The 72089-nt window shown below is 34.0% G+C and overlaps 3 protein-coding genes across 3 annotated transcripts; 1 reads left to right on the forward strand and 2 right to left on the reverse strand.

Annotated features, from left to right (window-relative positions):
* Positions 1-543: 543 nt before the first annotated feature.
* Positions 544-12884, reverse strand: LOC123659493 (THO complex subunit 1). The gene is made up of 10 exons (XM_045594707.1): positions 12840-12884; positions 12086-12763; positions 11437-11696; positions 10944-11116; positions 6363-6492; positions 5877-5962; positions 4780-4922; positions 3557-3649; positions 1303-1383; positions 544-978 (listed from the first exon to the last, which is right to left on the reverse strand). Exons 1-10 carry the CDS (start codon positions 12882-12884, stop codon positions 667-669), a joined length of 2001 nt encoding a protein of 666 aa, XP_045450663.1. The 3' UTR covers positions 544-666.
* Positions 12885-21679: 8795 nt separating this feature from the next.
* LOC123659521 (putative uncharacterized protein DDB_G0288537) lies at positions 21680-24645 on the forward strand. Its single transcript, XM_045594731.1, has 3 exons — positions 21680-21907; positions 22981-23158; positions 24215-24645. The coding sequence occupies exons 1-3, from the start codon at positions 21888-21890 to the stop codon at positions 24368-24370; spliced, it is 354 nt and encodes a 117-aa protein (XP_045450687.1). The 5' UTR covers positions 21680-21887; the 3' UTR covers positions 24371-24645.
* An 8290-nt stretch (positions 24646-32935) lies between these two features.
* On the reverse strand, positions 32936-43287 carry LOC123659726 (opsin-3-like). Its single transcript, XM_045594908.1, has 8 exons — positions 43235-43287; positions 42531-42722; positions 40283-40498; positions 39857-39987; positions 39046-39185; positions 35421-35614; positions 34705-34806; positions 32936-33533 (listed from the first exon to the last, which is right to left on the reverse strand). Exons 1-8 carry the CDS (start codon positions 43285-43287, stop codon positions 33419-33421), a joined length of 1143 nt encoding a protein of 380 aa, XP_045450864.1. The 3' UTR covers positions 32936-33418.
* Between the last annotated feature and the right edge of the window lie 28802 nt (positions 43288-72089).

Genomic DNA, 72089 nt, shown 5'->3' on the forward strand with positions numbered 1-72089 from the left:
AAAACGATGGTCAAAACCGCCTCATGAATGCTTAGTTTATACTTATTTGCACAATTTCTACTTCCCTCCTCCTCATCTTTATTTCATTGAAGATTTTTATTTTTAACCGACTTCAAAAAAAGGAGGAGGTTCTCAATTCGACTGTATTTTTTTTAATGTATGTTACATCAGAACTTTTGACCGGGTGGACCGATTTCGACAATTTTTTTTAATCGAAAGGTGGTGTGTGTCAATTGGTCCCATTTAAATTTATTTGAGATCTAACAACTACTTTTCGAGTTATATCTAATAATGCGTTTTAACTTGACGCTTTTTTCGTCGACCTACGTTGTACTATACCGCATAACTTTCTACTAGATGTACCGATTTGAATTCTTTTTTTGTTGGAAAGGGGATATCCCTAGTTTGGTACCATGATAAGGAAACCAGGATCTGATGCTGGAATCCCAGAGAAATCGAGGGAAGTTTTGTTTAGCTATCCTCCATATCTGTTATTTTATCATCTATTCCGATATCAAATTAAAGAAAAGAAAAACTAAAAAATATAAACATATATTTTTATTATCTGTCACAAATTAGACCACAAAAGAAAGTTGACATTGACATTTATTTTTTGGCAAACGACTTAAAACGTTTTTCTTTGAACTTACAAAGTATAAGCGACTGTCATTTAGCATTTTTAAGTGTTTCGCAGGCCTCCGTCATTTCTAAGCCTTCCATGATGTAAAGCAAGTTTTCCACAGATGCATCTTCATCATCATCGAACCACAATTGCAGCATATTTTTAGCTCTGGCAATATCTGTTGCGTTTTCTGTCTCAAAGAATTGTATTTCATCTGGTTTATATCCTAGTTTTGCTGCTAGTTTCTTCCAGTCCGTTAGTTTGGAGGCTAAAGCGTCTAACTGCGTTGGTGTTATCATGGTTACTTTTGATCTTGTTACTTTATCGTCATCTTCACCGTGTGTTGAGTCTGGTACCTAAGATTGAAATAAATTGTATCAACATACAAAGCACTTGTATTATTCATTTGTCTTTATCTTTAGAATGGTAATATTTTTACAAGTAATATTTTCGAAAAATTACGATTAGAGAAAGATTCACAGTGTATACATAATTACATAGCTTTGATTATTAAGAGTTGATGTATAAATCATCAGATTACAACTAACAGGATTTACATCCATACAATAAGTTAAGTAAATCAACATTATTTCGATTTATTGCTCCATTTATTTAAAATTTTATGCCAAATAACGTATTAAAAAAAAAAAAAAATATGATGGAGTTGATATTAAAAGTACTTGTTCCATATCAGCCGTATCTTCCTCCTTTATGATATCTGTTTCGATCTGTTCCTCTGCCATTTCGTCTTCATTTTGTTCCTATCGAAAAAAAAAAAAAAAAAAAAAACAATTATACTAGTGTAACTAAGTTATTATGCATTTAGTAAACTCTTATTGAGACATAGAGAAAATGTATTCTTTTTGATAGTGACTAAGTACAACTAATTTTAGGTTCAAGATATCAAAGTCACGATTATTCAGTCTTCCATACATGTTTCTCTTGTCGTTGATGACGACTATTACTACTTTTGGCTTTGTTTGTGGTGACAACGTTTTCAGGCCCAGTATTCCATTCATCACTTCAGCCTATCGTAGACCACATGGATATAGGCCTCCCCAAGTTCGCGCCAAACATTATGGCGCGAACTCATGTGTTTTGCCCATAGTCACCACGCCGGGCAGACGGGTTGGTGACCGCAGGGCGGGCTTTGTCACACCGAAGGCGCTGCTGCCCGTCTTCGGCCTGTGCATTGCAAAGCCAGCAGTTGGATGATTATCCCGCCACCGGTGGGCTTTATAAGTTCGAAGGAGGTAGTGGAACTGTGTTATCCCTTAATCGTCTCTTACTACACACACGGGAAGAGAGGGGGTGGCTATATTCTTTATTCGCCACAGCAAGTATGCCAATACGGGTAGGATTCTACATCATCACAAATATTCAATTTCATTCTCGATATCATTCTACGAGGGTGCGTTTTTAAGTTCGCGGAATGAGAGGGTTGGAGGGGGGTGATTAGGTTCATTACGATCGTAACGTGTTTAGTGACTCATAATTAGTATAAATACGAGATTTCATTGTTATTAGACTATTAGTCTTTGAGCTATCGCCAACCAAGCAACATAATCAGGAGTGAAAAGTGAAATATGGAAAAAATCGAATATCGTGCCGTTATAAAGTTGCTTACCAAGTAAGGAAAATCAGTTGCGACCATAATGGATGAGATGTCATCGGTTTACGGTGACTCTTGTCTAGGAAAACCCATGGTGTACAAGTGACACAGTTTGTTTAAAAAAGGAAGGGAATCCCTTGAAGACGACCCGAGGCCGGGCAGGAGCATCGAGGTGACCACGCCAGAACTTATCCAAAAAGTCGAAAAACTTGTACTCAACGATGCTCGACTAAATAAGAAACAACTCGCAGAAATGGTTGGCGTATCCGATACAACCAGTTTTAAAATCCTGCACGATCATCTTGGCATGACTAAGGTCAGCGCAAGATGGGTACCGAGAATGCTCACGCCGCCGCAAAAACAACAACGCGTAGAGTGTTCACGTGCATTTTTGGACCTCTGCAATGAAGACAAGGATGGTGTATTGAGTCGAATTGTTACTGAAGACGAAACTAGGGTTCATCATTATGAACCTGAGTCGAAACAAGACTCTATGCAGTGGCATAAAAAGGGCACAGCACCCCCCAAGAAGTTTAAGGTGTCACAGTCAGCTGGGAAACTCATGGTAACGGTCTTTTGGGACTCAGAAGGAATATTATTGATCGATTATAAAGATAAAGGTGTTTCTATAACCGGAGAATACTACGCTTCAATATTAGAGCGATTAAAAGAAGCCATTAAACAGAAAAAACGGGGAAAATTGACGAAAGGTGTGCTGCTTTTGCACGACAATGCGCCCGTCCACAAGAGACGCGTTGCGTTGGCTGCCCTGCTTAAAGTAGGCTTCGACATTTTGAACCACCCACCCTACAGCCCAGACCTGGCCCCGAGTGATTATTACCTCTTTCCAAAAATGAAAAAAAGAGCTGCGGAGTAAAAAATTTACCACCGATGATGAAGTTAAGGAGGCAGTTTTAGCGTATTTTGAGGACAAAGACAAAACATTTTTTATGAGGGTATAAATAAATTAATTGAAAGGTCTGAAAAATGTGTCCGTCTTGCAGGTGAATATATTGAAAAGGAAAAATAATTTGGTTTTTTTATTTCAACCCCTTACCCTTTATTCCGCGAACATAAAAACGCTCCCTCGTACATGAAGTTTTGACAAGGCCACCATAGCCAAAGTGACATCTAGCCAAAGTGACACTCACATATCTGACTAAGGTCTACTACCTACGTCACTACCTGTCAATGAGCTGATGTGGCGGTACCCAATGTTAAATGGAGCTGTAACTCAGGTAGAAGTTCTATGAAACGTCGCATTATTTGTGTCAGGCAATTTCATGGACTACTATTATAATGTAACGCAATAAATAACACACCTGTTTTATAGGTTTCTCATTGGTTCCGCTTGAAGCATCACCGTTTGTGTTGTTCGCAGCATTCGCGGCCGCTTCACGTGTTATTCTCTTAACCTGTTAAAAATAACAAAGCACTATATAATAGTGTATAAACTACAAAATAAGTCACATGCTTTCAATTTATATTATATTTAAAGTTAATCGATTATATTATTTTTAATTTTAAATGTGTGTGTAAAGTGTAAAAAAAGTAGATTAAATTTCATAAATTTAGTTATGTATAAATTACTGGTGATGAGAATGAGGTGCAATAAAGATCTTAAATTATACAATTTGTTGTGTACTTTATGATAAATGATAATGTGTAAATTTTAGCGTACAATTGCAAATTACTGCAACACGATGCTCTACTGTAAGGTGCTGCTCTGTTCTTCATTGTTCTACGGAAGCGACGAACACGCTCCACGGCGACACAACGCCGTGAAGCGTGGGTGAGTTTTTTTTAATAACCAGCTCTTTTAACTTGCGTCAGAAATTGTCTACTAGGCACGAGGCGTATTTATCGTCACAGTCTGTTATTGTAACTGGTGTAGAAAAATACCTGTAACTGTGACTATCTGTGCCAGTTTCTAAAAAAATATCATCTCAATCTCACTCGTGCTTAAGCGTTTACGCTAAGAGGAGGTGAGACCAACTTAGTATTTTTAGAATACCAATATGGAGTAGTCGAGAACCTAGTACTTTGTCTGTTTGTTTGTTTTAAAATCACAATCACTATAATAACTAGTATTGCCATGTACTTAGTGCGCTACATTAGTGTTTACCCTACAACACACACACACTTTCATACTATATCATTCATTCATTCATCCAGTCTCATTAGGGGTAGAAATAGTAAGAGGTGATGATTTGTAATAAAAGATAGTGGGGTGATGATTTGTAATAAAAGATAGTGAGGTAATGAAATGCGATGTGAGGTGGTAAGAGGTGATGAGGTGGTGAGAGGTGGTGAAAGGTGGGAAGAGGTGGTGAGAGATGGTGAGAGGTGGTGAGAGGTGGTGAGAGGTGGGGAGAGGTGGTGAGGTGGTGAGAGGTAGTGAGAGGTAGTGAGAGGTGGTGGGGTGGTGAGGTGGTGAGAGGTGGTGAGGTGGTGAGAGGTGGATAGATGTGGTCAGAGGAGGTGGGGGTGTTGTGAGTTAGAAGAGTCAGAAGCAGTGGGGTGAGGCGGGAGAGGTAGCACCGACCATGTCGTCGAGGTAGTCGGGCAGGCGGCCGATGGGGTTGTTGGTGTGCACGAAGAAGTGCGGCGAGCGGCGCGCCAGCAGGCGCAGCGCGCGCCAGCCCCAGCCGCCCGCGCCCGCGCCGTCCCAGCCCGCCAGGTACGACTCTGCGCCAGTGTTACTACAGTGTTACACTCCGAATACTCTTCATATATACGTCTAAACTACGACACGTTGTTCGTCCGCGATGGACTCTTAAACTACTTAACCGATTTTAATCTAATTTGTACACCGTGTGCAGTTTCATCCAACATGAAAGATAGGCTACATTTTATTTCGATATAAATAATTATTATATTCACAAAAAAAAAAATAAGGCGGTACGAAGTTCGTCGGGCCAGCTAGTAAATAAAAAAAAAAGTAAGAAAAACTCAAAAAACAAAATAATAAAGTGATTGTGCTTTAGGTAACACGACAAGTAAAATTTACGAAACGTAACTCTTTGTTTCTATCTCACTAACATCTCCCTCTAAACTTCCGTCCGCCTCGCCCGATCACACTTTTCGTAACGCTTTCGTTACGATTTCACCAGCTTATTTCTCAAGACAAGCGTGCGGACAGAAGTTTTACTCCAAAAATTCGTATTCGTGTAATGATACTATTTAAATTACTACATCTGATTTGTAGTGAGAATTAATTTCGAAATTTAAAATTACTCTTTTCATCGACGTGAAAAAAAAAAAATTATGTCCAAAATTTAAAATTGATTGATACCCCGTACCCATATATGAGCCGGAAAAAGAATTGGATTCGAAATTTAAAATACAGGATCTTTAAAACTGCGTTACTCACATTCAAGTTGTATCGCGGTAATGGCAGTTTCATTTTCTTTATTTATGTTTAAAGGCCGGTTACTATATTCAGAAAACAACTAGGTTTATTCGGGAACAGTTAAATAGGAACTAGGCATTAGTGTTTATTACAATCAATCAGTATAAACTTATTTACGTGTCGGGACAACAATATTAAACCAATTACAATTAAATATAGGAATAATCCTCTGTTCGAAAAAGACTAAATAAACGAAATATTTTCAACTTAAACACATAAAATATACTCACCTAACGATGGCATAAAGTCCCTTTCTTTTGTTCTGCAGGCTGCTAGATTGTCAGGGCAGAGATTCCACAACTTTGTTAAATCATTGCTAAAAAAAATTACACTTTGTTAAAATTCATTCATTCACATTTGTTTAAATGGGACTACAAAACAAAACAATCAGTTTTCGATTAAAACAAGAATCAGCAAAATCGGTATACCCAGTGAAAAGTTATACGGTATAATACTACATAGGTCGACGAAAATATAATCATGTAAATACGCATTATTCGATCGACCGATTGAATACGATCATTGAAAAATACTTGTCAGATCTCAATTACATTTAAATGCGACCATATGACACGCAAGGTTAATAAAATTCTTCGTCGGCAACATTGCCAAAGATCGAGGATTTAAAATGACAATCGCGCTAAGTTCCATATAAATAAAATGTAGCTAGTATAACCATGAAAGCTTAAAATAACTTATAAAAATGATAAACTTACTTTCCCATAAAGACTTTGTCCTGACTCTCGTATTCTTTGATAATTTCGCCAACGGGCCGGCGACGTTTCTTCCCTCTCTTAGATTCCTCCGTACTCTCTGTTTGGACTGGAGGCTTTGGTTTCTGAAACTCTAAATATAATTTACGCTATTAGAAGAATTTTATAGTTCATCGGACATTTTTATGTATATGTGGCAACTATTAACTATGAAAAATGAATTTATCTATTTAAAAAAATGGGTTGTTTTTTCCCCATTATAATAATGACTGAGTAATACTACTCTTAACAGAGATCTTACAACCGTTAGGCTCCAAAAGGAACCCTCTTCGGGCCAGCCTGATGTGGTGATGGCATCCGCCTACTTGCCGGGCGATGCTGACATCCCCACTCCGGAGCTGGCCGCGCTTGCTGAGTACTGCGAGCGCCAGGGTCTGGAGCTCATCATATACGCTGACTCCAATGCACACCATGCGCTATGGGGCAGCAAGGACAACAACCAGCGAGGTGAGGATTTTGTTTCTTTTTTACTCGCAACTAAGCTTAATGTTATTAATAAAGGATCGGAACCAACCTTTGTAACTTCAAGATCCCAAACCATCATTGATCTAACTCTGGCGATAGAGCATGTGTCCGAATATATTTCAGATTGGCATGTGTCTGACGATGTGTCGTGCTCTGATCACCGGTGGATCAAATACAACCTAGAAGTCACGCTGACGTCACCTGCACCCCGCCGTAACCCTCGGAGGATGGACCGTGGCAGGTATGAGCTTCTGACAGCGGAGAAACTCAAAGGCGTCGAACTACCCGATAACCATGAAGGCACGGAGGACATTGATAATCATATCAACCAGATAACTGACTGCCTAATCACCAGCTTCGAACAAACATGCCCACTTTCATCACCTAGAGCGCGACAGTTCTGCAAAGGGCACTGGTGGGGACCGGAGCTCGAAAAGCTACGACGCAGGGTGAGGAAGTTGTTCAACAGAGCAAAGAATACTCGTCTAGAACACCACTGGGATGCCTTCAAGCAGGCCCAATATCACTACAAAAGGCGCATCAGAATAAGGAAGAAGGAGTGCTGGAGGCGCTTTTGTACCAACATAGAAACGAACAATCAGGCGAACAGAGTTAAGAATATATTGTGCAGCGAACCGGTGCACAACCTGGGTAACCTGAAAAAACCGGATGGAACATACACCAAAACGGATCTGGAAACTTCAGAACTGTTAATAACTACACACTTCCCAGGATGCCAAATCGAAAGAATTGCGGCATGGGAGGAAGAGCCAAAGAAGACACCTGTAATGGTGGACTGGATCACCGCCAAGTTGTCACACATGACAACGTAAAATGGGCCATCAACAGTTTCTTACCATACAAGTCGGCAGGACTGGATAAGGTGTTTCCAGGTCTGCTAAGATGGAGTGATAGGAAACTTATCGACCACCTTGTCTCCATATATAGGAGTTGCTTAGCTTACTGCTACACTCCAAAGTTATGGAGGGAAGTTAAGGTAGTCTTTATACCTAAACCCGGCAAAGGAGACTACTCACAACCAAAATCATTCAGACCTATTAGCCTTACCTCCTTTCTATTGAAAGTTTTGGAAAGGCTAATAGATCGGGAGCTGAAGAGCACAACTCTGGTTGAGCAACCCCTGAATCCCAACCAACATGCCTACTCAATGGGCAAATAAACGGACTCTGCCCTACATAAGGTTATATCCTATATAGAGGGCAATCTCCATCACAAAATATCAACCTTAGGCGCCTTTATTGATATTGAAGGGGCCTTTGATAAAACTAAGTTCACCAGCATAAGCCGTGCCCTGACCAAGCATGGAGTCAATAACACGATTGCCGGGTAGATTGACAGCATGCTGAAGTACAGGGCCATCCAATTCACTGTGAATGAAATAACTAGAGGCGTTGTAGCGAGGGGGTGTCCGCAGGGGGGGGGGTCCTTTCCCCACTTCTGTGGAACATAGTGATCGACGAACTGATCACCTTGTTCAACGACCGCAGATTTCTAACAGTGGGCTATGCAGACGACTTAACTGTACTCATCAGTAGACCATCTGAGAGGAGAGTCTGCGACCAAATGAGGGCCGCACTAAAAGTCGTTGAACAGTGGTGTACGGACCACGAACTAACAGTGAACCCCGCAAAGACGGAACTTGTGATGTTCACAAATAAACGGAATTTAGGAAACCTTAAACTCCCTAAATTATTTGGCACCAGTCTTGCCCTAACCAAGGAGGTCAAATATCTTGGAGTAATCCTAGATAGTAAGCTTCTTTGGAACAGGCATTTAGACTCAAAAATCAACAAAGCCAGCATAATCCTCTGCCAATGCAAAAGGCTCCTCGGCAAAAGCTGGGGCATATCACCTAAAATTACTCTATGGCTTTACAAAACTATTGTCAGGCCTATAATCACCTACGGTGCGGTAATCTGGTGGCAGAGAACAGAACTTACAACCGTTAGAAACAAACTCCAGCGGTTTCAGAGAATAGCATGCTCTGCAATCACTGGCTGTATGCGTACCGCCCCCACAGCAGCTCTTGAGGTTATGCTTGACCTGGCACCGCTTGACTTGTTCATACAACAGGAGGCGGCTATGTCAGCTATCAGGCTGAAACACTTGGGCTTGTGGTGCAACCAGGAGGGTCCACACAATAGACTTTGGAGCAACCTTGTGAGCTATGAGCCACTACTTGCTGCTCCTTGTGATAGGATTCTCAAACAACATATTTTCGAAAGAAAGTACCATATACAACCGTTTGAGGCTGAAAGAGACCAATCCGGCATACGCGAGGTCCGCATCTACACGGATGGCTCCAAAATGGGGTCTGGCACCGGTGCCGGAGTGTACTCACAAGACCTCAATATCAACTTATCACTAACGCTGGGCCAACACAGCTCCATCTTTCAATGTGAGTGTGTTGCGATAACCCATGCAGCCACCGCCGTCCTGTCAAAAGGCATTAGGGATTGCAATATCCGTATTCTGTCGGACAGCATGGCCGTACTTAAAGCGCTAGAGAGCAGTTCGACCAACTCTAGTCTTATATACGAATGTCATCAAACCCTGGAAGTATTAGCCTCACACAATGAGGTAATCCTCCAGTGGATAAAAGGACATAGTGGATCGCACGGAAACGATGCTGCCGACGAGCTTGCAAGACAGGGGTCCAGTACAAAGGTTGCCGGCCCAACCATCCTATTGCCGCTACCATTTGGACAACTGCGCTCGTGGGTAAGGCAACGTACACGTGCAAATCACAATGCCCTTTGGGCAAACCAAACCGGCTGTAGACAGTCCAAATTGATACTCACGGAAGTATTACCGCACCTAGCGTGCCGACTGCTCAGTCTCAACCGCCTGGACATCAGAATAGTTGTTGGCACGATTACCGGCCACATGGCACTCAACCACCAACTATTCATCATGAATGCAACAGACAGCCCTCTTTGCAGGGGCTGTCTGGCTGCTGAAGAAACAGCCGCCCACGTAATCCTGGAATGCGAGGGAGTGGCCGCACACCGGGCTACCATCCTTAAGGATATAAGGACGCTCCGAGAAGCCTGCGAACGCCCCAGGAGGCTTCTGAGCTTCTGGAAGGAGCTGGGCTGGCTGAACTAGTCAGCCCACTTTTCACGCATAATGGACCACATTTGCGTCTAAATGCGGAAAATCGAGCCAAATACAAATACTACTCTTAACAGTCCAACGATCCTGAAAGGGATACCACACTGTCTTCTAACGAAATGTTAAGATATTTTAACTGAATATTTAAATCATATTATAGATTACATTTTATTATACCACGTTATTATTAACGGACTTTAAATAAAGGGGGTTATCAGTTTGTATGTATGTTTTTTTATGTACCTCATAACTTTATACTAGGTGTACCAATTTTGATGATTCTATTTTTTTATTCCAAAGCTGGTGCTGTACTCCTATTTAAATTTGAACGAAATCTGATGAGTAGTTTTTGAGTCATCCCAAATAATACATATTTTATTGATTATTTCTTCACCTACCTATATTAAAGGTGTTTTTATCTTATTAACTTTCAACTAGTAATACCCATGCGAATTCTTAAAAAAATTATCGACGTTGATCGATTGTTTTAAAATTAAAGCCCTATATAATTTTAATAATTAATTAATTTACAAAAACAAAGGCAATAATATTTTTTTTTAGTTGTTGATACCAGTAGAGCAAGCAATTATCTATAAAATGATTTATAATACATATGGAGTAATTGAGAGGTTTTTTCTACAAAAGGTGGCAGACATCTTAACCTATGCATATTAATATATATGACTAGCTTCTGTCTGCGATTACGTCCGAACGGAATAGTTACTTTTGGCTAACGATAACTTTAACCCGCAAATACGCAGCGGAAGTTGTCAAAAAGAAAAAAAACCCTGATTTTGAAACATTTTTCATTGGTGCTCTGCTCCTATTGGTCGCAGCGTGATGATATATAGCCTATAGCCTTCCTCGATAAATGGACTATCTAACACTGAAAGAATTATTAAAATAATTAAATATACAACGAACCTGGACAACCATCATTCTTCCAATTATTCCAGTGTTCCTCTCTCTTCAATATACTTTTAACACATTCAGCAAAACGTTTTCCATTTGGTGGTGTTTCAGCTAACAACTTGTATACTAGTGATGTAGTTTCTTTAACCCAATCTAACTGATCAGATTTTAATTCTTGAGATTCCCTGTAGAGTAAAAAAATGTTATGTATGTACAGGAGACATATTAATTTTGAGTGTTTTTAAATAATATCATTGAAGTAATATAAAAATTGTATTGAAAAATAATGTTATGTTTTGCGAGGTTATGGATAATTCTGTGTTTGAAGATAAAATTCTACAAACCAGTATAGTTATTATAAAGAAGATTTTATATTATAAGTGTTGTTACATTTCACAAAAAAGTCTCTATAACATCTAATTTGACATTTAATTTTTTTTATCATAAATAAATACAATTCTTTATATTAATATAATAACATATTATGTTTAAATATTTATCTTACATCTTGAATTTCACTGTAGATGTTAAATATTGAAATAGAATGAGAAACTGTATCAAGACGCATCGCCGAAAATTAGAATCTGATAATTGTAGTTCCAGAAGCTTCTGATTTGTTAAAAATTTTGCAAAGTAATGTTGTTCTTTGTTCTCTTGAGTCTCCATGTCTGAGTTAACGGGTTTGAGTCTGTTTAACTTTGATTTCTGTAGTTCTACACTTTCTAACTTGTATGAAGAAAATGCAGATAAGACACTCCCAGAGTGCTGTAATAAAGCAACATAATTGTGTATATTAAAACACTTATTTTAAAAGAATTATTCAGTAAATTTGTGATCAGTATGTTATATAATTGAATGGTAATAAACGCCCTACTGACTACTGTATAAAGGAAAATAACGAGGCTTTAGGAAAAACTGAGGACAGGGCATTGTTGCTTCTAAATCTCCATTATAATGATTTTGAAGCTCATAATAAATTAGATTTGTAATTTAATTAGAACTAGAAAGACTAATTTAATATAGTTTAAAGTAAGAATTAACTTTACAAATAATTATTTGAAAATATTATTTTTAAAACGATTATAATATTATGCATGTTCATACATTTTGGGGATTAATTTGGATTGATATAAATATATACATATGATACTCACAGCAACAAAAGTTTTCCACTGAATTTTATTGTAGCAAGTGTTTGGATTACGAAAGAAGTCTTGTAAACTCCAAAACCTACAGTACAAGTTGTAATCTATCAAGAGTTTGTTCTTGTCATCATCAATCACCATTTCCTCATCGAGAGAATCTTTTAATGTGCTCGAACTATCACCACCAAACTCTGTTAGATTTTCTAGATTGAATTCCGAGACTATATTTAATCCAGAACGTTCGGAAAACGGGAAGAACTTCGCCAAGAATAACAATATCCGTCCACAAAACACAGTATTCTGTGACCTGGACAGTCTTCTCAACAAATCATTACACATTCTTAGTAAATTATTTTTACAAGCTACAAAAAATAGCTCTTCTCGCCATATATTTACGCCGTTTTCAACGTAAGTAAACATCTTCTCGCATTTATTTAGTGTTAGGGCATCAAATATATCACCGAGAAGGACGACGGGCATTGTTGGCGTTACCATTTGTCGTCTACATGATTCTATGCAAAAAGAAACATATTTTTCCAAAGTGTTTGGCTCTTCTACAAGTAATTCTAAAAGTTTATCCCTATATGCTTGGTCCATAGCGGCTTTACGATCAGTTTCATTGGTATTCTTTGAAAATGATTCGAGTAACTCGACGTTATTAGTCGAAAATGCCTTTGATAATACATCCTGAAAATTAGATAACATAGTTCTAGTTCCATATCTCAGTAAAAAGAATTGAAAAAAGTATGAGTTAAAGACGCACCTTATATTTCACTCGTAGCTCATCAAACCCTAATTTGTCAGTCATTGTAAGTTATTTGAAATATTACATTGAAGTCATTGATTTGGAAAATATGTTTAGGTGTCTATGTTTAAGAATTTATAAATTATTTAATTATTTATAAAATATTTTATACTTATGCCAAGCGTTTAGCGTATAAGGCTATATAAGTGTATTACCTACTGTATTGCACAGAGTATAGTAATACTTTGACAACCACTGCATTGACAGTTCCTCATGTTGTTTTAAAATTTATCCCGAGGGATTGTGGTTGTGTGCAAGTTTCGTAAGTTCTTGCGCGGCTATTTTTCTGTTTAATATATTGATACCTTTCTGTTGTAAAACCTCTATCCTATTGTGTTTTGTGTTGTGTGATTGTCATTCTGTAAGTATATTTGTGTAGTTTTTACTTGTTTTAAAATGGATAATGAACCGCCGGATCCTGGTGGAGGTTATATGAGTACGGCAGTTTCAATGGATTCGAATGTATCCAACAGAAAAAAGCGGCCTGAATCGGATATTGCTCTCCAGGCCAAGAAATCGTCGTCTTCCGCCCTTGAAACACCATCTATTCAACTGACTTACGTTCATCCGGACTATGATAAAGGAAAAAACAAATACTCGTCAAATGATGTTGCCCCTTTCGTGGTTCACGTATCAAGACATGAAACAGTACCAAACACAGGTGCTTTCCTGCGTCCAATACAATTCGGCCATTTTCTTTACAAAAATAATATTAATAATGTTGTGATGGATGGAATTAAAAGAGTTGGACGCAACCGTGTATCAATAGAATTTAAGACAGCTGAACACGCCAATGCTTTCTTAGACCACTCAGCATTACCTGCAGGTGGATATATAGCAGCAATTCCAGTATTTAGCATTTCCCGAATGGGAATTATTCGAGAAGTACCTGTAGAGTGGTCTATGGAAGAACTGGTGGAAAATATTGAAGTCCCTAATGGTGTTGGAAAAGTTATTCGGGCCCGGAGACTCAGCCGAAAATCATATAATGAAAATAATACCCCCATTTGGATCCCTACACAAACAGTAGTTTTAACTTTCTCTGGACAAAAACTTCCCCCTCGTGTATTCTGTTATTTTACTTCTTTACCGGTTGAAACCTACATTCTGCCAACAATCCAATGCAATAATTGTTGTCGATTTGGTCATGTAAAGGCTCAGTGTAGATCAAAACCGAGGTGCTTCAAATGTTCACAAATGCACGAGGGCGAAACATGCTCTGTCCAATCCCTGTCCTGTTTATTCTGCTCTGGTGCGCATGCAGCAAATGATAATTCTTGTCCTGAGCACTCTAGACAAAAAGCTATAAAATTAGTTATGTCGCAGGAAAGTGTTTCATACCTTGAAGCCTCTGCTAGATTCCCACAGGTACGTAGATCATTTGCTGACACAGCTAGGAATACGCCTCTTATTTCTAACCCTGTCAATACACAATATTCCCCTACTTCCACTTCATATAGAAAAACTACATTTACCCCAGCCCGTCCAATCGCACCTGCTAGCCCAGGTTATGACAGACAAGCGCATCAAAATATAGTCCAACCCCCTAGTTCATCCCTACCTGATGGGTGTGCTTTCCCACAAGAGAATATTTCACCTAATGATAACTTTTTGGAACTACTAACCTCTATTCTCATTAGTATGATTTCCCGGTTCAGTGACACCGGGCTACCGAACAATATTCGTAAAAACCTATCTCAGCTGTCTTTATTATTGCAAAATGTCCCTGAATCTAATCCAGTGGAACTGCCGTAGCATAAAGAATAAAAAACATGATTTTACATATATCTTAAAAAAATATAATCCATCAATTGTTGCCGTCCAGGAGACCTGGTTAAGGCCTGGTACTTCTTTTAGGTTACCGGGCTATGCTTGTCTCCGGGACGACAGAAGTGATGGAAAGGCTGGTACAGCCATTTTAATCTCTAGAAAATGTACATACTCATTCATCCATACATCTCATAGTGATAGTCTCAATGTTGTTGTTGTCCGTGCTTTAAATGTTTCATTTATATCTGTATATATTCCTGTCCCCTCATCATCTGTGTTGTCTGAATTTTCCTCCATTTTATCCTCCTTAACCCCTCCTATAGTTGTTTTGGGTGATTTTAATTGTCATCATATGTCATGGGGGTCATATTTCAGTGATAGTCTCTCCCTACTTTTACTAGACTTATTTGATGAATACAACCTCGTTGTACTTAATGATGGTTCTCCCACACGCAGGGTTTCACCTTTCCAGAATCCTAAGAGTGTTGTCGACCTTTCTTTAAGCTCCTGTAACATCTCAGCCCAATTTTCATGGTCAATTCTCAGTGACTCTTTTGGCAGTGATCATTTTCCTATTCTCATTTCATTTAGTCACACTCCTTCTCCTTCTAGGATTAATTATCCATCTAGACAATCATTTAAATTGGCTAACGCAGATTGGTCTCAGTTTGCTAACATAACTGATCAACAAATCCGCCAAATTCCTCCAGTCTCCGTTTACAATGTTCACATGCTTTACTCAGATTTTAAAAACGTTTTGTTAAATAGTGCGAAAAAAACGGTTCCTATTAAAAAAAGAGATATTTATAGAATTTCTTCCCCACCATGGTGGGATTCCGAATGCACAAATGCTTGTGGACTGCGTAAAGAGGCAGAGCGCTTGTATTCGGTATCTATGAGCTTAGAAAACTACCTGAATTACAAACATATTGCAGCACAGGTAAAAAGGTTACTTGCTCAAAAGAAAAAGAGTTGTTGGCTTGTGTTCTGTGAAAGCTTGTCTCCGTCTTCTCATCCCTCATTAGTGTGGCGAAATATTAAAAAATTCCGTGGTTCTTTTTCCCTTAATGATAGCCCTATGACTAATGACACTTCACTTTGGTTAGATTCCTTCTCTCAGAAGTTGGCTCCTGCATCGGCTCCGTCTTTTGAGGAAAGTCGCGTTTTTTTAAGTTCATCGCGTATTCCCCTCGGTGAATTTGATCGCCCCTTTTCGCTGGAGGAGTTTCAATTGGTTTTAAATTCCTTAAAGGACTCTTCACCTGGTGTTGATGATATTCCTTACTCCTTTGTGGTAAGAAGTGGCCTGGAAACACAGAGGACTTGTCTAAATTTTTTAAATTCCATTTTTCAATCGGAAATTCCTCCAGAGGAATGGGGGACTCAAATCATTATACCTATCTTAAAGCCGGGAAAGCTTGGTAATGATCCTTCTTCTTATCGCCCAATTGCTCTATCATCAACCCTGGCAAAAATTTTAGAGCACCTCATTAAAAATAGGCTTGAGTGGATCGTAGAGAACAATGGCATTCTTTCCAAGACCCAGTTCGGTTTTCGAAAAGGTCGCAGTACAGTAGATAGCCTCAGTATCTTCATTACTGATATCCGCACTGCCTTCTCAAAAAACGAATCATTGGTGGGAGTGTTCCTTGACGTGTCGTCCGCCTACGATAATGTGCTTCTTCCGGTGCTCAGGCAAAAGATGCTTCATCTGAGTCTTCCTGTGAAGATAGTAAATTATGTCTGCAATTACTTGTCAACCCGTTCTATTATAGTTAATTATCAAAATTCCACCCTCCCACCTAGGAAAGTTTGGAAAGGTCTTCCCCAAGGTTCGGTACTTAGCCCTCTTTTATATAATATTTATACTAACGACCTTGACCTTTCAGTTAGTTCTTTCTGCAATGTTTTGCAATATGCGGACGATGTGGCATTGTACATTTCTGGCACGGATATACTAGAATGCTCTAACCGACTTAATTCCTCTATTTATTATTTAAATGAGTGGTTGGATAGACATGGTTTATCCATATCTACCGAAAAAAGTAGTGTGGTCGTGTTCTCTAGGAGGAGATCTATACCTAATGTAATAATAGTTTCAGACAACCAAGTTTTCCCGGTTAGGGATTGTGTTAAATTTTTAGGAGTATACCTTGACTCAAGAATGACTGGCTCTCAACATGTTAATCATGTTCTAAATAAGTCAGAAAATAATGTCAATATTCTTCGCTCACTTTCTGGAGTGTGGTGGGGTTCGCATCCCTACACACAGAAGCTCCTCTATAATGCTCTGGTCCGCAGTCACTTTGACTATGGAGTTTTTCTACTTGAGCCCTGCAATAAAACCTGTTTAAAAATGTTAGATAGGGTACAATCTAAATCACTTCGCATAATTATAGGGGCTATGAAGTCTTCCCCTATCAATGCTATGCAGGTGGAATGTGTCGATCCACCCCTACATCTGCGACGTCAGTACCTTGCTGATAGGTTTATCTATAAAGCTCTCCAAGACTCTCAACATCCACTTATTCGTAAGCTTAGTGTTCTGTCCCAGCTTACTTCTTCCTCCAACTATTGGTGCCATAAAGATATCCCCTGTCTCCTTAAGAGTTACCTAAAGTTTACATCTCTACCATGCCCAGTTGCTCAATTCAGACTTAACCCTCTTTATGATACCCCCTTTTCTTCGGTCGTCTTCTCCCCCAAGATTATCCTAGATTTACCCATAAGTAAGGATTACATGGTGGCCAACTCTCAATTCAATTCTGTTATGAACAGACAGTTTAAGGACTGGTTAATTATATATACTGATGCATCTAAATTGTCTGAGTTGGATTGTGTGGGTGTGGCTGTCTGGATTCCGAAAGTCAATGTTATTTTAAATTACAGATTACCACCAATATCCTCGGTTTTTACAGGTGAAGTTTTGGCTATTCTTGAAGCTCTTAAATTTGTTGAGTCACACCGTCTTGACAAATCCATTATTATTACTGACTCGAAGAGTGCTCTACAAGCAATTACTTCTAATCAATTTCGAACAAAGTCAAGATTTCCGTTAATCCTGAAAATTAAACATATACTTTTTAATTTGAATAATAACAATATTAAAGTTGAGCTGGGTTGGGTTCCTAGCCACTGTGGTATAGTTGGCAATGAGAATGTCGATCTTTACGCTAAGGAGGCAACTAGGTCCGGAGGTCTTAGTCAATTTAAGGTTTATTGTCAGGACGTCATTTCTCTTGCAAAAATTCATTTATCCTCAGTCTGGAATGAACTGTGGATGCAGTCTAGTAGAACTACGGGAAGGCACTATGCTGATATCCAAAGGCAAATACCCTCCAAACCTTGGTTTTTTAAGTACTACAAAGCGGCCAAGTATGTATGTTCCACAATATGCCGACTTCGCCTTGGCCATTCTTGCAACCCTGTCTTTCTAGCCAAATTAAGAATAAGAGACAGCTCCCTTTGTGAATGCGGATTAGACGAAGGCTCCCCTGAACACATATTTTTTAGCTGCTCACAAAATGTATCCTCACTATATAATTTTCTTCCGCCTGTTATCCCACGCCCTACTGATTTTAAATCTGTGCTATCCTTTGTACATACACCATTTGTTGATACTTTGTGTGCGTTTATTGTAGAAAATAACATTAGACTATAGAGTAATGTCCTACTAACCTTTGTTGTGTTTTGTTCTAGGTAGAGCAACAGTTTCTTTCAATATCGGTAAAAAAAAACTTTTTTCTTTTTATTTAACTTGTACTTCCACAATTATTGATAAATAGCAAAGTCAGTCTTGTCAATGTCCTAACTGAACAACAGACACTCACCGAACATTGAAGCATCTACTCTGATACTGGCAATTCCGCAAGGGTGCTAAAGCCAAAGAAGAAGAAGAAGAAAATTTATCCCCAATAGGGAAAGGCAAAGGACTATAATCCACACAGCCTAGTTTGAATTTTGAAAGTTTCGTTCCGATATAACAAAAGGCCGGAACCATACCTACCACACCTCAGCCTGCAAAATAATGATATTTGTAATAAAAAAATACTAATCGATAGATTTTCAATAGCTCAATTCAACTACGTTGTCCTTTTAAACTGCTCACCTTAAACTATTTAATTAAAAATCAATAAAGTTAAAAAAATCATTTATCAATATTTTCAAACTCCTATATTTTTTATGTATATATTATTATTATTAATATAAATATTTTAAATTGCTCAAAGTGTTAAAGAACCGCTCAATTTGCACTTATAATTGCTCAAGTACAGTTTGGAACAGCTCCACTTTTCTTAATTTTTAAATAAATATATAAAGTTCGAACAAATTTAACGTTTATATCATAACACAGGTGACCGCTGTGGATGCGCATAGACAATGATGGGAAACCAAAAAAAAATGCGGATATTCGTAATAAAAAAGATACTAATCGATAAATTTTCAATAGCTCTGGAGTGGGGTAGGTCGGAGCCATAGAGCAACACGAAGGGAAGTAGCCATTGCGTTTGTTACCGATACAAAACTGTCTGTCATTTTTTGCGGGGGGAAATTACACACATGCACACTTTATCTAATTCCTACACAAAAATAATCGTCTGTCACTACGAAACTCACACATACTAAATTAAAATCACACTTACATTTTTCACACACACATAGATACATTCTGTGTCATTACAGTATAATGACACGCCGCAACTACACTGACAAGTTGCTTACAGCCGTGGTTGTAACAACTGTCGATACGCACTATCGATAAATTCAAGTACTCGGTGAGGGAAATAAGGTTTTTAAAGTGATATTATTTATATTAAGGTAAGATGTTATTTTAAAAATAGACTTAATTTATTATATACTACAAATCAAACATCTTCATGTAAAATAAACGATTATAAAGAGTAAAGATTTGATTGTTTGTTTGTTAGCATTGAATAGGCTCCAAAACTACTTCCGATTCAAAAAATTATTTCACCGTTGAGACACACAGACAGACTACACTATCCTTGAGCGACATAGGTTATACTATATTTTCAAAAATATTAGGAATCCTTACTAAAAGTCCAATAATGTAACCCAATGGATAAAAAAAATAGCCTAAATAATTCCTTACATTGCGTGCGCTGTAAAAACTAATGATGATAGAAATATATAATGTAGTAAGACTTTGTAGAACACATCATTATCTACAATAATTGTATTTGCTCGCAAACGAAAAAAAAACTGACTTCAACTACATCGACATGTAATACAATATACGTAATATATACGCGTTATCAAAGGTTACTCAAAAAGTTGTTATCAGATCTTGATTAAATTTAAACGCGACCACATGATAAACATCAGCTTTCTGTTAAATTAAAAATCATCAAAATCGGTTCACCCAGTCAAAAGTTCTGAAGTAACATACATAAAAAAATACAGTCGAATTGAGAACCTCCCCTTTTTGGAAGCCAGTTAAAAAGTGTCGCGACAGCCTATGTCTAACTATATAATTATGTCACAATACGTTTGGTGCAACGTTGTTGTGCTAAACAATGGCAGTCTACAATAAACGATTTAAAGTTAACATACTTTTTGAGGAGTTGATGATGTACACGGTGATGTCAACGAATCGGGAGTAGGGAGCGTAACACTAATGGCATCATAAGATGATAGCTTGTCATCTGCTAGATTGAATGTTTTGTTGATGACTCTGAAAGCATGGACATTGTTAATTTTCAAAGTTGATAAATCTAAGCTTCATTTCACTACTATAACTAAGGTGAACCATATCTTGATTACCTTGTACATGAGACAAAAAAAAAAAAACTTACGGGGCAAAAACAGTGTGGCGTTAGTGTTGGTTTGGTACCCTCGACTAATCCTTCTATTGTTCGCCAACACTTAAAAGTTAGTGGTATAGATATGATCTGAACAAATTACACTGTTTTTTGTGGGCGTCCAGGTTAATCTGTTATTACCATTTTTTTCTATGTATCCCTTAAATTTGGATTATAAGAAAACCTGCCAAATTTTTATATAAAATATTATGGTGGAAGTTCACATTAAGTAATTCTAGTAAAATGTATTAATACTCATAACACGTGTATTATATTTAATTTAATGCAATTTTAACATGTTTATTAAAAAAAGCTAGCAATATAATATTTTAAATAAATCAAAATCTCAAAAATGTCTGTCTCCTCTTTTGCCTTTGCCGTTTTTATCGATAACCATCTACAAACAAACCGGTAACAACACTATCGCTCGGCGATAGTGACTTCTCGGAAATAGACTCCGATCAGTCGCTCGACCGATTCGCATATTGTATGCGGGTGAGCGGCCTGTGTTGGTAAACCAATCGAGTCAACACGAACGATAATATTTGTAATTTTTAAGTTAAAAAAAGGTTTAAAAGAAGTGTACAAGTAATAATGTGATTAAAAAATACTTACGTATAAAAGGTAACGGCATGTTTTAGTAAATTTGACGTGGCAGATCTTTTTTTGCAGCAAAAAAACAGAACAATTTGGCATTTTTTGAAGGACGTTGTTTCAATCGCGCAACTAGATTTAGTCTAGTGATCAGTGCGGCGGCAACTAGTTTTATTGTTTGCATATGGCTATTTGGCCTTATACCTTGACAGAGGGGAACGCCTGTACATGGCTACTCCCCTCCGTGTTGCTCTTTGGCTACTCCCCTCCGTGTTGCTCTTTGTCGCCATATCGTTATAGTTCTATTTACCGGTAAAAAACATTAAAAAACATTACCGTCACCAAGTTAGCTTTAAAAAATTTAATGGTATAGAGTTTTTGGAAGAAAATAACGCTATTTACCGGTATTCCATAATAGTAATTGAAAGAAGCTTATACAGGTAATTGGCAACGCTCTGCTTTTATCATTATGAATCTGTGCTTTACTAGTTTTACATGAGCTTGAATAATAATTTGATGTGATTGGCCGAAGTAAGTCTTAGCGACGTTTTGACCAATCGTATCTGTATGTACCAATCGTATCTGATGGAGAATATACAGCTGTAGCATTGTTGACAGTTAACTAAATAGTAAATTGATGTTTTCTTGTCGTATGTGGCGTCTAGTGTATTTATCTTTCTTTTTAATATTTTAATAAAAATTGCATTTATTTAGTGTTTTTTACATAACTTTAAGTTTATTTTTAAATGATTAGGTGTAAGTGCTGATAAACGTAAGGAAATAGCAAATTAGTGTTCGAATTTAATTTTCTAAGTCTAAAATGGATAGAAATAATATGAGGTGAGAGTAATGCTTTGTTGTACTATTGTTTCACTGCCAATCCTTTCACACAGATACGTTACGAGATCGCCGTGTTTATTGATCGATGATTTAAACAATAACTTGTTAAAATATACATAATAACACGTGGATCCCATTTTCTTGTTTCACTTTACCTCTGTAAAAACAAAAGTAATGCAATATGCAAACTTATTTTTATTTTTATTTTGAATTAACGTGGCTTAGATTCCTATTTATCTTTTAAATACTTTGTATTTTAACACATTGTTTCCATCATCGATTTGTTTTATTTATGTTGTTATCATAGCCTTATCTCATTACTACACGAAACACACACGCACAGTGCATGATACGTTATATCTATATATACTCTTGTTGAATTTAATTTTGTACTCTTGATCTAAGGTAATTTAAATAATATTTACTTTTATTTATAAAATTAGTTTAAATTTTATGAAAAAAAAAATATTTTTTTTTCTTTAAATATAAACTCGTTATAGTTCTTAAAATTGTTATATTAAATAGTTTTGGTGGTTATATATTATATAGTTCATTTTTTTATTAAGAACAACTGCTTAGCTATTGTAATGAATAAGTATTGTATATTTTCAAGCTTTAAAATTAAGTCTCAAGCTTATATAAATTATACAATAACATAACATAATTCATAACATAAACTAAATAAAATATATTATTGTTGTCATATAAATATCAAAAAAATATAGTATCATAATTTTACTGCATAAAACTAAATAAATAAATTATTATCTTATTATTACTATACTATTTGAAATACAGGCAATTTTATCCATAAATAAATTTGTATTAACAAATTTATGTAAAAGGTATATTATTGTTTATTTTTATATAATAGTTATCAAATAGTTTAAACTAAACTAACATAACACAATGTAGTATTATATCTTTCCTAAAAAATAGCAATATTAAAATGATTACTGTCATTTTGTCTTTTGTGCAATATGTTATTATGAGTTATTTATAAAAAAATAAATATAATTTAGATTTGTTATATTTTTTATATTATGTTTAAAGTTTTATTATTTAATTTTCAGATCAAATTATGTGAATAGTGGCACCAGGTCACTACCCCACATGGGAGGGAAACGTCACAATGGCAACGGTCACAACGGCTCGCGCCTCAGCCCCCCTGCACAGACCAACAATAATAATCAGAACAACAATAGCCAGCATGATGATCTGATCAACTATATATTTGAATCCTGGAACAAGGTATTAAAGAATACATTAATAAACATCTTTAACAGACAAAACAAACATATATAAATGAAAAAAAAAAAAAGAAACATTTTGACCATTTCAACGTCGACTAAATATTTGTATAATATTATTTCCAAATTTTCTTGGTCTTTATTAACACTTAAATATAAACTAGATTCAACACGATTACTATTACAAATATTTCGACGAAATGGTAGATGCCACAATCATGGAAAAATACTTACATAAAGTTGTACACAAATTACATACTGTATGTAATGCTTCCATAACTTTCAAATTTAAATTGTATAATTTAACATGATAGTACGGAGTTGCTTTAGTAGCTGGTTGTAAATTTTTGTTCATATAATATATAATATAACATATTCATTTAGTATTACAAAAAGTTGCCCAAAGCAACTTTTCCATTGTATAATTAGTAAAAATAAATGTATAATTATTTGTACGCTTTTTTCCAAAAAAACGTCATCGAATAATATTTCTAATAAGTGTACTTTACTGAATTTTCTAATCATAAATAAACACATCATTTCTTTGTATTTTAAATTTGTTTCTTGATTAAAAAGATAACATTACATATGACAACAGGATTTCTTTATTATAGTATCTTTTATTATGATTTTACACTAACATATTACAGTAGAATAGATGATACAAAAATATTAACATAATCTTTATTTAAAAGTTAAACTTTTGATTTACTGGCTTTCATTGCTACAGACACACAAAATTTAAAAAATATATGTTTTATATTTAAAGCCACCGCTGGCTAAAACATTTTTCATTGATGCCTCAATGTGATTAGTTGTAGCCTTCCTCAATGAATGAGCTATTCAAAAGAATTTTCAACTCGTGTCCAGTTTTTGAGATAAGTGGTATTCAACCAAACTCTTCAGTATTATAATTAATGTAATAAAGAAATAAAGGGTTGTAATTATTAGTTATTGTGATAATAATCAAAAAAAGTAATCTTTTATATTCTTTGATGTACTGACTGTGCAAGTCAGTAGCAAAGATGAAATACAATGAATTTAATCTCGTTTTCAGGTGACTCGTGAAATCGAAAGGGGCAGTGATGAAGCAAAATACTATCAGTCAGGCTTAGCTCCAGGACAACTTGCTAACTTTAGACCATTTAATTTAGAAGAATGGTGGGGACGTCGTGTTATCCAAAGCATAAATCGTAACAAGCATCGGTCTTAGTTCTTATACACTAATGAGCTATTGATATCTCATTGTCACATCAAGATTATATTTCCTTCTGATCATATATAACATAAATTCTTTAACCAGTTTTAAAGGTCATTTGTAGAATTTTGGCCTGATATTCTAATAAAGTTAGATCTTTTTTCATACTTAAATTATATATTTAAAGTTTAGAAATATACAATAAACGGATTACTTGTAAGTTTGCTAAAATTTAAAAATGTAATTCCGATACTTTGATATAAATAAAACTTAATAATTAAAATTTTATATTAAAATCTTGCTTTGTCACGCTTATGGTATAAAATATATATAAAATATTTTTTTAGTTAAATATTCAAACTTAAGTACACCAAATAAATTTCTAGACACAAAATATCAATTAATCTTTAATTTGCAGAGTAATCATGCTACATTTATAACAATTAAAATAAGGAGCGATGTACTTATTTAGAAAATTTATAACTGTACTTCAGCTATTGTTAGGTACAAATCGATTACAGGATTTTTAAAAGTAAAGTTTTTACGTTATTTAAAAAATGTTTGAAGCCAAAATATTGTTAGTAAAATTAGTTAACGGAAGCTAAAAACGAAATTATAATAGTTTTACTACTTTTATTAATTTAAAAAGTAAAGGCATGTTAAACACAAGTTTTGAATGTTGTATTTTTTAAATGATTTTTAATCCGATAATGTTTTTTAATATATAATAACTGAGATACATAATTATGATAATATTTTAAATGTGATTCAATGAACGTGGCAATAAAGTTTGTGTACTATTAGATTTTATTATAAAGATGTACAATGAGATATTAGTAACGAACACTGATCTTAGTTTTCCAACACTATCACTATGAAAAAAACCCTCAAGTCAAATCCTAAAAATAAAAAAAATAAAAAAAAATATATAAACAAAAAAAAGTTCCGAAATCTTAATCTTCGATAATATTTCTCTGTTGGAAAACATTCATGATTTTGTAAGCACGTAGGAGATTATTAAGTAGGTTTTGTAAAAAAAGTATAAGTTAGCATGAATTACTATTTTTACTTGTAATTATTATAAGAAAATGTGTTATAACCGTTTAGAAACAGCTAGCTGGTGTTTTATTCATGACTCGGTCATTTAAAAATTGTTTTTAAGTATTTTTGTCAATAGTAATTTGTCTACGGACACAGTAATAGCAATATTTATTAAATCTGCAATTATAATGACATCACATTGTGTTAAGGGTGAATAGAATCACGTTCTTTAGGGCTTTATGTATACATATACTTAAACAGGTCTCTCGTCAGGTCTCGTGTTGTTTGCTCTTAAAGAGCTATAACAAAAGCATTACCCACTTCAAAAATATTTTAAGTAAGTCTGTACTAAAGTAATTTACAATTTAGTTGCATTTTTTATTACACAATATATTATTTTTGCCATAATTGCCATAATTTAAAGGACGTTATTCTATATATCTTTCTTCTTAGTAATGTTTGATAATTAAGAAATTTTAATTTATTACTTCAACATAATAATACAAGTGACATTCCATTCATTTTGTCTTGTACTTAGCGTTTCAAATAATTGTAAATATTTTAAAAAACGACAAAACCGCCAATCACAGAATTTAATAAAACATTTTTTTTTAATTCTATTTTTTCTTTTATTCCTTAGATTAAATCTTATTAAAACTCGCAATTTACTCTTATCTCTTAACGATGTTTCACAAGGCACTTCAAGCTTTTAGAACTAGATAAGCATATCTATAAAAATATATTTAATACCTTTTTTGTTGGAATTGAAACTCATTTACTTAAGGAAGGTTAACAGAAAATCTAATAGGCACATAGATGTCGATAGAAAACATAATCCTTTTTTCTTTTAATTTTTTATCTCATTGTCATATCATCTATGTTTGTCATCTATTGACTGAAGTTACGCTAACAAACTAATCTTGAATTTTAATTTTTTAACTAGCTGACTCTGCTGTATGGAATTCCCATCGTCACACTTTTACCGTGAATATATATTTCATCGAAAACGACGGTTTAATTTGGTTTTAGATACGGGTGATTAGGCGAGACGAACGGAAGTTAAGATGGAGATATAAGTTAGTGAAGATAGAAAGCGAGAGAGTTACGGTGGTCTGTGGACTTACGTTTCGTATATTACTGTTAGAGCTAAAGAAGTTTTACTTCATTCTTGTAGTCTAAGCGGGATTTAGAAATGGAATGGGGTGTACGGATCAGGTCTTTTCTTTGCGGTGCATAGCCGAAAAGTGTTTGGCCAAAAACAAAAAAGTCTATTGCGCGTTCGTGGATTTAGAAAAGGTCTGTGATAGAGTGATGAGGAATGAGGTGTGAGCAGTGTCCTCATACCAGCATTGCAATCTATAGGGATTCTAGTGCTTGTGTGAGGATAAATGGGGCATACACTGAATGGTTTAATATCGAAAAAGGTGTTGGTAGCTGTAGCTGGCTGTTTAATCTATTCATGGACAATTGTTTGACAGATTTAAAAGAGAATGAAAATGGGTTGAGAATGAATGAGTTACTCGTCAAATGTCTTCTCTATGCTGATGATCAAGTATTACTTGTGTCTTCGCCCGAGGAGTTGCAGGAGATGGTAACTGATATGAGTGGAGCTTTTGTAAGAAAGGGAATGAAGATGAATGTAAAGAAAACGAAAGTGATGGTGTTTGAAAGAGATGAGGCAGTGACAGGCTGCAATATCGTGGTTGGAGATGAACTTATTGAACAGGTGAACGAATTTGTGTATCTGGGTTCAAAGTTTACAAGAGATGGAAAGTGTGAGAGTGATATTGAAAGAAGACTGAATGCAGGAAACAGGGTGAATGGAGCTTTGCACTCCTTTATGAGCAGTCGGAGGGTGTCTAACAAGGCTCGTTTGGCTGTGCATGAGAGGGTGTTGGTTCCGACACTCATGTACGGAAGTGAAAGTTGGGTATGGCAGAAGAAACATGAAAGCAGAATAAATACAGTTGAGATGAGAGCGTTAAGAAGTATGATAGGAGTTAAACTGAATGACAGGATAAGAAATAGCGAGATAAGGAAACGTTGTGGTCTGAAAAAAGATGTGGTGACAAAAATTGAGAAAGGTATGCTCAAATGGTTTGGTCATGTCGAGAGAATAAGTGAAGAATGATTGACGAAAAACGTGTATAAGGCGAGTGGATGGAAGGGGTAGACCTAGGCGGACGTTCCGAGACCAAATAAGGGACGTCTTGAAAAAAGGCCAGGTCAAGAGTACCCTAAACCGAAGAGCATGTATGAAGGGAATAATGAAAGTTGACGAAGCGAAAGAAGTATGTAAGAATCGTAGCAAGTGGAAAGAAGTGGTCTCTGCCTACCCCTACGGGAAAGAGGCGTGATTATATGTATGTATGTATGTTGTAGTCTAAAGCACGCTTCAGCCTGTAATATCCCACTGCTGGGCCTATGCTCATGGCATCTCTTCTCATGTAGGAGAAGAATCCGAGCTTAATCTACCACGCTTAAAAAATGCGGGTTGGCGGATATATTAAATACTATGAGTAAAGAGCGCTATCATGGTGTACATGATAACGACCGGGACAGACGCCTTAAGAGCCATTTCACAAAAATCGGTAACAATCCGCGAAATTGTAATATTTTGACGTCGTTAATCTCAGTGTTGGATGCAATAATGTAATTTATATTCTTGAAATATAATAGAGCAACCTTTGTTGTAGTCCATAGTCAGATCAGAATTTTGATTTATATTATGTGTATAAAATTATTAACCTTTTCATCAGCCTCCTCCCTGGGTAAACGGTCGCAATGTATACTTTGAAGTCCTACTTTTCAATAACCTCTACGTTGAAACCATTTTAAAAAAATATCATAATATGTGGAATATAATTTTGTTGTCCACTATCATAGATTTTTATTCCATTTGTATCTCTATTAAACGATAAAAAAAATTTAAAGTTACGAATATTTTCCAAATAAGTACAATTTTAAAAGCGATATTTCTCTTAGAAAACTAAGAAATTTTAACGAACTATCTTCATCAAAGTAAACTTACATCATTAAGGAATACAAAAAAAATAATTAAAAGATGTAATTATTTTTAATACATTTTATATTAAATAATAAAAAGATAGTATATATTGCCACGCATCAAGCCCGGTAAATCAGTCGAGCGCTAGCGCTCTTAGAGGTAAGGTCCACGCCAAATTCTGCGCAGCCGTCTCTTTCGCTCACACGCGCCAAGCGCCTGTTGTTATAGCGGATAAAACGCATTTGATACTTTCATAATAAAATATAAATAAAATAAACATATTACGAAAATGACTAAAATAATATAATGATAATTTCTGTAAACAAATGTATAATTTAATTTTCTTTTCTCACACTATCAATACAAATAGGCATTTCAATCTGTTTGTCTTGTTATTTGTTAATTAATATGTTTGTCGGTGTCGATGTCATTAAATGCTTTTTTATTCATATCGTAAATATTAGATTCATTCGTAAACTGAAAAAACTAAATCAATTTAAAAAAATTGTTTCATAAAATTGATTTTTTTAATTTTATTTTAAATTTATTGACTGTTGTTATATAACATACTTGAAATTTTTAACAAATTAATTATGTAAAAAACATTTTATACCATAGTTATAATTTTTATTATACATCAGAAAATGATCACGATGGTCTTTTGGTTGTCACACTATACGTACTAGCACAAAGATCGCGCGGCTCGTACGACTCGCGCGATGCGACCAAATTTACCTAAACTTGCAGAGCGTAAAATTGTGAAATGGCTCTTAACATGCTATCCGAGGCACGGTGGGGAGACACACAAGGTTTACACCCATTTTTTATTTCAGCTATTAAAGTGCCTACTATAAAATTGTTATTGTTAGAAGAAAATAAGGATATTTTTTGTTTTCGGTCTGGGTAGGTATGTGACCTTGTGGGCGCTTCACCGTGCCTCGGAGAGCACGTAAAGCTTTTGATTCTTGTAGTTATTAAAGACATCTTATGCCAATCCTTACTCATAGTAGAGAATATATCCGCCAACTAGCAGTAAAGTAGCCGTGGTCGAATAAGCCTCGACCCTTGTCTTACATGGAGAAAGATGTATATGCCCAGTTGGGGGACGTTATAGACGAAACCAATAAAGCATAGAAACGGAAATAAGTTGTTAGAATATGATTATCTATTATTTATCAAAATGAATTCGTTTTTTGCCCACTTCCCGACATATTTGCAATAGGCTCTACAAAAAAAATCATTTTTTTTTAAGAATAGCAATTGTGTAGATACCACAAACTAATTTTAATATCAGTTTGAACAGTTATTAGATACATTAGTACAGGGAATTCACAAGTGAACTCCGGTCGTATGTCAAACAAAGTGTATGTTCACGGCAAGTATTTATGTAACGGCCTCAAGGCTTACAACCCACTACGACCTAATGAGTTTGGAGAACTTCTCGTTTCCGAACTTAAAGAAGATTACGTCGACTTTGCTGTTTTTGCGGTTATGTTGCTGGCATTGTTTTTAAGGTGCTTTGTTTTATGTTAAATATATGTATAATCAAATTAAGCTTTTTACTTCACGCTGTAACACTTAGTGAATTATTAAACTTTTTGAAGAATATTGTTGGTCAAAAATCACGTAATTTGTTATAATATTTGCATTTATCTATTTAAATAATTGTATTTTCTCGCAAACGAAAAAATATGGTAATAATCTCAATCAAATTTAAATAAAATCACATGACAAGCATCAGCTTTCGATTAAAATAAGAATCATCAAAATCGGTGAACCTAGTGAAAAGTTATACGGTGCAATATAACGTAGGTTGACAATAATTGTGTTTGCTCGCAAACGAAAAAAAACCGACTTCAATTACATCGAGGAGTAATACAACGTAGATCAATGAAAAAATTGTCAAGTAACTACGCGTTATCAAAGATTACTCAAAAAGTAGTTATCAGATCTCGATAAAATTTAAATGTGACCACATGATGAACATCAGCTTTTCACTAAATTAAAAAGTATTAAAATCGGTACACTCAGTAAAAAGTTATTGCGGATTTTCAAGAAGTTCCCTCGATTTCTCTGGGATCCCATCATCAGATCCTGGTTTCCTTATCATGGTACTAACCTAGGGATATTTTCTTTCTAATAAAAAAAGAATTATCAAAATCGGTATATCCAGTAGAAAGTTATGCGGTATAATACAACGTAGGTCGACGAAAAAAGCGTCAAGTAAAAACGCATTATTAGATATAACTCGAAAAGTAGTTGTTAGATCTCAAATAAATTTAAATAGGACCAATTGAAACACACCACTTTTCGATTAAAACAAAATTTGTCGAAATCGGTCCACCCGGTCAAAAGTTCTGATGTAACATACATAAAAAAAAAAATACAGTCGAATTGAGAACCTCCTCCTTTTTTGGAAGTTAAAGAAGAAAAAGTAAGTAGTAGTAGTAAGTAAAGTAAGAAAAAGTACCCACTTGTCAGATCAATTCAATTTAAATAGGACCGCATGTCACGCACCACCTTTCGATTAAAAAAAATCATCGAATTGAGAATGTCTTCCTTTTTAACCGACTTCCAAAAAAGGTGGAGGTTCTCAATTCGACTGTATTTTTTTTTTTTTATGTATGTTACATCAGAACTTTTGACCGGGTGGACCGATTTCGACAAATTTTGTTTTAATCGAAAGGTGGTGTTTGCCAATTGGTCCCATTTAAATTTATTTGAGATCTAACAACTACTTTTCGAGTTAGGTCTAATAATGCGTTTTTACTTGACGCTTTTTTCGTCGACCTACGTTGTATTATACCGCATAACTTTCTACTGGATGTACCGATTTTGATAATTCTTTTTTCGTTAGAAAGGGGATATCTCTGGTTTGATACCATGATAAGGAAACCAAGATCTGATGATGGAATCCCAGAGGAATCGAGGGAAACTCTTGAAAATCCGCAATAACTTTTTACTGGGTGTATCGATTTTGATAATTTTTAATTTACTCGAAAGCTGATGTTTATCATGTGGTCACATATAAATTTTATCGAGATCTGATAACTACTTCTTGAGTAATCTTTGATAACGCGTAGTTACTGGACTATTTTTTCGTCGATCTACGTTGTATTACTCTTCGATGTAATTGAAGTCGGTTTTTTTTCGTTTGCGAGCAAACACAATTATTACGTACTTGTCGATGTAATTGAAGTCGGTTTTTTTTTTTGTTTTTTGGAAGTCGATTCAAAATTTTATAAGTAATATGTAGGTAAGTATTTAAGTATTCAGGGGAGTAGCTTGACGGGTGCCGGGGAGGCCATGGACCCAGTCGGCAAATGAAAGGCGTTGCTGCCCTTCACCCACCACGATTTTTTTCAATTGATAAAAATAATAAAATATTCCAAATCCAAGCAGAGGCTCTGCAGTGAAAGTGTGCAGTAGAATGGAAAACCTCCTCATTTATTGAAGTCGGTTAATGAACACAATGAAAATTGGGCTTGCAATGAGTTTGTTAAATTAATTTAAAAAAATAAATTAATTGGTCCCGGTTCGGCCCCGGGCGGCAAAAAACCACGCTACGCCTCTGTAAGTATTGTCAACTCATTATAATATTTTAAACATTACTTTCATATATTAAATATAGGTTTTCGTTCTTGTCTAATTGAATACAAGAATTAAAACAAAATTATACCTAATTTGATTGATTTATACGACTTTTTTAGACGGTTTGCGAAAAATGTATTTAGGAAGTAAGTAGGTACCTAATTTTCAATACAAGTCGTGAATTTTTTTCCAAAATTTCACTTTTAGTACTTTTACCTAATAATTTGAAATTAGCTAGTTATTTTTGATATGTTATTTTTTTTAAATAGGTACAAATGTGATGATATAAATACACTTAAAATTACTTATTTTTTTAGGTGACAAATTAAATTTTGTTCCATAAGTTTAAATTTGAAGTAACCACGGAATTAAAAAAATAATTCCAAAAATGGAAATGTATCATGTAATGCAAAAATTTCTATTAAGACACATTAGCAAGTACATTACGAAAATATTCCTTCCAAACCACTGAAACCTCAAAACAAGGATCGCGTAAAATCGAATGTTACTATAAAAATGTCGATGTCTTAAAGTTCATTAGAGTGGCCGGTGATTCCCCGATAAAAGAGCTCGATAAGCTGCTTTGTGCTCCGCTAGCTATTTGCAAGTCAATGCTCTTTATAAAGTCAATGAGATATTGATAGTTTTGGACTAAAATGGGCACAATTTTTAAGAATTTGTGCATTTACTTTTTTGTATTTTTTTTTATATTTCACACTCAAAATTAATAAGAATGAGTTATAATATTATGATTTTACCACTTTTTTTTTTTGACAGTTCGTGTCATTTAAATTGTGTTTAGCATGATAACAAAATTATTTGCAATTGATTTCAAAATTTAAAATTATCATAATAATAATATAATAAATTTGAATTGTAATAACAGCTTAATAAATAATAATTTATAAAACTATGTTTGCGAGATAAATAAAACGTCAAAATACAATAAATTTATTTATTCGTCAAATAAGTTCGCTCGAGTCGTTGGGATCTATCCGATTTTTTTTATAATTTTTAAATTGCTTTTATGCAACAAAAAATGTAAAATAGAACGCTTTTCCACAAGATACTAATCAATTAAACTAAAAAATCGTTACCTTAAAACAACTAGAAAAATATACACGATAAATAATACAGTGTAAAAACGTTTATCATGTTTAACCACGTTTTATCTTACGAAAATTTTTAATATAAAAAAGCGTTGTCCGAATATCGCGCTCTCATCATTGCTTTTAAAAAAACGAAATTTACAGACGACTCAAATTTTCCGCGAAGTTGAAACTTGACCATGACTTATTTTGAAAAATAAAAAAATAAAAATAAAATGTCACGCTAGTACCGATAGATTCCGTTTTTAAAAAAGGAGTGATGAGTTAATAGAAATCGTTAGCATTGTTTATTCGTGAAGGTTCGGTTTAATCTCTTCAAGCCTCGGCCGTGGGGTTCTGCGTCTGTGCGGTCGCGCCGCTGGATTGTGACACGCTGTCTGGGTCCGCTTCCCGGACTCCCATCCATGGTACTCGCTTCTGCAGCTCGGCTCTGTAAGAAAAAATGATATACTTAAGTATAACGAATAATTTTCAGCTAGCTTGTCATATTTATAACACCATGAAGTATTTTTTATGATATGCTTAGTACAGAACCCATCAGTGGGACAAAAAATATCTGACAAAGCTTAAGGGGCCTACTCAAAGCACTGCATGCAGGGCCTGCTTGCAGTTACTGCCGCAGAGGATGTTGCTCCACAAAGCACTGCAAATCATTTACGCGGCATACGTTGTCGTGTTCACTTGTGTTGTCTTTGTCCTTGCCTAAATTCGTCAGTTTTTATAAATGGCTCCTACATTATTCAAACACCAGAAAATAGCATTGGGTTTGACTGTATTGAGTACTTGTAGCGTTCAAAAGAAAAAAAGGAAGCACTGGTGTAAAAAAGTTTTATATTTTTCATGTAAAAGCGACATAGCCTGCGACCGCATATCTTTGTTATGATAATGATCGTGGTTGGTTTTCCAAAGACATGGCAAATCCCTATACAATTAGATTACGTCCTTCCACACGTCTTTTTCTCGCTGGCTCATTTTTCTTGAAGAAAACAGAGCCAAACAAATAATATAATAAAACTAAACCAACTAACCACCAACTAACTGATTAATTGCTAAATGACAACCACTGACAAGACAAACCCCAGGTCAAATAGAGTAGACAAACGTCGCAATGTACCGACGTAAACAAAATGGTGGTCTAAATCGGCCCGACCGAGCTACACATGTCCCTGATTGCAGTTTACGGAGTGGGGAGATCGTGTGTCGGGCTGGCAGAACGACACTGCGGCCCTGCGACAGGGTGAACAATTAAAATATCGGCCCTGCATGCATACATACAATACGATCGGCAGTGGCACTGCAAGCAGGGCCCTGCAGGCAGTGCTTTGAGTAGGCCCCTTTAGTATAGGGTAGAATATTTATAGAAATAGAAGTAAAATATTCTAGGAGATTATGTCAAGTTGATGTCCTTTTACTTAAAAAAAGGACAATTGTTTAAAACCTGTTCTGTTAGTAAAAAAGTAATTCATTACTGTCATTATTAAAAAAAAAAAAAACGATTTAGACACTCAAATTACAGTATTTGAATGTACTATGACATCGTGTTTATCTAAATTCTGAAATGCCATTATGAATCTTCGAAGTGAGTAAATGTTGTTAGTTACCTGTATCTTGGGTGGTTGATGGCGTAGACCCATGGGTCGATGCAAGATACGACTTTCGCACAAACAGCTGGCACCATGGTCGCTACTGGTGTTAGCAGACTCCTAAAAGAATAAGTAATAATATCATAAAACTTAACACTAGTAATGGAGGTTTTTTTTGTATTGTTAAACCTCAAAAAAACAACATACTTGTTCCTATCCCAAATCTCTTTTTATTAACTGCTTAATAAAACCTTTTTTATTTGACAAGACATGATAAAATTTTGTATTTATCACAATTGTACAGACATGTTAGTTAACGATCTTAACAATAAAGCGAGGCGGCTACCGATTGAATGTATAGAATTACATTTTTATTTCCAAACCCTTTCAAAAGTATTTTTCGGTATCACGTGGAGAGAAATTTGCATATTATTTTCATTAAACGTTGATACGAGCTTTAAAAGAAGAGATTATTACGAAATGTAGGTAATTTAGTGAGACTTGATATATACATGAAAGTTGTAGGTAGTTGAAATTAATAAAAGGATTTATTTATGGAACCTTACCATTATCATCATTTATAATTAGAATTGAATAAGTTTACGTTATTGAAATAGATTCATAAGTATTTATTTTTGGTCTAGAACTTTTTTAAAGATATCCTCCATCCCATGTGATATTTATATGTATATCGCCTACCATTTTAAAAATAATTTTTTATTTTTTAATTATACCTGTCTCCAAAAGCGCCAGTCAACGTGACGAAGGCGTATGGAGTCCACGAGCAGATGAACAGGAAGAAGATTGTGAAGGCAACCTTCGCGATTCTAATTTCAACACTCTTGCCCGCATCATCTTTGTTCGCAGCCAGAGATTTGACGTTCATTTTCTTGGCTTGTTCTTTCAGCATGCGTTCGTGCAGACGTACCTAAGTTGTAAAAATAATGTTTTAGGTTTCTGCCAGAGATTTTTGTTAGATTTCACAAAGCTGATGGGATGTATAAATACATCGTTTGTTTGCCTTCTCTCTAATAATAAGTAACGACAGCGTATCACATTATCCACATGTGAAAAAGTTTTGAATTTTGTTCGCAGTACCTGACATTAATTACGTGGTTAATTTGTGTGTATGAAGTAATATAAATTGATCATTTAAAGCTAATATGGAAATAATACCGCAATGTTAAAGAGGAAACCTTTATAATTCAACATTTTGTATATTTAAAACGATTAGAGTTGATTTCGGTATAATAGCGCCCATTCCCTTTGATGTTGGAAATAAATTAATTCTATGAAACATCAAAGTTTCCGTAAGATGAAAACGAATTTTTACCAACGACGGTATTCTCATTTCGTCTGTTCATATATAGGAATGGTTATGTATTAATTAAATTTCACCGAAATATTTTATTTGAGTATGATTCAATTCAACCTTGACATTTTAAAGTAAGACTTTTATTAGCAGAAGTTTTAGTAAATTCTTGTAATACTTTTCGCTATGTACGGTTAAAATAGTCTAAAATCAAATATCGAAAGGAAGGCGATCGGTCGATTGTGTGCCCCTGGCCATATTGACTTCACTTCACTAACCTAGTGCGACAGTTTCTTTTTGCTATCCGACTTTAGTAAATGTCTATTTATATGTATTATTTTATATGTTCACCGATATCTTCTTTTATAGTAATTTGATTATGGAAAAACGCTTTTATAAACTTACTATAGAAGTAGTCGTATATTCTGGAATGTATGGAATTACAGGCTAAGATCGACATGGTTCAGAACTAAAACAGCTATTTCAAATTATGCTCTAAAAAGTTTTTATGTTATTACTCATTCACGAAATGTTATTTCGAATGCAAAATGTAGAAACGTTTGTCAGTCTTTAAAAACGTAATCATGTAATTCATTTGTTTAAACATTTTATGAATACTGATTTTATTTTACTTGTAAAAAGGTTCATATTGTATTTAAAAATCGAATTGTAGGACACTACAGTATTATGAGCTTTAGTCAGGAATCTGTACCGTTTCGTGCGCACAGAATACAAACAAATAAACGCCGCTAAACCTTCAAGCCGAGTCAGTATTTTTTTTATAACATTCTTTATCCATTCCATCCGATTCTATTCGATTTCCCTGCGCATTGGATAAGTACGCTTTAGTAAATATCCTCAAATTGCTCTCATTTTGACTAGTTCCCATATCCCATATGAACATCTGGACGATACTAATTGAAATTTTGTAGAATAGGAATAAGATATTTTTAATTATTTTGGTTTCATATATAAAGTTTTTTTAACGATTAAATTAAATGAGCTTGAATATAATGAGAATAATAATGTCAATAATTAATTAATTCTCAATTTATTCATTGAGGTAAATCTATAGAGGCTAGAATAGGCTAACATGGTTTTAATACGCTTAATCCATCAAAGTGTAAGTAAACCGCAATTTTATACGCTTATTTAAGAATTATGAATATTTTAATTACTTATAGTGTTTATTAAAATCTCAAGTAAGTTAAATTAAAATGTATTTTTGTAATCTTCCGGTATTTTAACTGGAGGAAAAACTCGAAAGGAATTTTTATTAATTAGAACCGTTTAAGTAATATTCGTTTCAGCGTCTATCTGGAAAATAGGAGTTACGAGTGGAACTCATTTAATCGCTTCCCAACAAGTTTCTTTTGAGTGGATGCTAATTTAATAAACGCGACGGGTCCAACGCGATAATTCTAATCTGGCATTCCAGTGGATGCAAAATGTTGGTTAATATCTTTTTTAGTTCATTAATATCATATTTTAAATCTTTTGTAAGATTTTTAGCTTTTGAATTTTCGAAAATTTTCCTCAATCAATTTAAATATTCAATACTTTTGTTATTATCTATATATTAATAATAATAGTCTTACTTATGGAAATCGTTATTTCTATTGCCAAAAAAAATTGTAATCTTCATTTAATTTTATGATTTTGTCTGTCAATTAATAGAAATAAATGTAAAATACTAACAATAAAAATCTTAAAAAAATCCCTTAAATTCAAACAGATTTTCTTTTTCATATAGTAGATTTCTTGGTGGGGTTACAGCTTTAATTTTAAACAACGGATTAAACTGCTACCAGTTCCCAACTTTTGACGAGTAACTTGAAATATATATACAGGATGAAATCGAGATTAACTCAATATTTATAATTATCGTGAATACAAAAATCGTAATAAAACTTTGATTGAAACTTTAAGGAAGTTGTGAATAAGGTATTATGGAAAATTGATTTTAGGATTTAGATCAATACCTATCTATCATCTACTCGTTTATTCCTATCTTCCCAAAAATTAGTTCATATTCCTTTAATTTCCGTACGTTTTATAAGTGTGAAGTCGGGTAACGATATTCTGTTACGGTTGAATATTTATGACTCCCAAGCGACTTTATGAAAACTTACCCTCGAAACATGTTGATTTAATTGGGAAAATTTTGTAAAGTAATGATATTTAGAAGATCAACAAGTCTCGACTAAGAGAGTAAGGATATTATTTATTACAATCCTTGATAAATACCAAACGATTTGAATATTTTTATTATACAAGCAATAAGCATTATCCGACTCCTCATGAGTAGGTACATACATTTATTGACGTTTAATTTTACTCCATCATTAGATACTAAAACTTTATCCATTTTACAATATTCTAATCTAGACAGAGTTTAATATTAACATCTACCAATTTACGATATTCCTTAGAGTATTTTACTTGCGCATCAAAAAGGGTACGAAAATGGCGTTCAAAGAATATCTTAAGGCCGGAATATCAATCGGAATATTTATTAGAAATGAACGTTTTTATATCGGTACCTTACTTGGATTTAGCTGATCGTATTAAAATAACTATAAATGGACAATATATTTTATGATACCCTTTTATTTCGTAGCCGTAGGTAATTTCAAAAGTTAGTACTATAATACAATAGAGTTTAGTGACTGAGCAATTATTTTTGTATTTATTCAACTGAATCTTAACTAAGTACTTGTAATTGATGCTTAGTATGCCCAATTAGAGTTACTATTGAATACATTTAATCAACGCATGTAATAGAAACGTTAAAGGAAATTATTATTAGTGTTTTGATGTCCCACTTTATTTTACCTATATTTGAATAGAAGTGATGATTGAAATCTTTCATCTTAAGTACTCTAATTACAATAATTTGTGAGATTCAGTCACTTCGAGAATTTATGAAAAAAAGAGGTGATGAAAAAAAAAGTCGCAATATTTCGTGAGGTTCAAAGAGACTTCGAGAATTTATAGGAAAAAAACGTGTTGATGAAAAATAATGAATCATTAATCAAGAGACTTACGGCGCTGAATAGTTTGGAGTAGAAGAAGCAAATGAAGGTCATGGGGAGGAAATAGCTCCAGACGCAAGTGCACATCACGAACACTCTGGTGTCCTGGTCTTCCGTGAAGTAGTCGAAGGAGCACGTGGTGAGGAAGCCCTCTGTGAAAAAAATAATGATGATGTGCACCGAAAAGATAATATTTGGACAATGTACAATTTAAATAACAAGGTACGGCTTGAATAGACAAATATTATATCGAATAAGGTAAATAGCTTTAAATTCTTCACTTAGTTTTATTTATATTATGAATTTTAAAAGGTTAACATACACTTTACATCAATATATCAATTACTTTGCCATTAATTTTACTTAAACAGAATATTACTCATCGCATTACGGTCAGTGCTTTGTATCAAACAGTGCTCTTTCAACGGATGAGCACAATTTCTTGCTAAATTGTTCATGATAAGTCGTTAATATTGGTTTATGTACGCATCGCAACGTAATCGCTTAGTACGATGTTCATACAATACTTTGCTGTATTTTTTAATGTTTGTCTAATTTAATAGTCAGGTTTTAGTTAATATACTAACTCATCATGGAGTCATTGGAAGACTCGTAATTATTTCTCATTTCCATATTTCCATTGAGAATCAAATGAACGTCTGATCTTTGTATCGAATATCTTAAGTACTGATGAAAACTATCAATTGCAGTAGTGGGTGCAATATTTTTGTTAATAATATTTGAATGAAAAAAGTTTTTATTAATCTAGATATAGATACTTTTGATTAGTAGATATATTCGAAGATTTAATATTTTATCATACCTGGTACAAATCGTCCCCAGACTTTGAAGAAAGGCAAGACGGTGAACGGTAAAGCCCACAGCCAAGAGAGCAAGATTAGGATAGACGCTTGCACTCGGTTTAATCTTCCGTCTAATGGGCTTGAAATTGTCCTGTTGAAGAGAATCAATAAAACAATTATCTACTATTACTTATATTATACCAAACAAGAAGAGAGCTTATGATATGTGTACAAAAATGATATGTCTCCACTGGTGACAAGAGGGCTGGTGCATTTTTTGCCCAGAGAATCGGCATAGCGATTCAACGGGGAAATGCTGCCAACATTCTTGGCACATTCCACGCGGACATGATTTATACCAAAACTATCTGTAAATATTTAGTACAAAAATAATGTGAAATATTTGAATGTTTATGAAATATATTTTATTTATTTATTCCACTTACTTGTATCTATCAAAGGCAATAATGGCGTTTGCCATAGCGCCACCCATGCCCGATATCGATCCCAGAGCTGCATATACGTCGCAGCCGAACTCGTAGCCCAGTGGACGTTGATAGAACGAGTTAATGATGAGCAACGGCATTTCTAACATCATAATAAGGTCGAATACTGCTAGGTTGATGACGAACATGTTGCTTGCACTGCGTAGTGATTTTGAACTGAAAGAGAATTATAGATTTTCTAAGGAAGTCACTTTTTTGGCCAAAATGAATCCTAATCGTAACTAATTAAGCAAAAAGGAGTATCGACAAGGTTTAATCTGTCAGAAAAGGGAATATATCAGTAATAGAAAATAAACTTAAATTTTTTAGCAGACAGCAGGGTAAAACAAGTTGAGGGGAATGCAGAGAAGAGAACGGAACAATTCCAATAACGTCAAACTTCCGCGCGGTATCCGATATTGACATGTTATGTACTTTCATATTGTTATTTTTTCCATTAAAAAGATAACGAAGTGCATTAATGAATGCAGAGTTTATAATTTTCATGCTATTCATAATTTATTGAAGTTAAATCTTTTGAAAGGAAAATCTCTCTTCTATTTAAGTTTTATTATAAAAGTATATTCGCATTTTGCATTGAAAAGGAATTCATTCAGAGTAGTGAAATATAATTATTATTTGATGCAGAATAAATTATGCGCACTAAGGACATACCTACCCATTTCATTTGTGGAATTTCAAGTGGACTCACAAAATTACTTTTAGATCATGGGGTGTTAGTAACATTCAAAAACGTAACAATGCTTCTTTCAACCATTAATTTGCTTGTGCAATAGTTTCTAAAATTATGATTTTAAAAATATTTAATTCTAATATGATATGTAAGTAATGTACAAACATAAACGTGTTATACTTGTGAAGTGATCAATACTTTTATACCTACCTATTGGATATTTAAAAAATGTAATTTTTATATTTTAACGCATACGATATCTATGCTTATAGTAATCTGTTTAAGGTCCAATTCTATACATTAAAATAGTCTCTTTAAAATCTTTTAGAGGCTTACTATGATTAAAGAAGCCAAAATACAGTTGTATTTTTATTTTCAGACTTTTTGTCAGTACCGTGAGCACGCATCAGGCCACAACTAATGAATAAATTTGACAGTATGGCTTGATTTTAATTTGATATTAATATTGGAAAGGGCATGATAGTCCAAGTAGGTATTTATTCCAAACTTCAATTATTAAAATACGAAAGAAAATATAATATTAAAATATCTAAAATAAAGAACATCAGGAAATCGGTTTCATATTTACCTACAGCAAATGACACAGATACGCCGCAAACAGGGAACGATAAAGAGAATCGAGTAAAAATACGCGATGCCCGATGAACATCGGAAACGTTTTCAAAACTCGTCGAGCAGTTCACAACTTTGCTCGTGACACTCGTTTCAGATTTACAACGAAGCATGAATACAATATGGATAAGTTTATATCTTTACCGATATAAGACTACTGTGCAGTTTTTTGCCGATTATTTTAGCAGAATCTGCAGTCCAATGCTAGTTTAAGACAAATATATATAATTGATAAATTGATGATTTAGAATTGCTTTTGAAGCCAACTTGGACAAAGGTATTTGATTTTTTTATAGAACAAAAAGGTATATTTATTTATTCAAATAGGTCTTTTTGTTTCGGTCAATAATTGGGCAGAGAACTAATATACGAAAATTTTAGGTGGAAAACATTAATAAAAAGTATTTTAAAAACAAATGATTGTATATTGAAAAATTGTTGTACAAAATTATTGTATATTGATAAAATTGATTATTTTTTCGGTAGTGTTTTACATAAAATTTAGGTGGTTTCCTTATAAATTTCAGTTGTATTTATACTCAATTATCCAAATATCTATATTTATTTCATCAAAGAATTAAATGTCAAGAAGCTTAACGATTTTGAAGACGCGTCGCGACAAGTGCGTTTACAAACTTAATTAAATCGGCAGCAAGCAGTGACGGCAGTCAACGGCACTCGATCGCCGAATTGTTCCACGTTATTAACTCAAACCGTTCAACGTTTCCTTAGAAATCGCTTCGATATTTGGAGATTAATAACCAGTGAAAGGATGTTGATTTTTTTTTAATTAGTCGTATTCAACTCAAGTCTTAATCGGAATCATCGAAATCATAGAGTACTTATATAGGCCTAGTGGGTGGTCAAATTTCAAATACTTACGTGCTAAAAATCCATATAACGATGCCGTTTCCTAATAACGAAGCCGTCATAAGAATGGTGTAGATAAAGGCTAAGCTGAAGTGCCAGTATTTGCTGACGACAGGAAAGTTTCGCCAGTGCTCGTGCACCAGGCCCTGATGTTCTTCTGGAATGTTCCAGCCTAGCATGTGTTCAACGACCTCCTGTGATACCCTGTGAAAAAAATACAAATAAGTATTGTATGCTCCGATAAAGTAGACGTTTTGAACAATATTGTTCTACACTTTGTACCAAAAAAACTAATTCTTAATAACAAAATAATAATTTACATGATTTCAGAATTCAAATAAAGGGAATTATCTATATTCTTCTTTTAAAATTGGTTTTCGCTAAAACAATTTGCAGCATTTTCTGTGAATTAAAAGTTTTGTGGCAATAATGCGAGTATTTACAAAGCTTACTTCAATTTCAAGAAAGTCATTTAAATTAACCAATTTGTATTCGTAACGGTGTTGGGCGTAACAGAGGGACCAAAGTTAAAGATTTTCTAATTTTGTCTTGCGGATCTTAGAAATTAAGTTAGATACAACTTTTAATCGCTGTCATAATAAAAAGTTTTTAAATTCAACATTAAATGGTATATCATTTCTAGTTAAAATTCAGAATAATATATTTTAGAGTAAAAGAAATATTTATTAAAGTAATAAAAAAATTATTGTACTTACATTTTTAATGGGTATGCCACAGGGCCGATGTCATCGGTGTAGTTGGTGGCCATTTTGTGCACCGTTTACAACAAAATGGTTGAATCGCCTTTTTTTATGGGAATTATTTTTGCATTTGAAAGAAAATTGAAAATTGCTAATGTTGGCTGTTGATTTATGACGAAGTGAGTAGTCCGACGTAGGCAGTCGCTTCTCACTTGTGACAACTGCTGACCAGGCTACTCTTTTATATCAAGCTAGCATGCGTGTCTTTTAATTCCTTAATTTAATAAAACAGTAAAGCTTCTACTTTATTTGGTCAACTGTATTACATGCTCTGTATTCTTAGTGCGCTGTAATTCCCTTTAATTTGATTGTTTTTATAGAATTTGTACTTCAGTATCACGACATCACTTCCTCTTGTTTTTTTTACATCAAGCATCGTTTTTTACAATTTGCCGATCGAGACTGGAACCGTTTAAACATGTTGTAAGTATTTTAATAAACTTTTATATTTCTCTTTTTCTTTCTATTTTAGGTCTAAAATATTCATTTTCTTAACTACTTTATAATGTAACAATTCGAACATAAGAATCGTATAGACACAAGCTAAGCCGAAGTACCAGTATATCTATTTCCAAATTTGGAACGTCATCTTAATATACATAATTATACATATTAGGTAAAATATGTTTTATATAGATATAAAAGTTATTTTGTCTATTTAAGCGAAAATAAAAACTAAACGGTTGAAATGTCGTAGTCATTATGAAGCATCTTTGTTTTATCTATATATTTTGTAGACATTTAGTACTTTTGGTTTTAAAATAGATAAAAGGTTAGACCTTTATTGCGGCTACAGCTTTAAAACCTTTTAAAACCAATGAATTCTGTCAGAGTTTTATAAAATATAATTTAAATTATTTTGTCGAGTGCGGAATGTAAATTAAAAGCTTTTAATAATGTTCAAAAGCATTTTGGTTCCACGTACCTATAGTATTTCTGAATATTGGAAATTTAAAATTTTGTTTGTTTTATTTTTCTACACTGTAAAAAGCCTGTCCTACGTTTTAATATCTCTCAGCTGGGAAAAGGCTCCGTGACTTGCAAAAGTAAATTATAGAAATATATTGTAATCCACTAGGTCTGTGTTTATTAAGCTTGTTTATCAAGATTTAATGGAATACAATGTTAATTTTATAACACACAATTTATCAATTATATTATCAATCATATTTATCAATAACTGTATCTTCCAATGCAGTTATGTTAAAGTTGAACTGAAAATACAGTTTTTCCCAAATTGAAAATCCAGGAAACTGCTCTTTAGGATGTTTTCCTACAACCGTAGTTTGTAAACCCTCTAAATAATGTATAATTCTGTTTGCTGGTAAACGAAAAAAACCGACTTCAATTACAGCGACAAGTAATACAACGTAGGTAGACGAAAAAATAGTCAAGTAAATACGCGTTATCAAATAATTAATGATGGTGAAAAATGACGTTCATTTTGTTTCTTTTTAAGTGACGCTGTTCTTAACCCTATTTTAATTAAACAATTTATTGGTAAATAATTCGTTAAAGCTAAGATGACCCTTCATTTTCTGCTCAGGGCGTTATTGGTTTGATTCCCACCCTGAGTCGGGGTGTAATATATAAATATTAACCTAAACACAGGCACTGAGTTGGCTATCTTAGAAACAAACGACAGTGTGCTTAAAAAAAGTTATTGGTGAGACATTATTTTGTAATAATATGCGATCTTTAAAACAAAATAAATATAGGTAGGTTTGTTCATTTATTTCTTAACAATATTTCCAAGCCGACGAAAGAAACTCAGAAATTTTCTTAAATTCTATTCTCTAAGACGGAAATTCATTCAAACTAATTAACTACAGTTTAGAATTTCTATCTTACTAGTTTAACTAATTTTGGTCTGCTTTTTTTAAAATAAATTCCACATTGCATTTTTATAAAAATTTGTTTTGTTTATTGTAGTGGTTAATGATTTTAGAAATTTAGGTACAATATTTAAAGGATTATTTTATAATAACTTTTTATCTTTATCCCTTTCTGTTATTTTACTGTTTTTTTTTTTTATATTTCATTGCTATTTTTTTATTACATACATAAAATTTTATTAAATTTCAATGTATACAATTAACTGTTTATCTATACATCTGCCTGCCAAACCCGCCTGCCTAGCGTGGTGACTATGGGCAAAACACATGAGTTCAAGCCATTTTTGGCGCGAACTTGTGGAGGCCTATGTCCAGTAGTGGACTGCGAAAGGCTGCTATGATGATGATGATGATGATGATGTGATCTATACATCTATACAAATAAATAAAATTGGAGTGTCTGTTTGTAATATTAAAATAACCGCTTTTTAATATATTCATATGGATGCATACACAGTACATATACAAAAATAACAATTTTTAAAATTTTTGTCTGTCTGTCTGTCTGTTTGTTCCGGTTAATCTCTGAAACGGCTGAACCGATTTTGATGGGGCTATCGCTGGCAGATAGCTGATGTAATAGGGAGTAAGTTAGGCTTTTATTTCAGATTTTTTTTATTTTATATCTCTGCGAACTAAACAATAACTATTTTGTTAAATTCCACGCGGACGAAGTCGCAGGCACAGCTAGTTATGTATAATTTATAATACATATAATTTATAATTTAAATATTTTTTAATTTATTTATATACAAACTTTGTTCTGACAATAACGAAAACAGTAAGTGAAAGTAATGTACGTACACACATTGCTGCGATTTATTTTTGTTCATGCAGAACATATATACGTTGTCTGATAAAAAATAATCACCCTTGTTTGATATTTGTTGAGGTCATAAAAATATGTAGCTCGATTGAAAGCAAATTCTGATTTTTTGTTGATAATATTTCATTAAAAATATTTTCAATCAAGTAAAAAGTCGCTTTGATGACTTGTTTGCGCCATATTAAAATCAACCTAGGAAATTTTCATTGTAATAAAATTTGGATATAATTAATAATTTCAAACAAAATGTTTCGAGACAATCTCGTTTACTCTGCATAAAAATTTGATACTTTTTTGTGGTTCACGTTACGTTTTCTTTGTCATTTTTTCACTTTGCCCCTGTAAGTCTGTAAGGATTGACTGAGCTCAAAATTTTCGCTTATTTAACTAGAATGTTTTTGCTTAAGTCCGATATTTTAAGAAAACTATTATATTATATAACATTTTAAAAATAACTCAAATACCAGGATTATTACAATAATAACAAGATCGTAACCAAGTCCCAGTTCGGGCGCCACGACACAGATCCGAGTTTAGAACGTGATATGAATTACATTTACCTAAATATCAGGCACACATATATACATTCACATTGCTAAAGTAACATAAATGTGTTATTAACATATTAATTAAATTAATTATATTAAATGATATGTAATGTTATCAATAGCCTATATAGACAGGGATTGTCTGTAAGAAATCAGTATCAGTAAGACTGCCTTTGCATTTTGTCAAGTAAATTTTCTTTGATCTAATTTTAAAATGTGTAATACAGTAATAAAATTAAAAAACAAAAATCGGAATAACGTCATTTTTTAAATAGTTTATAGTCAATACATAAGGTCGTCTGTTTCAAAGGTAACTTAATTTTAATCAACAGCCAACAGAGACTTTTTTTAACGTATATTTAATTTTTTAAAGATTATTTTTTTGTATATTCATTAACGTTAACACCCAGACATGAATAAATATTATTTAAATTAAAGTTTCAAATCGTAACGAGATGGTAGAAAACGAGTCAAACCCGTGACACACTTACTTGAAGAGGCTCTACGTGGGTCGAATATAGTTTTCGGTGTGATAAATAAATACACTATTGATTTAACGATTTTCATTTTTGAATTTAAAATCTTTCAAAAAAATGATTATTATCAATAACAAATACATAAAACATTTAAGAATTTCTGATAACCTGCTCTGATCCACCTAAGCTGGGATGCAGGAACTGGTGAGTTAAAAAAAAAGAAAATCAATTTCAAATCGTCTTTTACAAATTGAAGTTATATTTATTTTTAGTGAATAATAAGTATAATTGAGGTGAGAAGTGATTCAACTCCAAGTCTTCTCCCATATAGAGAAAAACCTTTGTTCCAGCTGTGGAATAATTAAAAACTATTGTAGTTCTGTCAAATGTCCATCATCGTGTTTTCTCTTTTGTTGCGTTCTAAATTATGACAAACAACTAACATTTAAACGTCTCTATTATTGTACCTATATATAAACTAGCTGCCCGGACAGACTTTCTTTTCTTTCAAAAGTTAATAGGTTTTTTTTTTAGTTTTTAGCCTCCCATGGGCCTTAAGAAACATACAAAAAAATAAATTAGCCGAATTGGTCGAGCCATTCTCGAGTTATGCGCTTAGCAACATTCATTTTTATTTATATAGATAATTTTTATTTATATAGATAAAATGCTTGAAAAATATTTATTTTTTAAGCATTTTATCGAGTTAAAATAGATTATTTAAATATTTGATGAAATTTTATAATTGGTAAGTATACAACATTTTTTTATCAGATATTATATTAAATTACAATATTATTATTAAAAAATTAATTAACATTGATATTAATCGCAAGTTCAATATGACTTACTTTACGTACATATACGTACATAATCATAATTTTGAGAAAGGATCGCTAATCGTTTAATAAAGGGAACTCGTCAGCCTTATTACAGTACAGCAATATTAACACTACCTTAATCTCATAACAGATATTGATAATAGCTTGGCACGTCATCAAGGAGCCATGACAGTAAATCGAAATCTATGTTACCATACCGCCATTGCTAAAGCTAATCTCGGTAGCCATTAAAGACAGTGCCAATACAGGATATACTCGTACTACGTCTATACTGTGCTATGTATATAACTATATACATATCTATTATATAATTGCTTATCGTATGTATTTGTATGAATTCCTTCAAGAAATAATTATTGCTTAGGAATTATAATCGTGTATACGAAAGTTAAAAAACTATTATTACATGAATTATATTTTATGTCGTATTATTTTACAAGGAATATGTCTACATGAACTAGTAAGTAAGAAGAATGATGGCAGAATTTTCTGTTCAGTTCAAACCCCGATTTACGAAATAAAAAATCTTCAGCATTTTTACTGTCACTTGTCATGTACAATTTAAAAAACTTGCCTAAAGGGACTCCTTTAAATAATGTTTTTTAGTTATTATATTATGTATATACATTAAGGTTTTTTTAGTTTAATGTAATTTAAAAAAAAGTAATCATAAATGTAATAGTGCATATGCGTGTATAATACGAGTATTCTAACTAGTTTTCGAACGAGTGAAACCAGCTAATGTGGTCTCAATTAATTATACAAAAAAAATATTGTAATAGGTAGCTATTATAATTTATAATCTTTATATATTGTTACTATTTTTATTAATATTATTGAGTTCGTTACAAATATAGTGCTTTTAATTAAAGTTTATGGATAAATTAAAATAAGAAACACTAACGAGGTAAGACTTGGTTATTTAGTAGCGATACTTAGCTTTACTCACAAATTAAGATAAGATAAAAATATTTTATAAGCACAACTTGGATATCTGCAAGAATAAAAAAAAAACAAGAAAAAAAAGTACAACATAAACGGCTATGATTTAAGTTGTCTTAGTAAGGCGATGTTCAAGATTTTATTTTATACTAGCTGTGCCCGCGACTTCTTCCGCGTGGAAATTAACAAAAAAGTTATTGTTTGGTTAGTAGAGTTATAAAATAAATATATTTCCAAAATAAAAGTAGTTGTTATGAAAAATCGCCTGCTGGAAATTGGTATTTTGAGCCCGTGGATGTTAATTTTTAAATTTAAAAAAAATCTGTCGGTGAGCAGCGTAGTGGGATATGGGCTAAATTCTCTCTTCAGTTCAGTAAAATAGGTTCTGACAAGTTTTTGACAATATGGACAGAAACAAAAAAAAAAAACTAAAACTAAAATATGTTACATAATACATATTTAAGTATAGATCAGAGTATTGTAGCAGACCTTTAAGTATAAATATTAAATTAAGTATCATACTTAAAATGGCTACTTTACTTCTAGGTTTTTTATCATCTACATCGTAACCCAGATTCCTTTTAACTTTCCGTTTAGCTATGACTATGACGATACTAAGAAATTTATTTTTTATTCTATTGAAAGGTTTATATAAGAGCTCTATCCTGTGAGCATCCGACTTGGCGATAGTCCGATGCAGGGTCGCACTGGATTATCTAATGGTTTTTGATTTAATCAAATGGTTTTTACATACGTAAGCTTGTGCCGTTGTGAGCTGGAGCGTTGATGTCTGGCGTGAACTTGGGTAGGCCTATGTTCAGCAATGGGCTGCAATAGGCTGAAATGACTGACAGACTGACTAAGTGACTGACTGACTATTTACAAGCTATTTTATTAATCAAATTTTCAAACTGAACGATTTTGAAAGTTTTTGTTTTTTTTTTTATGTTTAAATAATTAAAGTGTTGGCAATGGCATGTGACGTCCGCCGATTTACTAAACGTCTAGCCAACAATCTACAAATATTGCCAGCGGACTCTTGTTGAGGATTGTGGAAAATCGAGATGTTTGGAGCTTGGGCAGGCCTATATGATGAAGTAATTCTTGAAGGTAGCTCTAGACGCCAAACGCCTAACAGACATTGACTTCACGAATAATCCGGCCCTGTTCCGACCTACTGGCGCCCGTATTATGAATTGTGTGCCCATACATATCCCAAGATGAGAAAACGAATGTCATAAGCACTGTTGATTAGATAATATGCAAATATCACATAGGTATAGCATCGTTTTAAAAGTTAATGATTAGATTAGAAATTATGTTCATAAATAAATACTCTAAAAATTTTACTTTTAATTAACAAAAATATTTAGAACAAAAAGGTTAAATTTTGAAAAGGAATTTAAAAAATTCTATATAAAATATATTCTCTTTTCTATCCTAAATCATTGTAATTTATTTGAGATATTGTCTGTCATGAAAAAACTTACAAACAAAACTCAATTGTAATATCGTTTAATAATAATATTATGAGAATATTACAGAAAGAAAGATTGAATGATTTTTCTCTTTGTCCTTTTTTCTTTACTCGCCCGTGGCACGTTCTACTTTTCTAATAACTTATCGATGACTGGACAATTTGAAATATCTGTTTTGCAATTGTAATTATGCCGCTGTTGAACATAGATGGCGCCACAAAATCAAACGTTTTGGTTAAAATGAAATATTGTTTAATTTTTTATGTGTATTCATTGTTTTAGCATGTAATAATGCTATATTTCGCTGTTATGATTATTAATGTTTTAATACAAATACAGTAAGTAAAATGATCTAACTTTCTCAATTTCGTCTTAAAGCTCAGAAATCGACCGTGAGCCGTGACCTCAACATATTAGCTTTCGTCTATGTACATATGACAAACAGTAAATTGCTTGAAAAGTTATATATGTTTACTTGCTTAGAATTCAAATACCTATTTCTTAGAATTAATATAGTTTGAAATTCTGAATTTCAAATGTTAATTCTGTAATTTTAAATATAGTGCCTCATAAACTTTCTCCCAAACAATTCTAGAAGATTTGTAGAGAAATCGGGTACTTGATGCTTCGCTTTTTAAATATTTATTTTTTAACCCAATTTTAAAACGACAATAATTCAAAATTTCATCGAACCATGCCATAAGTCGAACTTACTTCGCTACCACATTCGTATTACATTTCAAATTTCAAAACAATAATAGTTAAATCTAATCTATAACAAATGTAACTTAACACATTAAAAACATAGTTGAATAAAAAAGTAAAACTTTTTTTTACTGACAAATTAAGGAACACGTGGCTTTACAACAGTGTAACGTAAGGTTAAAGTTAGGTCACTATGTAAAATTAATAATTAATATTTATATCCCACGTAACAAAGAGTGCTTTAAGTGTATAAATATATTGTATTCTATGTACATAATATGCCGTTTGTGCTGTGTGGCTACGGCACTAAAGAATTTAGCCACCCCCTCTCTTCCCGTGGGTGTCGTAAGAGGCGACTAAGGGATAACAAGGTTCCACAACCACCTTGGAACTAAAGAAGCCGACCGATGGCGGGATAACCATCCAACTGCTGGCTTTGAAATACACAGGCCGAAGACGGGCAGCAGCGTCTTCGGTGCGACAAAGCCAGTACTGCGGTCACCAACCCGCCTGCCCAGCGTGGTGACTATGGGCAAAACACATGAGTTCACGTTATTTTTGACGTAAACTTGTGGAGGCCTATGTCCAGCAGTGGACTGTTTAGGCTGTAATGAATATGCCGTTTGAACTTATCGTTAATATATATATTTACACGATATGTGTTGATTGTGTAACTGTACCAGTACATAACGTTCCATTGCTCCTGATAACCTGTAAACCCAATGTGGCACATGCGAATATTCCATGCCAACATCGTGTCCAAAACCAATTATCTCCGCCACTTGCCACGCGACGTACGAGCTCAGAGAATTTATGAATCTGAGCCGTAATCTATCATGTCTTCGAGTCTTGGTTATAAGCTCAAACTATGTTTTTGGAATGTCTGTTCTCACTGGTAATATAAAGCTAATAAAATTCTTCAATTTTGTCAAAAAAAAGACAAAGCAAATAATTGCCCTTATCTTATAATATATTATTTTTGACATGCGATTTGATTTCGACTCTCGACTCTTTCGAATTTTTATCAAACATATGCTAACAAAACCAATTATAAGTGTAATATAGATACGCATATTATTCAAACACATTTTCTGCAGTTTTCTAGTAACTTTTTTGAAGTTTATTTAATATTTGGTAATAAATTGATGATTATGATTAAACCATTTAACTACGGATAGTCGCTTTTGGCTCTATAGAGCATGAATTATTGATAGAATAAAGGGATTTTTTTATTTGATATTATCATATAGGTGGAAATCGGTGGGTGTTAAGATAAAAGGCACAAAAGAATGACAATTCGATGCTTCTTCCCACCAATTGTGGGTAAAAGCAATAAATAAAGTGTGTAAGTGATAATGACTAATAATAATAATTTAAGGATAGCTCTGATTCTACTTATACCCGTCTGTTATTTATCTAGATTGCTTTCGTAGGCTAAGATTCGCAGATGCGACGTCTCTCCCGCTTGCTGTATTTCGTCAGAGCTTTAGCGGATAATCTAGTCTCAGAAGGCTATATATATAGTAGGCTGTTACTATGAATTCGAACTACATTAGCACATCTTATGGACCATTTTAAGGACCTTTATTTATTTATTTATTATTATTTACCCAACACCTGAGTCCCGAGGGAATGTAACACTAATTATGTTTTGACAACGTTTTTTATAGTAGTCATATACTAAAAATAGAAAAAACTAACGACATACAATTTTCATTTCATATTAGGTGATAATCATTGATAATAATTGATAATAAAATAAATTCTATTAAATAACACATATTGTATGGAACAATATGTAGGACTCGGGAAAAAAACTGCTTCCGTGAATTGTTACAATAGTAGTCTGACCTGAGACTGGTATATTTGAATTTCTCATAAAACACACCATTTCACGTTTAGTACAAAGTATTTTCATTATCAATTCAAAAGAAAAATAGGTCATTTTTTGGAACAAAGCGAAGATCTAATGAACTAAATATTAAAAAAAAAAAACACCGAGGATTGTAAGTCGTAAAATAATACCGCCTTTGTAAAAGATCTTCCATTCATTAAAATGAAATGTACGAACTACAATGGGACCCACGAAACTGCAATATCTTACGCCGTGAACAGCCGGCCCGTACTGTGAACTTCCGATGTACCTCGTTTTGTGTTTCATTAAAAGATTTAGTTTGCTTCAAGCTTGAACTTGAACTATTTCTGTTTGTGTTATTATTTCTTTCCCTGTGGGCGTAGTATGGCCCGTATAATAGATTTACCTTGGCATTTCGCTTCGTTTTTTTTTTTCAGTATTCTAAACGGAATGTATGGAGTTTTTTTTTAAATTATTTACCCAATTGAAGCGCTGCGTATTTTTCTTCCTAAACGATTTCAAAAAGTAAACGTTTAATTGAAATAATTTTTAAACTCGTATGATGTAACATCATTAATGATTACGAATCGATTGCCGTTGCCAGTAACTCAATATCAGATCAAACGAATCTGAAGCCAATAAAAATCTCTACAGATATGAGTTTTGTGTTGTCGTAGCTAACATTTTGACTTTTTATTGTCATAATACAGTAGTAATTACTACACCTGAACATCGTACGGGCAATGTGTAATTCTTCTGTTTGTACAAAAGATAGCATAGTCATTTTAAAAGCGGATTCAACAGTTTTTTCCATTTACAGTTAATTAATTACATTCTTTGTACTTATTTGATGTAAATAATCTGTCCCTAATCGAAATTAAAATCAAAACAGCTTTATTTAAATAGGCTCCAAGAGCACTTTCGAATCGTCATTTTACAAATTAAAACTAAAATTAAATTATTATTTTTGTAAAAGTGAAGCTACCACCGATTCGGAATGTAGATTCTGCAGAGAAGAATCGGCAAGAAACTCCGCAGTTACTCTTTTGAAAAATAATATATAAATTTTGTTTTAGTACAAAATTTGTAACATGTTGCATAAAATACAACGTCACTACGTCCACACACCCTTATCAACTATGTAATCCTGCACCGAATAATAAGCTTTATCTATTATTTTTTTATTAATAAAAACTTTAAATTTATGTTGAGACAATTCTAAAATTGTGTGTGGGATTTTATTATACATGTGAATACCATAACCCAGAAAGGAGACGTTTACTTTGCGCAGTCGGAAACTTGGAGTTACAATTTTGTTATTCCTTCTCGTGTTAACAATGCGATTATTACTATTTATTTCAAAACAATAAATATTTATAATACACACTTTTAACTAAATTGAATAAGTTATCACACTAATCACTTATAAGCCACTTCTCGAGTAACAATCTTAGCTGCACAATAATTAAATAATAACTGCCTCTTTATTTACAAATTATCATATTTATAGGATAACAATCCCGCCAACACAGACAACAGATTACAAAATGGTAACTTGTCCAATCAGAAAATTAGTATTAACTATTCGGAATATGGTGTCTCCATCTTTATACTCTTCCGGTAGTTCAACAAATAATAATCACAGTAAGAACAACACAATCTTAAAAAGTTATTAGAAGCATAAATTTAAATGATAACAGTATGTGTGTAACTACCCTGCAAAACAGACAATGATAGCGACTGACTAATCGTAATTGAGTATTAACCATTCGGAAGGTGGTATCGTCATCTTTGTACTGTTCCGGTATAAAACGATTAAACAATAAGACTACCTTGTATCGACACAAAATTCAATATTTTTAATAATTGTTAAAATTACAAATTTAATTACTAGCATATGGAAGTATCATTTTTCAAGTACAGTAATGAAATATAAGTAGTTCTTTCATTTATGCTTATACACAAAAAAAACCCGTTAGTTTCAAATAGCTTCCCTTCATTACCTAACACTTTCAAGATAAAGGAAGGCAAAGAAATCATAACTATTCTGCAAATACAATGCAAGGGGTGGTGAACCATAAAAACCGCGATCCATTTACAAATTGCTCAGACGCTTAAATGGAAATTCAGTGGAATTCATGCGGTTGTATAAATTTGAATGAACGGTGGTTATGGGTCGGTATGGTGATTTCGTTTTTTTCTGTAATTTTAGTAGACGATTAGGCTCTTTACACAATCTATACTTATATTGTGAAGACGAATTTTTTTTGTGATAAATTTAAAAGCACTGGATTTTTTTAAAGCTAAGTGATATAGGTTATATTTTAACGAGAGAAAATGAAACAGCCAAAATATAACGATCCACGCGGGTGAAGCCTCAAGTGGAAGGCTAGTTTGTGTATTAAACTTAGTTTAAAAATAGTATTCTTAAGTTTTGTCAGAAATAATGCAAGCTAGAATATGTTTCAAAATATTGGGTAGTCCTATAGATCTCTGATCAATTACTCCAACAATAGAACGTTAGAGCCGAAAACAATGTGATGAAGAAATAGAAAAACCTACTAAATGAATTACATGAACAATTTGTCACCGACAATCGCCGACGGCGAGGAATCGTAGAAAATGGCAGCAATCGGCTCGACATCGACCTATCACACGATCGAAAAATAATTACTGTCTTATTTATTATTCTGATGAGAAAAACGAAAAATGATGGCAATAAGACATGAACATTTATTTGTTCGCTGTAACTTCAGGAAAGCAAAAATGTAAATTATTGTAGACGATTATTCAGATCCTTCTTCTGTAATTTAGAAATAAATCTTTGAATATACCCGTATGATTCATTTTAATACTGGAAACTTCAACATTTCATTTATTCAAGCAGTAGGTAATTGAACTCGTTTCATTTCGATGTTGTGAATTTCGTAAGAGTGGCTTTTGTTTTGTAATAAACAGACCTTTAGAAATTCAAATTAAAATATGCAACAAATTATAATTCAGATTCAGTGGTAACAGTCGCAATTTCATAACAAACTATTTAGAGTTTTAACAAACGTAATAAACTTGAAAACAGCTCTCGGCGCGGAATTCCGCAAGTTCTACTTAAACTTATAATGACATTTAGATATTCTTGTCATCGGGGTCGCTAGGAGGCGGGCGGAGAGAGGGGAGCGAGAGGAGGCGAGTTCGCGAAAATTATCGAAGAATATTTCTGGATTTTCAACAAATTGACATGTAATTTAGTCGGACTTCGTCTTGAAGACGAACGATTCGAGGATGTTATTGTCTGAATATTGTTGCCGGGGCTTCTTCCCGTTTTATTCGCTTCGAGTAAAGGTCATTAGGGGGTATTTAATTTAAATGTTTTATCGATAAGGATGAGAAGGAGAGAAATTCCGACTTTTTTACTAAGCAAATTGTTCGCGTAAATCTTGACAAATGCGGTCGGTAATGAGCGTCAAGGAGTCTTGAGTTATGAGCCCGTGATATATAACAAGTATATTACGGTGAAGTTTTTTAAGTCCTAAAAGGTTTTTCCGTCTGAAGCTCTGACACTGGGGGCGTAGCATCCTGTTTGTCGTTGTGTCGTGATACGTCGCGCACACTAATATAACAGTCTACGATATTTACACCCCGTTCCGTGACGACGCGACGTCGGCTTCACTATACCTGAGTCACTCTCTAATACATATTAATGGTGTTGTTGGCATTTGTCTGTCTGAGAACAATGTCTTTTAATTGAAACTGTAGTTTTAAGTTTGATTAATGTTACATAATTAATATTTGCACCACTCATTCTTGATGACATTTTTAATCTGACTGACAGTGTGTATTAATCTCTTTCTGAAACACAGTTTTTGCTTTGTGTACCTACTAGCTGTGCCCGTGACTTCGTCCGCGTGGAATTTAACAAAAAATTTATTGTTCAGTTCGCAGAGTTGTGAAATAAATCAATTTCTAAAATAAAAGTAGCATAAGTTATTCCTTATTACCCTTATTACATCAGCTATCCGCCAATGGATGTCCCCTTAAAATCGGTCCAGCCGTTTCAGAGATTAGCCGGAACAAACGGATAGATAGACAAAAATAGTAAAAATGTTATTTTGGTATATGTATTTCGACGACGCGTGGGCGCAGTGGTCACAGGACTGGCTGTTGTGATGGCGGTCGCGGGTTCTATCCCTGTTCACGACAGACATTATCTATATTGGCCATATAGATGTTTGTCGTGGTCTGGGCGTTTGTACTTGTGTATATTGTGTATGTAAAATTCTACTGGGGGCCGTTGAGTGTGAAGCGTTTATTATTTATTTATTTATCTATTGTGTATTATATATCCATATGCATTTAGTAAAAGGCCGTTATTTTAATACTACAAACAAACACTCAAATTTTTTTATTTGTATAGATACGTTCCATTTATACCTTGTAAAAGCTATAGAATATTTTAAATGCACTTTTGTAAATCTTATTACAGTTTTTGTTTCCAAACGTCTCTATAATTTCATTTTATGATTTTTTTTACAATTACCACAAACACCTCAAATAAGACACTAATAATCGCTCCTTGCAAGTGCAAGTGCCTAGCAATTATTTTTGCATTCTAATTTCATGTAAAGTGCGGCTGAGTGATGCAATTATAAGTAAAAGTAAAATTAGATTGATAACTTAATAACACGAATAAAACTTACCAAACGTCTCTTGATAACGTACCATACATCTACAAATTTTACCTGTGTTGTCCTTCTTTTCATGCAGCTATCGAACAAAGAAAGCGGTTATGATATTTGTGAAGTTTAGTTACACCTAGCACTGATGTCAGTTCATAGTTTGACTCCAATCGATTGTATGCTAACATTAGTTTAAAAAGCTTTTAACGTCCCTGCTGTCATTGTACCGAAACTGCATTCTTTAGTTAAACGTGTCAGCACCGTTCCATCATACTTGTCCCATGAATCAATTTCGAGTGCATCCTAACACAACGTATATGCTAAGCAGACGACAAAAACATCTCCGTTTGAATAGAATATCTTAAAATGCATCGACGCTATTGCTTGAAAAGACAAAATCGTTCTCATTTTCAGCGTGCAGTGAATGTAAATATAACATATCGTATGAAAAATGCGTTTCCTCTGAATACAGGCGTTAACGTGTATTTGGAATGTGCCAGCAATAAATGCCAATATTGGGCGGGAAATGTGAAAAGCGAGAGAACATGACGTGTCTGTCGAAGATCCGCGATTTTGTTTGTACCGTAGTGAATGTTTTGTGACCTCTTTCACGAGAAAGTTTTTGTTAAAATTGTGTCTATTGAACGTATATTTTATGTTTTACACTTGAAATTTTATAAAGATGCTCTTCGTTCACTTTTTATAAGTAACTTTATTGTTAACCATATGGGGTCATCATCCATAAATTATGACAAACGTTAAAAGGGTAGGGGGTAGATGAAGTATGATATTGTATGACAAGGGCTGAGGAGGGGTTCAAAATTTTCTAACATTACATTTCAAAATATAATGTATTTAATTGTTAGTTAAATTGAAATAAAAAGAATGTCGAAACTAATGTTATTATTTAATAAATAAAAATTTATAGGTCTCAAGGGGGGGGGGTCTCATTATTGTGACCATCTAGGACAAGGCCGTGGGAAGAGTCCAAAAATCGTGAAATTCGTGGAAGGCCCCTAATAGGCTTAGGTACTTCATAGTTACAAAAATTGTCGATAACGGATATCTTACAGTAAACTTTATTTTCCTACTGCTAAAACAAAAAAAATTTTTTTGAAGAGAGAGATGGTTTTATCTGATGTGACTTAACTGAGGTAGGGCACAGCAGAATTTTCTTGCCCAAAATATGGAGCAGCCCGACTGGGGAAGTACCTCGACCTTACAGAAGATCACAGCTAAATAATATTGCTTTCAAGCAGTATTGTGTTCCTGTTGATGAGTAAGATGACCATAGCTCTTGGAGGGGATTGGCGATTGGGTCGGCAACGCGCTTGCGATGCTTCTGGTGTTGCAGGTGTCTATAAGCTACGGTAATCTCTTACCATCAGGTGAGCCGTACGCTTATTTGCCGACCTAGTGATATAAAAAAAAATGTGAACGTCCTTTTGATGGATGTGTAACGATCCCTATCTTGACACATACCTATAAAAATGGGCGTAATAAGACTTTTGAACGAACCTAGTTATAATCATCACGTTCATGCCATTACAAAGATTCTTTATTCTAAATAGTTTAAACCGATGACAAAGATTTAAGCGATATCTATCACTTTTCATTAAGTGGTTTAGCAGCTAATTGGTATCTGGATTAAAGCAACATAAACCTTGGATTAAAAGATTAGTATGGATTCCGTCAAGTGTATAAAAATCGTTTTATTTCTATTGACCGATGAATCAATACAGTATTTTGGCCGATCGTGGGGTCGTTCACTCGCGCTATCGATATATCTTTGAGTGATAACGGAAATTAATATCTTTCAGAATCTTTCGGAATTTATCACTAACCGTTAAAAGTTTTTTTTTTACATTTTGGATAATACTGTATTTATTCAATTCGGGTATACAATTTGATTAGGAAATAATTTTATTGTAATCTAGTTTTCATGACTAATTCCAAATCCAATTAATAAATAAAATTAATTTATATTATCTAATTATAACACATTTGAATGGAATAAAAGTAGCTTAATTAAATATTTGGGTTATAATCTAAATTGTTATTTACTTATTGATTTTTCTGATCGAAGCTTTTCATTTATACCTGGCAGTAGATATTTAAAAAAAAATCCGGCAAGTTTTATATTTTTAATATACTTTTTTTTTTGACTAGCTCATTGGCGCAGTTTGTAGTGGCTCTGCTTTCTACTCCGCGGGTTGCAGGTTTGATTCCCGCCTGGGCCGGTTTGCATTTATATACTTATATATGTAATTTAATATTTCTTAATCAGGAGGCTATTAACAAAATAAAATCATCCATAGGAACAGACGTAAACTCGTACTATAAGATATTTATATTTATTTATTTATTATTTATTTTTTAATCCGCATCTTAACATCCGTCTTTTATAATCCGTCTTTTATTAAACTTAAAATGGAACTGCTCTGAACTAAAGATGGTGTTTCATTGAAATAAAAAAATATCAAAAACGACAAATTTTCAATTCACGATTTTATAAATTTATCATGTATCTAATCTAATTTATTGTCTTATTAAACAACTTTTTCTAACACAAATAAATATTTCTATGGTACTTATATTGAAATTATTTTGTTTGCTCGGAAACAAAAAAATCTGACTTTAATTATATCGACAAGTAATACAATGCAAATCTCCTTCTTTTTTGGAAGTCGGTTAAAAAGTTCATGAAGACAAAATAATGTCTTTTTAACGTACGTATCTATAGGTATACCTATTGAATCGATTGGATTTTGTTGGATATTTTAATGGCAAATGTGATAAGTGATAAAGGATTAAACTAAATTTCATTTTAAAAAGAAAGTAATTAAGAATCTGTCAAACAAATTAAAGTAATGAAATTGTTAAAAAACCTAATACAACAAATTATAGCCAATATTGTTAATAATTTTGCGTTCTGAATTAAATTGTGTAATAATCTCCTAGTACAGTATGCGCTCTCTCACGGTAGTCAAAAGCAAAAACTATATTAGTGTGAATGAGCATCGATTTTCTCATTTCCAGGACTCCGTCGCGACACTTCTTCAATAAGGATTCTTTCAACTTTCATCCATAACGTCCCTTCAAGCAGTGAACCCCTAATTAGTCATTTTGCTTTGCTTTGTTCGCGGATGTTTTGATGAGGATCACATTTTATTCTTAATGATACTGTGCATTAAAAGGTATGTTTAATGTTTTAACAGATAATTACTGTTTTGGATTGGATGTATTGTTTTCAAAAGCCATTTAGGTACTAATATTCACTTAGTCAGCAATGTATGTTAGAATTATAAGATATTTTTAGGAATAATTGATTATATATCAAAAGTCATACATGGCACTACTTCGTCCTTCTACAATGTTGTTTGGGAGACTTAAACCCTAAGTGGGAGTACAAGACTGCGACGAATCGAAAATCGGACCACACATATTGGGGTGGGCGCAAGAATCGCAGAGAGCAGATGCTATTGAGTCGGAGGGGCTCTTTTTGATGAATTTCTTTTTCGAGAAGAAGTCACGAAAGCGGTGCCCATGGCAGAGCCCAGATACTGTGACGAGGAACGAGATAGATTTCATTATAGCAGATAAAAGGTAAATAATATATTCAGCATTGTCTCGGTGGTTAATAGGTTTCACACCGGCAAAGATCACCGGCTGTTACGGGGCACTCTGAATATTTCCATACGCAAAGAGCGGGCCTGCTTAATGGAATCTATTGCCTGATCCACGCTGCCCCAAATACTATGTGGCAGTGTGGGACGTCCTCCGTCCGACCGACCGACGATCTACGTAAGATTGCCGGTGTAGGCTGGATGAGGATTGCAGAAAACCGGGATGTCTGGCGCGAACTTGGGGAGGCCTATGTTCATCAGTGGACTGCAATAGGCTGAACTGACTGCCTGTTTGACTGACTCAGGAATAAGTAGATATAGATATATATTTTTTGATTAGAAATATTGTTATGAAGAAATATCGTAGTAGTCGTGTAAATAAATATACGTTTGGCTATTAATTTGAGCATGTAAAACAGCTAAAGTACTAAGTTTCGTTCAAAAATACAAAATTTCACATTTATTTGCCCACAAAGAACAGTATAATACGAGTACTTGATGTAATTTGCATTGCGTTACGAGTGAACTGAAGCGACCGCTAATGTGAATAGATGTAGCGGAACATAATTATAACGTTCATCTTCTGAATTGCGGTGTCAAGAATCCCACATTTTGACATTATAGGGTTTTTTGTACTTTACAAACAATTTATTTGTTTGCTTTTTTGTTTCTGCTTCGGAGGTTGTGGATTCGATTTCCACCTGAGTCTGGGTGTAATGTTTGTATTTATTTCTGTATGTATTATTTTCTATGTATATTTATTTAAAAAAATGCTATGTCTGTCGGCAGTTTCCTATGACACAAGCATTAAGTTGCTTACCGTAGGATTAGACGATCGTGTGTTTATGATAAAGATGCGATCCCTCTGGTAAGCGTTTATCATAAGTCTACGGACTTTTGCAATACAAGAAGTTTCACAAGCGCGGTGCCGACCCAATCATCATCATTACAGCCTATACAGTCCACTGCTGGACATAGGCCTCCACAAGTTTACGCCAAAAATAACGTGAACTCATGTGTTTTGCCCATAGTCACCATGCTGGGCAGGCGGGTTGGTGACCGCAGTACTGGCTTTGTCGCACCGAAGATGCTGCTGCCCGTCTTCGGTCTGTGTATTTCAAAGCCAGCAGTTGGATGGTTATCCCGCCATCCGTCGGCTTCTTAAGTTCCAAGATGGTTGTGGAACCTTGTTATCCCTTAGTCGCCTCTTACGACACCCACGGAAAGAGAGGGTGTGGCTAAATTCTTTAGTGCCGTAGCCACACAGCCGACCCAAACCTTGCTGTAAACATAGGATTTTAGATTTGGGTTGTTTTGTTATTGATTCCTGTACTAGCAAATGAATAACAAAAGAGTCACCGCGGACACAGCTATTTATTATAAACATAGTTAAATAATTTATTACACTTTATTAAACTAAAATTAAAATATTAAAAAAATGCATAGGTAAAACAGAAAATAAAAATCGTGTCATAATAGATATTTTAATTCTTTGCTTTGAATTTCAGTTCGCAGCGAGACAGCGTGTTATCCAGAACTTTCACTTCATTTCCCGCCGCTTCCCGATCGGAATGCAGAGACGCAATCTTAAAAGGCTCTGTTGAATGTAATAAACGCTCATGTCAATATCAAAGGAGAGTTTTCAAATTAAGTAGGAAAATGTATAATGATATTGATATTAGCTTTATATTTTAAGTTATTGTAACATTATTCTCCATTTGCAAATTCTTTTTTGATTTAATGGTATTCATTAATACGAAAAGAGTATAGATTGTTTTGTCAAACTCATGAGAAAATTTTATCCCAGAAATGTTTTAATTTGGAACGTCATTGACTTATGTTCAGTTTTATTATTCTATGTATGATTTCGCTTCCCAACAATGGATTTTGATGAAACTTGTATGTACCTAGTTAACTTTAAAATACGATCTCTAGCAAATATAATTTGTAGTAGATATTTTACAGAAACCGTTTGTTAGTCAAGACGCATTATTAGTAAGAACTATGATTGTCACTTATTCTCTGTATGATGTTTAAAGATTTGTCGTCTATGCGAACAATTTTTTATTTTTTAGTAACAAATTTATATCTGTAGTACCTACTTGGAAACTTAGTCGATTATTTGTAAATATAACAATATATTTAAGGCAACATAAGTTTTTAAATTCTTAATCTCAAACACAAAACACGGGGATATTTACCATGTTTGTTTGTATTCATTTTGAGTTTTTGACATTTCAGCATCATTGTAGGCCATAGACGCATTTTAAAGCTTTCAAAATTTCAAATAAAACAAAAATTCAATTGGTTGTAGAGTCAATTTGTTCCTGTAAACAAGAAATATTTGACAATCAAGTGAGATGATACTGAAAAGATATATACTGTGTAACATTATTAAAAAAAAATTGAACAAGAAATACATAATGGAAGAAGCTTTACATTTATCAGTAATTAATTTTATGAACATATATACAATTTTTGTAAAATATGTTATTAAAGTAGTTACGTGTAGTATAAAGAATTGATTCTTGTGCGTAATATTACATGAAGAGTATAATTATTTTTTTAAAGAGAATAATTTAGTTTATGTAATAGCTAATCGTCGTAACAACACCAGTAATGGTCATGACGAAAAATAGTCTAGTAGGTCTTTAGGATAGTAAATAGGTGTTAATATCGACGGTCAAAGACTTATTGTAATGCTCTAAATACATTTTTCCGCCTTTATATAGTAGCGTATACTTTTCTTAATATTTTTTTCAAAAAGGTTTTTTTTTATCTATAAAGTTATGTCCACAGGTTTATAGTGCCCGTGCTTTTGTTATTCCGATTTTTAGTTTTATTACTGATCGTTTACTTATTACACTACTGCAGCTTACATTAAGAGAACTAATTATTCTATCTTAGTATCCCTAATGCAGACGTGAGTCCACCGACCAAAATTATGCTAAATTTAATTGATATCTTACATGCAAAAAGACATAGAATTATATTGCGCCTTACTTTAATTATTGTTGTCACTATTATTATTATTATTATTATCTATGTTTATATATACACTTACTTGCTATCTATAATATATGTACACTTATTGTCTAGTTAACGTATATGTACACTTATCGCCTACTTGGCCTACTTACAATATACACTTAACCTATGTTATTATTAGTATTTTTTATCCTTAGTCCTAAGTTTTTTCCTTACATTAAATTACAATTTATTCTTATAAATAAGGTGTGCTACAATTTATTATAATATACTAATTCTGTAGTGTTGTCTTCACACCTCAATACGTTTTAACATTTTCAGCACACCCTCAATGACGGCGGCATCCCTGTGATGAATCGCCATCCTGACGCTGTGCTCGAGGATGTCTTTTTCAGAAGTTTCAGCTGCCTTCATCACAAAGTGACCAATTGCGTCGTCTTCAAAAAGGTTTTAGACATTTTATTTATTTAATGGCTAGAATCACTATTTTATACAATACGAGCTGTGCCCGCGGCTTCGCCCGCGTTGAAATCAGTGTGTCACAAAGATTTTCCGGCAAACTTCCAGTGAAACTCTCATCAAAATCGGCTTAGCCGTCCCGTAAACCTTCCTCTTGAAGCCCTCTCTCCATTGGTGAAACTGCATGAAAATCCGTCTAGTAGATTTTGAGGGAATCGATCACATTCATTTTTGGGGACTTTGTTTTATTATACACTAACTGTTGCCCGCGACTACGTCCGCGTGGTTATGAAGATATGTATTGTTATTAAGATGCTTAATACAATTTTTTTTTTAATTTCAGTCACTTGAAATGCTTATATCACACTAAGTAACTTTTTAAAAGGCACAATTTAGTATAATTTAATAGTTATTTTTATAAAACCTCTCTATATACCACATTTTTAGATTTATTTTCAGGATGCAGTATAAATAACCTATCAGGCGAACTTATAGCTGCTGTGTATGTTTCATACAAACTATCAACCCCAATCAAAGCCCCTTAGCGGTGGAATATCGCAAAATCCGTTCTTAGGGGACGTCTACTAACTATAATCTAATTTCAAATATTTTAATCTTTGTCCATCCTGGGTGGATGGACCATCCAGCGGTTTTTGAGTTCTTGCGATGAGTGAGTCAGTGACCTTGCTTTTTTTATATATATAGATTACGATGCATTATTTGGACCCCTCCTCACCATCTATAGAGCATACATTTTAAATTTCAAGTCTCTTACTTCAAAACATAGGACTTTGATACAAACTTCCAACCCCCGTTTTATCCCTTTAAGGGTCGAATTTCGTAAAATCCGTTCTCAGCGGATGTTTACGCCCTATAAGGAACCTACCTGCCAAATTTCAAGTTACGTTGTTTTGCCATATATTTTATTAACCCCCTTACCTCCCCCTTTTAACTTAGTGGTATGAAAAATAGATGTTGTTCGATTCTCAGACCTACCCAATGTGCACACAAAATTTCATGAGAATCGGTCAAGCTGTTTCGGAGGAGTTTAACTACAAACACCGCGACACGAGAATTTTATATATGAGATAATTGTCAATAAATAAATAAAATTATAATTATACAGTTTTTTTTTTGTTTGTGACAGTCACAAAGTGTTCATTGCTCGCTATGTAACAACTTAAATGTAATTTTTTTTATTTTCATTAGACCTTTTTCGTTTTAATTTTTCAATATCATAAAATAACTGAGAGTACAGAATGGATAAATGGTTATATAGGTTAGTATAAATAAATGATTGTTGTGTTTCTGTGGTGAGTAAGGTAACCAGAGCTCCTGGGGGGAGATTCGGGGTAAGGTCGTCAACATGCTTGCAATGCTACTGGTAATCGCTTACCATCAGGTGAGCCGTACTCTTGTTTGGCGACCTAGTTGTATAAAAAATATTATTAATATTTATCATGTCTTATTTTTATCATAACAGTTGGGATAATTTTTTTTGTATTATCTCATCTGTTATGCTACGAAAAGAGATACATTTTTTTCGATTTTGGAATATTTTTATTTTATTAATCGTTGTAGCGTAATATTTTATAGATTGCTTTCGTCAATGAATTGGCTCTCAAATATCATATCATATATTATATTAATACACTTAGGTTAAGATGTTTGCCTTCCTATTTGGGAAAAATCTTACAATTACTCTACATAAATTGTATATCGCACTGTAAGGATTTATGGGTTAAACTTGAACTGCTAAATACCAATGGTCAAACTGATTATCTGTACATTTGTACCGTTTATATTCACCCTCCGGTACAGAAACATATCTTGGAGCACTTCATTTTAAATACAGATCATATAATTGATAAACTTAGCTCCTTTAACATAATCGTTCTTGGGGATTTTAACTTGGGTGGTCTGTGTAGGAACTAGACGACTGGCCCCGCACTGACTCCGATAACAAGGAATAAATAATTTGTTGAATAACATGATTACTGATTTAATGTCATTAAATGCTCTTACACCGTATAATAGTTGTAAAAATAATAAAAATCGCGTTTTAGACCTAGTAATTAGCTCTCTAGTTATCTCCCAATTGAGCGAAAGCAAGGATCCTCTTTCCGGGATAGAACCATTACACCCTCCTATTTAGTTTTCCGTTAAAATTAACTTTCAGGAAAAGTTCGAATTATTGGGGCTAGGTTCCGCTTCTACAAAGCTAACTATGACAAAATTACAAGTGCTCTGAATAATATTCTTGGGAGAAGAAATTGTCGAGTTATGATTGCTGTTCTGAGAATTATCATTGCTAAACATGTGCCCAAATCCAAAACACGGTCTAGTAAATATCCGCTATGGTTTTCTGCAGCACTGATAAAAGTCATCAATGAAAAATTTAAATATCGTAAAAATGGCAACCCTCGTGATTTAATTACTTTTAAGTTGCTCAGGGACCGTTGCGCGAAGCTTCATAATCTAAACTATAAATTGTATTTGAATAGCCTGGAAACAACTTTGTCTTCAAACCCTAAACTTTTTTGGAGCTTTATCAAGCGCAAAAAGGGTAAGTCAATTTCCTATCCTGCCACGATGTCTTTAGATGGCGACGTGGCTTCTTTCGGAACTGGACAGATATCTATATATATAAAAATCTCGTGTCACGATGTTTGTCCGGGCTAATCTCCGAAACTACTGGAGCGATTTTAATGAAATTTGGCACAGATGTGTAACTTTGTCCAACTTGAAAGATAGGCTATAATTTATTTCGATATACACAATTATTATACTCAATAAAAAATTTAGGCGATGCGAAGTTCGCCAGGTCAGCTAGTAATATCATAAATAACGGTTCGTTATTAAACAGGTTTGTTATTTTTGTTGGCGTGTTGGCGTGTTGCGTGTTGGCGTGTTGGCGTGTTGGCGTGTTGGCGTGTTGGCGTGTTGGCGTGTTGGCGTGTTGGCGTGTTGGCGTGTTGGCGTGTTGGTGTGTTGGCGTGTTGGCGTGTTGGCGTGTTGGCGTGTTGGCGTATTGGTACATTGGTGAATTGGCGTGTTGGCGTGTTGGCGTGTTGGCGCATTGGCGCATTGGCGTGTTGGCGTGTTGGCTTGTTGGCGTGTTGGCGTGTTGGCGTGTTGGCGTGTTAGCGTGTTGGCGTGTTGGCGTGTTGGCGTGTTGGCGTGTTGGCGTGTTGGCGTGTTGGCGTGTTGGCGTGTTGGCGTGTTGGCGTGTTGGCGTGTTGGCGTGTTGGCGTGTTGGCGTGTTGGCGTGTTGGCGTGTTGGACTGTTGGCGTGTTGGCGTATTGGCACATTGGCGTGTTGGCGCATTGGCGTATTGGCGTGTTGGCGTGTTTGCGCATTGGCGTATTGGCGTGTTGGCTCAGTCAGGCGTTATACACATTATATAATTTATATGCAGAAAGCCGGTAGAGATAACTCTAGAAGAAGTCTCTTCCAGCTAACCTGCGGTAGTTGTTTTATTTATTTTTTATTTTATTACTGGACTTTCATTTGGACAAAATATCTGTGTTGTTACGGTAATAAAATATAAAGCCGCCCCTTATCTTCCCGTGGGTGTCGTAAGAGGCGACTAAGAGATAACACAGTTCCACTACCACCCTGGAACTTAAAAAGCCGACCGGTGGCGAGATAACCATCCAACTGCTGGATTTGAAATGCACAGGCTGAAGACGGACAGCAGCGTCTTCGTTGCGACAAAGCCAGCCCTGCGGTCACCAATCCGCCTGCCCACCGTTGTGACTATGGCAAACACACATGAGGAGCTTGAACTTGAGGAGTCCTATGTCCAGCAGTAGACTGTATCAAGCTAAAGTGAAGATGATAATGATGATGAACATATTAATATAATTACGCTGAGTAATTTTTTAAAAGGCACAATTTAGTATAATTTATTAGTTATTTTTATAAAACCTCTCTATACACCACATTTTTAGTTTTATTTTCAGGCTGCAATATAAATCAACTAGCAGGCGAACTTATAGCTGCTGTATATGTTTCATACAAACTATCAACCTCAATCAAACGCCTTAGCAGTGGAATATCAAAAAATCCGTTCTTAGCGGACGTTTACTAACTATAATCTACCTGCCTGATAAATTTCATCTTTGTCCGTAGGTGTTATAGTTTCGGAGATTTCGTGATGCACTGACCTTTCGCCTTTATATATATTATGGATTACTAAATGAATATACAAATATCCAAACAACTTGTTGGTAATAAATTTGTGTATACACATAATTAGAAGTTACATTTGAAAAATTGTCAAAATAGTATTTAAACTAATTGTTATTGTTGAAGTTCCTAAACGTCATGAAATATAGTAGTATCTTTAGAATTTAGTTCTATATAGATGGGCGTATTTATTTATATAGTTAATATAGAAATGAAGGCAGTTAAAACTTTTATCAATATTCTGTACACACGTTCCTACATTGTGAACTTATAAGTATTGTATTGTATTGGGCTCGATTTTCCGCATTTAGACGCAAAGGTGGTCTATTATGCGTGAAAAGTGGGCTGGCTGAACTAGTCTTCCTTAGTAGCTCCTTCCAGAAGCTCAGAAGCCTCCTGGAGCGTTCACAGGCTTCTCGGAGCGTCCTTATTTCCTTAAGGATGGTAGCCCGGTGTGCGGCCACTCCTTCGCATTCCAGGATTACGTGGGCGGCTGTTTCTTCAGCAGCCAGACAACCCCTGCAAAGAGGGCTGTCTGTTGCATTCATGATGAATAGTTGGTGATTAAGTGCCATGTGGCCGGTAATTTTGGCAACAACTATTCTGATGTCCAGGCGGTTAAGACTGAGCAGTCGGCACGCTAGGTGCGTCGATACTTCCGTGAGTATCAATTTGGACTGTCTACAGCCGGTTTGATTTGCCCAAAGGGCATTGTGATTTGCACGTGTACGTTGCCTTACCCACGAGCGCAGTTGTCCAAATGGTAGCGGCAATAGGATGGTTGGGCCGGCAACCTTTGTACTGGACCCCTGTCTTGCAAGCTCGTCGGCAGCATCGTTTCCGTGCGATCCACTATGTCCTTTTATCCACTGGAGGATTACCTCATTATGTGAGGCTAATACTTCCAGGGTTTGATGACATTCGTATATAAGACTAGAGTTGGTCGAATTGCTCCCTAGTGCTTTAAGTACGGCCATGCTGTCCGACAGAATACGGATGTTGCAATCCCTAATGCCTTTTGACAGGACGGCGGTGGCTGCATGAGTTATGGGCATAAGTAAGTCTTATAAGTAAGTAATATACTAACATTAAATAGTATTAGACTAAAGTAACAAAATTTAATAGTAACACATACATTATTTAAAACAGAATAAAATACAAATTAATATAACATTTAAATGCTATTTTTAAAATACGAATAGGCTTTTCATTTGATTCTGTCATTACTAACTCGAACAAATTCCGTCTCTCCAAATTGCTCCTTTACCATAATTTGCAGCGTGATACCTTTTACTCTACGTAATTTCTAATCTCCTCATAAAAAAAAATTTTTCGCAATTGGTTCAGAACGTTTTAACACATTCAAATAAAGAACTCACAGCAGCGCATAAATAAGATGTATTAAATTGTAAAGTCACTCATTAATTAAAGTAACGTAAGTATAATAATCTATAACAAAAACTCTGTCATTATTCAAAGTTTAGTTTTAATTATTCAGATATTGGACTGTAATTACACTTTTTAACTTTTGTTGTATATCTAAATATTTAATGATAAATATTAGAATATTTACCTGCATTATTTATATGTATATATGTTGATATAATATACCCGGTTACAGGTAACAGTTACATAAATATATTTTATTGTAAACTTGAGACACTACATTTTATAAACAAATCATAAAAATATAAGAAAAAATAGGTACAAAAGGCAGTCTTATCGTTAAAGAGCATCTCTTCCAGATAACGTTTAGAAATAGGATATAAAATAACTTAGACATTTATTGAAACTTTCCAAATAATCAGCGCAATTTTCTTAATTTTTTATTCCGCGAGAACCTAAGGCAAGCTACTAGAAGACTACAAAAAATGTGATTTGTGGTTTATCTGTGCTAAGAGTAATGCCTTAATGGAGCGCACCTAAAAAGTTTAAATATAACTTGCAAATGAGGGTTATGTGGATCCCTTGCCGTGTACGTGTCTGTACGTTCGTGATTAATTATATGACCGTGTAATGTAAAATTAATTAAACTATAAACCAATTCCATTACAAACACTATTGGAATTGGTTTTTTAACCGACTTCAAAAAAAGGAGCAGCTTACTAAATTCGTATATTTTTTATGTATGTTCGAGGATAACTCCGTCGTTTATGAATCGGTTTTGACAATCCTTTTTTGTTGGAAAGGAGATGTTCCTAGTTTGGTATAATGATAAAGACACCAGGATCTGATGATGAAATCCCAGAGAAATCGAGGGAAACTCTCGAAAATCCGCATAACTTTTTACTGGGTGTACCGATTTTGATGATTTTTAATTTAACCGAAAGCCGATGTTTATCATGTGGTGACATTTAAATTTCATCGAGTTCTGATTATAACTTTTGGAGTAATCTTTGATAATGCGTATTTACTTGACAATTTTTTTTGTCTACCTACGTTGTATTACTTGTCGATATAATTGAAGTCGGTTTTTCTTCGTTTGCCTACAAACACAATTATATTTATTACTTATGTATATATATTTTAATAACTTAAACGTTTACATAGTTACAAAATACCAATATAAAGTGAAACGAACATAAGCGTTTACATGTAAGTCATAAGATTAATAACAAAGTATGTTAAGTTACTTGTTTGGTATAATTTTTTTGGTTATTTGTATGTTTACCTAATATTATATCAGATTGTGGTATCGTAACGCTGTTGAACTGTCTAATAAAATATAATAATAAAAATGAAGCGAGACTAATTAGTATTTTATATGTTGAAAATTTTACCACGTGATTAATAATGTACTACTACTGATATATACTAATATTAAAAGCGGATAGATTTTTAAATGGACCCAAGAGCTCCGCAAACACACAGTACATAAACACAAACGCCGCGATTACGGCAAACATTTGTACATTGATCGAACACACTACCGCCAGCGCAACAACCATAAGCTAGTGCTGTGACCGTTGCTCCAACGCGTCATAACAAGACGAACGATCTGGTTTCATGTTTCGTTTTTGGTTCAGACGTGGTGTTTTTTACGCTGCAATCGTATGGTCTGTCTGATGGTAAACTTTATTGTATCCTATGGACGCTTGCAATAAGAGGACCATTGTAAGCAATCAAGTCTACCCTCGACCCTCTCCCCGCGACCTCTCTATCCTTACAACAGGACCACGACGCTAGTTGAAATAAATTTTAAACCAAATATTTTCTGCTGGGCCCTGTTTCGTTAGAAAATGGAGGATGATAATCTCAAAAATGTGCAATACAACATACTACAATCATACTTATAAACACTAGTA

The sequence above is a fragment of the Melitaea cinxia genome, chromosome 14, assembly GCF_905220565.1.
Source record: "Melitaea cinxia chromosome 14, ilMelCinx1.1, whole genome shotgun sequence".
In the NCBI taxonomy this organism is placed as follows: domain Eukaryota; kingdom Metazoa; phylum Arthropoda; class Insecta; order Lepidoptera; family Nymphalidae; genus Melitaea; species Melitaea cinxia.

Excerpts from the sequence above, each read along its gene's own strand:
- LOC123659726 (XM_045594908.1), bottom strand. The coding sequence starts at position 43,287 with ATGGCCACCAACTACACCGATGACATCGGCCCTGTGGCATACCCATTA. Across the intron at positions 42,723-43,234 it reads GTGGCATACCCATTAAAAAT|GGTATCACAGGAGGTCGTTG; the intron begins GTAAGTACAATA and ends TTTTTTTCACAG. Across the intron at positions 35,615-39,045 it reads ACTCCAAACTATTCAGCGCC|GTACGTCTGCACGAACGCAT; the intron begins GTAAGTCTCTTG and ends TTTACAACTTAG.
- LOC123659493 (XM_045594707.1), bottom strand. The coding sequence starts at position 12,884 with ATGACTGACAAATTAGGGTTTGATGAGCTACGAGTGAAATATAAG. Across the intron at positions 6,493-10,943 it reads GAAGAATGATGGTTGTCCAG|AGTTTCAGAAACCAAAGCCT; the intron begins GTTCGTTGTATA and ends AATTATATTTAG. Across the intron at positions 4,923-5,876 it reads GGACTTTATGCCATCGTTAG|AGTCGTACCTGGCGGGCTGG; the intron begins GTGAGTATATTT and ends ACACTGGCGCAG.
- LOC123659521 (XM_045594731.1), top strand. The coding sequence starts at position 21,888 with ATGGATAGAAATAATATGAG. Across the intron at positions 21,908-22,980 it reads ATGGATAGAAATAATATGAG|ATCAAATTATGTGAATAGTG; the intron begins GTGAGAGTAATG and ends TTTAATTTTCAG. Across the intron at positions 23,159-24,214 it reads TATTTGAATCCTGGAACAAG|GTGACTCGTGAAATCGAAAG; the intron begins GTATTAAAGAAT and ends TCTCGTTTTCAG.